The 72,089-nt window shown below is 36.6% G+C and overlaps 2 protein-coding genes across 9 annotated transcripts; one reads left to right on the forward strand and one right to left on the reverse strand.

The window, feature by feature from the left end:
* Window positions 1-27,242: 27,242 nt before the first annotated feature.
* On the reverse strand, window positions 27,243-44,894 carry LOC131952371 (poly(U)-binding-splicing factor PUF60). 6 transcript variants are annotated; one of them, XM_059314988.1, is made up of 14 exons: window positions 44,657-44,893; window positions 42,853-42,904; window positions 40,694-41,689; window positions 40,042-40,253; window positions 32,937-32,995; window positions 32,475-32,697; window positions 32,062-32,189; window positions 31,863-31,934; window positions 29,562-29,664; window positions 29,336-29,464; window positions 28,679-28,946; window positions 28,348-28,493; window positions 27,992-28,181; window positions 27,243-27,899 (listed from the first exon to the last, which is right to left on the reverse strand). In XM_059314988.1, the coding sequence occupies exons 4-14, from the start codon at window positions 40,096-40,098 to the stop codon at window positions 27,790-27,792; spliced, it is 1,485 nt and encodes a 494-aa protein (XP_059170971.1). In that variant the 5' UTR covers window positions 40,099-40,253; window positions 40,694-41,689; window positions 42,853-42,904; window positions 44,657-44,893; the 3' UTR covers window positions 27,243-27,789. The 6 variants fall into 6 exon arrangements, with proteins under 6 accessions (XP_059170971.1, XP_059170970.1, XP_059170967.1 ...); XM_059314987.1 differs by having other exon boundaries at window positions 40,694-40,825; window positions 40,956-42,904; XM_059314984.1 differs by lacking the exon at window positions 40,694-41,689 and having other exon boundaries at window positions 44,657-44,894.
* A 425-nt stretch (window positions 44,895-45,319) lies between these two features.
* LOC131952382 (cholesterol 25-hydroxylase-like protein 1, member 2) lies at window positions 45,320-56,838 on the forward strand. Of its 3 annotated transcripts, none has more exons than XM_059315006.1 (7): window positions 45,320-45,406; window positions 48,454-48,725; window positions 50,034-50,139; window positions 50,865-51,035; window positions 51,659-51,871; window positions 53,872-54,032; window positions 54,461-56,838. In XM_059315006.1, exons 3-7 carry the CDS (start codon window positions 50,053-50,055, stop codon window positions 54,732-54,734), a joined length of 906 nt encoding a protein of 301 aa, XP_059170989.1. In that variant the 5' UTR covers window positions 45,320-45,406; window positions 48,454-48,725; window positions 50,034-50,052; the 3' UTR covers window positions 54,735-56,838. The 3 variants fall into 3 exon arrangements, with proteins under 3 accessions (XP_059170989.1, XP_059170990.1, XP_059170991.1); XM_059315007.1 differs by having other exon boundaries at window positions 50,037-50,139; XM_059315008.1 differs by lacking the exons at window positions 45,320-45,406; window positions 48,454-48,725 and adding an exon at window positions 49,722-49,797.
* The last annotated feature ends 15,251 nt before the right edge of the window (window positions 56,839-72,089 follow it).

A 72,089-nucleotide genomic window follows, 5' to 3' on the forward strand; every position in this document is an offset into this window, starting at 1 on the left:
ACTCTCGTCTAGAACATATAGTTTACCCTCTACTGTACGACTCGCTAAAACATATAGTTTACCTTCGTCTAGAACATATAGTTTACCCTGTTCTCGAACATATTGTTTACCCTCGTCTAGAACATCTAGTTTACCCTCGTCTAGAACATCTAGTTTACCCTCGTCTAGAACATCTAGTTTACCCACGTCTAGAAAATCTAGTTTACCCTCGTCTAGAACATCTAGTTTACCCTCGTCTAGAACATCTAGTTTACCCTCGTCTAGAACATCTAGTTTACCCTGGGTTGTACGACTCGCTAAAACATATAGTTTACTCTCGTCTAAAACATCTAGTTTACCCTGGGTTGAACGACTCGCTAAAACATATAGTTTACCCTCGTCTAGAACATCTAGTTTAACTCGTCTAGAACATCTAGTTTACCCTCGTCTAGAACATCTAGTTTACCCACGTCTAGAACATCTAGTTTACCCTCGTCTAGAACATATAGTCTACCCTCGTCTAGAACATCTAGTTTACCCTGGGTTGTACGACTCGCTAAAACATATAGTTTACTCTCGTCTAAAACATCTAGTTTACCCTGGGTTGAACGACTCGCTGAAACATATAGTTTACCCTCGTCTAGAACATCTAGTTTACCCTGGGTTGTACGACATCTAGTTTACCCTCGTCTAGAACATCTAGTTTACCCTCGTCTAGAACATCTAGTTTACCCTGGGTTGTACGACATATAGTTTACCCTCGTCTAGAACATCTAGTTTACCCACGTCTAGAACATCTAGTTTACCCTCGTCTAAAACATCTAGTTTACCCTCGTCTAGAACATCTAGTTTACCCTCGTCTAGAACATCTAGTTTACCCACGTCTAGAACATCTAGTTTACCCTCGTCTAGAACATCTAGTTTACCCACGTCTAGAACATCTAGTTTACCCTCGTCTAGAACATCTAGTTTACCCTCGTCTAGAACATCTAGTTTACCCTCGTCTAGAACATCTAGTTTACCCACGTCTAGAACATCTAGTTTACCCTCGTCTAGAACATCTAGTTTACCCTCGTCTAGAACATCTAGTTTACCCTCGTCTAGAACATCTAGTTTACCCTCGTCTAGAACATCTAGTTTACCCACGTCTAGAACATCTAGTTTACCCTCGTCTAGAACATCTAGTTTACCCTCGTCTAGAACATCTAGTTTACCCTCGTCTAGAACATCTAGTTTACCCAAGACTGGAGTGACCTGTGTGTTTACTGGCGGGACCCGACACCCCCGGGCGCTGAGGGCTGTTGATACAGCAGAGATCCCCAGAACTAACGAGGTGGCCACGGCACCGCTCGCCGTGAGAGGACACTCTCATTTAGCTGGCTTCAGCTGCTTGTTCTTTGGTCCGGTTTTCTCAGAGGTCCCAGGCTTATGGCTTTGTGGTTGTTTAGCGATGGGGTCAGGGGGTCATATGACTTGATGTCTTCAGAGATCCCAGGCTTATGGCTTTGTGGTTGTTTAGAGATGGGGTCAGGGGGTCATATGACTTGATGTCTTCAGAGATCCCAGGCTTATGGCTTTGTGGTTGTTTAGCGATGGGGTCAAGGGGTCATATGACCTGATGTCTTCAGAGATCACATATTTAAGGTTTTGTGGTCACTAAACACTGGGGTCAATGGGGTCTACAACTTGTATGGACATGTCTTCAGAAACCCCAAACTCATGATTCTATGGTATCTTAGCACTAGGGGATATACGACTTGCAGGACTCTGTTTTCTCACAGATCTCACGAAGTGGTTGTTGAGCACGGGGGGGGGGGGGTGTAGGCCCTACGACTGACAATCACACTACACTACATTTTCCTATTAAAAATGTAAAAAAAAATTCTGACTAGAGTGGTCATTGTCCATTGTATCAGAGGCATAGCTAGGGGGGGGGGGCGTGGGTGTGGACCGCACCGGGTGACACCATTTAGGGGGGGGGGGGGTGACACCAAGGCAAAAAATAGCAAAATATATAGAGAAAAACTTGAGGGGGGGGTGCAAATCGAAAGTTTGAGGGGGGGGGGTGGGGTGTAAATCGAAAGTTTGAGGGGGGGGGGTGCAAAAAAATCGAAAATTTGAAAGTTTGTCCCCGGGAAGGGTCGCTACGCCTCTGGGGGGTGACACCATTACACCTTGACACAAGTGTCGCACCGGGTGACACCCGACCTCGCTACGACACTGCATTGTATGTATTGTTTCAGATATCAAAGCCTCGTTATTCCAATAGTCTAAAGACTAGGAGCAGAAATCCTTACACCAGTGGTCCTTTAGCGCCAAGGCTTGAACCAAGTGTTTCTTTCAGACATTTTTTTCCGGAGTTGGAAATTTTCGTGAGATCGTGACGAACACCGGTTATATGTTTTGTGTATAAATAATATTAAACCAAAAAACTTCTTCCGGGGTGGACTTGCCCCGGGGTCAGAGATCAATGTCTGAAAGAAACTGCCAGAAAGCTATTTTAGAATCCCGCAGTCCTGCTGCGTTATATTTTTCGTTACATAATAATACACAGGAGATTACGTTATAACGTAAAGCGAACTCAAAATGAGTTTAAAAATAAATTCAAAGTGCTAAAAGTGTACAAACATAAACTGTTTATTTCTAAAACTGGAAAACAGACACGTGCTTAATATTTACAACAAATATTTCAGCTGTTATTATTATGTTTCAAGCTTAAAAAAACATCGATTTTATCTGAAAATTTATTTTAAAAAAAACCTTCCTATACATCTTCATATTAATTTTAAAAATAAACCCCCCATAAAAACGTTGAAAACGCTACGTTTTTTAGATAGTTATGCAATACATTAAACATCATCCATTTAGGACCCGGGGCGTAAAGAATAAGTCGAAGATCAGCTCATTAAATGACGTTTTTCCACCCTTCTATTTTCTGCCTCCACTCACATAAAAAAGTAGTCCCATCATGAAACGCGTTATTTTTCGGCCCGCGGCGGACCACATCTATCTGGGTCAACTACGGCTGGCGGATGAGCACGGACTGTTTTATAATTGGACGAATGGGAACATTGGATGGGGCGAGTTCCATTGTTGGGCTTTTACTTAGTGTTTTGGCATATGAGGGAGTTGGGGTGTTTAGAATAGATTCTACATATCGGGGTGGTAGTGTAGGTGTGTGGAGGGGGTGGGGGTGGGAGGGGGTAGAATTTTTAGAGAATTTTGACGTCAAAGAGGAACAAAGCTGGGAACTTGACCCCCCCCCCTCCTCCCCATCCGCCTGTCCACTTTTTCTGCTTAAATAGTCCAGTGTCAAAATACTGTGAACTTTGTGCGCAATGAATGAGACTCACATGACACCACAAACCACATGACACCACAAACCACGTGACGCCACAAACCACATGACACCACAAACCACATGACACCACAAACCCACATGAGGCCACAAGCAACATGACGCTACAAACCACGTGACGCCACAAACCACATGACACCACAAACCACATGACACCACAAACCACGTAACACCACAAACCACGTGACGCCACAAACCACGAGACACCAAAAACTACATAACACCACAAACCACATAACACCACAAACCACACGACACCACAAACCACACGACACCAAAAACTACATAACACCACAAACCACATAACACCACAAACCACACGACACCACAAACCACACGACACCACAAACCACGTGACACCACAAACCACATGACACCATAAAACCACGTGACACCAAAAACCACATGACACCACAAACCACGTGACACCACAAACCACATGACACCATAAAACCACGTGACACCAAAAACCACATGACACCACAAACCACATGACACCACAAACCATATCGCATATCCCATGAATAAACGAGGACCAAATATCGAAGCCTTACTGACCTTGCAACACATGTGTTTGCAGTTGTTAAAATTTTTTATCTATACTTGGGTGGACGGCTTTACAGTTTTTTAATTATCTTCTCCAATGATGCCTTTCTCTAAGACTAGCTGAAGAGTTAGTCTGTGTAAGATAGAAAGCTGATTTGTTGTTGTCACTAGCAGGTTATGCCCGGAAATTAGAGGAACCGATCAGAAATTATGGTGGGGGGTCGGGGAGGGTGTGTGTAGGGGGGGGGGAGCTCGGAGATTTAGACATAAGTGTCAAAATGAGGAACTTCTCGATAGTCCAGAATCCTAAGTAATATGATAAGATTAAATAAACCGGGAGTGATCTCCCCTAAACTTTCTCGAATATTCTTATATAAAATAACAGGGGATGGGAACTCGGGCTATAGAAATGATTTTTAATCCATTTTAAATACTTAAAGTTTTAAAAATAGAATAAAATCTCGTAGACAAATTAATTGCACACCAAGTGAACGCCAAATAAAAAAGCGCATAATAGTGCGCAATATTATTAGTACTTTTAAAATTTACATTAGTTTTTTGAGAAATCGGAAGTAGCGTAAGGCTGCGGTTACACTATACGTCGGCAGTCCGAATTTCTGTTTCTGACAACACGGCCGAACAACTGGAAAGCAAACAAAAAGTATAACCCAGTTCTATTGGTTACACTAGATCCGAACTGATCGTCCGAGTCGTCAGACTACGTCAGGCGCCTGATGATGAACTTAAAATTTTGTTTCTGTTCTGACGGAAAACACATTCTGATGAAAATTTATCTGGCAGGGATAAACAAAATATAAAATGGAGGACTTCAGTTTGAACAGAAAGTTGTAGTATTTGACACAGAGAAGCTGATTTTTACTTATTCAAGAGAGAAAAGTAAAGGTCTGAAATAGCCGATTAACTCGGATGTACAAGTTAAGTAATTTATTTCACTTATTCACTTCATTGATTAATTTTTATCATTCATTCACATTTTTTTTTTGGTTATCGACTCTCACTCAACTCGTAGATCTCTCAGAATGTCTCAGATCTAGATCTAGACCTAGATCTAGATCTAGATTATTTCTAATTCTAGACTAATCTAGACTCTAGATCTAGATTCTGAGCTAGATCTAGAAAACTAGATCTATACTATTAGATCTATATCTAGATCTAATTCTTTTTTCTAGATCTAGATCTAGAGTGAGTCTAGATCTAGAATGTAGGAAATCTAGAATCTAGATCTTGCTTAGATTAGATCATTAGAAGTACTGAAGAAGTAGAATTCAGATCTAGATTCTAGATCTAGATCTAGACTATTCTAGACTCTAGATCTAATCCAGAATCTAGATCTAGTGAAATCTAGTCTAGATCTAGATCTCGTCATCGTTCTAAATTCTAAGATTAGGCTAAGGGTTAGTTATTAGTTAGATCTAGGGCTAAGACTAAGTTAAAGTAATAGAAAAGTAAGTAACCTCAAAATAGATTCTAGATCTAGATTCTAGTAATAACTAGTAAAATAATTAGTTAGGCCTATTAAATAATAGGATCTAGATCTACTGATCTACTCATTGAATTTAATATTCTCTAGTCTCCCTAGTAGTAGACTCTCTACTCTTGGTTCTAAAATTGAATCTTTCATTCTCGGCTAAGCCTATCCGATAGTCTATCTAAATTCTAATATCTAGAATCTATGACATAGATCTATTTTTCTAGTATTCTATGATTCTTTCTAGATTTAGATCTAGATCTCTATGTATATTATCTATAGGACTATTGGTAGATCTATAATAATATGTATGAAGTATAATATTAATAGTATAGGCCTATATTTAAATTTATTCTATTTCCATTGAATCTATTTTGAGATTAGTAATTAAATTTATATTAATAGGCCTAAATCTAATCTAAATTAAGAGTATAGATCTAGATTCCTGTTCTGTAATGTTACTATATATTACTAGATCTATATAACTGTCTATAGGAATCAAGATCAGGCTTAGGCCCAGACAATTATGATAGAAAAGTCTGGATCTAGGACTAGACTACTAGATGTAGTAGTAATTAATTAATGAGCTGATATACTTAAGTCACTACAGTCATAACTATTTTTTATCCGCCCTTTTCTATCTAGAGACCTATTTCATTTATAGCCTGTAGGCATATATATAAATTATATGTATCCAACACATTAAAGTTACAATGAGTCTAAACTGATGTTAATATTTAATTCATTTCAGGTGCACAAGCAAAACCCAAGTGGAAAAACCTGCTTGATACATTTAGAAAGGAGCATATCAAGATTAGCAACAAAAGAGTAACTGGCAGTATAGCTCCAAACAAACCATGGACATTATAATCAATTATCCTTTATGAATGATTGTTTCGCTTCCAAGCAAACGATAAGCAGCATACAGATACCTTCAACTTCAATTCAGTATCGAGTGAAACCATTGTTTAAAAGATATTTTATTTTTGATGACACTGATTCAAATTGTATTCAAGTTGTGGAAGAAGCAATTGCTAAAGATCCTGACCCAGGATTAATTAATTTTGTTTTATGCCTGAATAAAAAAATTAATTGAAAAATGTATGTTGTTTACTGTTTAATTATTTTTAAGAGGTCTTCAAATGCAGGCCTAAACTGTAATGGAGAATTACCTATACCAGTAGTTAAAATAATAATTCAATGAGGCCTGTGTCTTATGAGATGTATTTCTAATGATCATGCTATTTAAACATGTTTTACAGATTTGCTTAATAAATTAAAACAATGAATAACGCTTTTTAAATGATCAAAAACCAATACCATTTTAGTTTGTAACAATCTAACATGTAACTGACATTGAGTTAGAAAATTAAGTCTAACTAGTAGGCCTAACTGGTGGAAATGGTGGAGGCCCTATGTTCTATAAGGAGCAAGTAGGACTAAGTCAAAGTTAGTCAAGTAGGCCTAACTAGTAGGAATTATTGATACTGATCAGGTGATTCGGCCAATGATTATATTATTATCTATGAATAATATAAATAAAACAAACATAACAACAAAAAAAGAAGTTTATTTCAATTAAATATCAAATTCAACATGTTCCATAATACTTCAGATGGTGTCTTCAAAGGCCTTGGCACATTGCTGCTGTTGGTAATGGTACATGCTTTTTAGTGAGGCATCTCCACATAATATCACATGTCTCATTGATAATTGTGGTGATAGGTGAATGGACAGTTCGATATTAGTAGGCCAATACAGTTGTAGTGAGGGGCCTATCTGTAAATGAAATTATTTTAATTTAGCACTAAAAGCAGGCCAGAACATAGAATCAAGACCTTATAGTTATAGATTAGATCTACTCCCCACTACTGAGGTATTGCAACCAAATTTATAGCTTAGATTTTACTTGTTTTAAATGTATAGATTACATAGAACACATAATTGTAATAATTAATGGTATTTAGAATAGGCCTTACTCAACTTACTGTAACAAAATATCTTATTTAATAAGAATTAACTGTACAAAGACACTTGCCTCAATGTCAAAGCCAAGCGTTTCTTTGGAGAAATACATTTCCGATATGATTTTTTCTTTCCTTTTCATTAAGCAAAATAATCTTAGAAGCATCATTGTTTTCTGCTAAAATATGAATCTGCATTTGTTCGTCGATTTTTTGTATTGAAACCAATGCCTGCCGGTAGTCAGACATACGTTCTGACGGGCTACACAGTGTAACCGCTGGGGCGCACCCCTCTTCGGCAGATTGGACAACACCTGACGTCAGATGAAAAAATTCGGTCTGCCGACGGATAGTGTAACCGCAGCCTAAAGTACTACTTCCAGTCAACGGAAATTACTCAAAATTTAACAGAAGGTAGAGAATTAGATCTTTTACTTACATGTGAAATTTCATTTATCTATCTGAAATAGTACTCAAGTTATAGGCTTTTGAAAAATTCAAAGTAGGAAAAGTACCACTTCCGGTTATCGGAAATCGCTCAAAAGTTAATACGGATCTACGATTTTGATAAACTACTTATATATGAAATTTCATCCACCTAGCTGTAACGGTACTCAAGTTATCGTGTTTACACACGGACAGACACACAGACACACACACACACACAGACATACGGACAAGATTGCAAAATTATGTTTTTCCGTATCAGTGAGGTGTAAAACGTCGAGATTTGTAAAAATCTCGATTTTTTTTTTTGCACGATTACAATACTTTCTCTATACTTCGTATATACGAGAAAGTAAAAAAAGTGAGTTTATTTTATTTAAAACACGGTTAGAAATGTTTCATTGAAGTAAAACGATGCCTCATTAAAAAAAAATGTACTGCTAAGAAGGCATCTAAAAAATAATAGTGGAAAAAACGTTCCTACAATTTGACAATCTAGCCCAAGGCTACCAAAAAGAAAAGATTGAAGTAAAATGTTTTTAAACGACTTAAAAATCAGGACTTGCGAGAACAGGGAAGCGCTATAAAAGTACTCGGTTTGAGCTGCATTGCTCAACATTTCCGGTTTAAAGCCCTAGATGTACTTGGTGACGTCAGTTGTACTATGATGACGTCAGCTGTACTAAGGTAACGTCAGTTGCTGTCTATTTTACCCGCTATAAATAGTGATATTGTTTAAATCGTGTATACATTTGATGAAAGATCTTTCCTGTTTGATCTAATCTGGCTATCCCAGAATTTCAAACCATAAAATATACAATATACAACAGCACCCTATGTGTTTAGGGCATCTCATGTTTTTCTTTTACAATAACCTTTTAGGTACCATACATGTATAATAAGTACTCACAACAGCGTTGATTCATGACTTTCTTTTTAACCCCACCCATTCTTCACTACATTATTTTTACACCCAGCCCCCCCCCCCCTTACCCTTTATTGACATTCTTCTCAGCCACACCCATTGACACACATTTTGAAAGCCCTCACCAAATTTTGACAAAATTCCTCTAAGCACCACCCACAGCTGACACACTTTTTCTTAACCCCGCCCATTGTTGACGAAAATGTTCTTAGCTCCGCCTATTAAAACACAATTCGTCTCAGCTCCTCCCATCAAAGACAATCTTTCAGACCGCCTGTAAATAATTACAGCCAGGCTGAGCCTCCTATGGAAAATACACGCCATAGCCTAGTCGACGGCTTACAATTATATCATCCATAACAATATTATGTGTGAATATCAAAGAGAGATAATTCCATTATTGGATAGCTCTCCTAACCTCCCCCCCCCCTGAATGCCGCGACTCCCCCACGCGGCTCATTCTTATCTTCTTCACAGCTTCAGCTTCAATTAAGTTCCCAGCCTCTGTCTGAGAAATAGGCCAGTTGTATTCAACACAGGCGTAGCTAAACTGTTTACCACCCGCAGGTGGGTTGGGGGGGGGGGGGGGGTCACAGAGTGATACGCGTCATCTATATTTTAAATGACCAGCCGGTTACCACCCCCACCCCTCCAATTTATTTGTTAATATTTTAAAACATGGCCTTGAATAACACTGCTAACTCTGAAGTCTCGAGAACTGATCCAGATTTTGAATCCGTAGGAGTTCATCCAGCTCTGATGGGTACCTGACCCACGTTTGGATAAGTAAAAGCGGCTGAGTTTAATGCTGACCATGGTATACCTAACGAAACAGGTAGAATCTACTTCATCTACCCCAAGGTCCTCCAATGTTTGAAAGGGCTATCGTTTCCTTAAGAATCACATATCTAATACATTCAAAAATAATTTTTATTTTAGCCCCTACCCTGTCCACAAGTTCCCATTTTTTTACGAATCATTTGCCGTACATCTACGAACATTTAATAGCTCTCTCAAAGCCTACCTCATATATAATAATGCAATGACATTTTATACTTTTCCGAAGACACTCATTACTTCAAAAATAAACCGGGAGTGATCTCCCCTAAACTTTCTCGAATATTCTTATATAAAACAACAGGGGATGGGAACTCGGGCTATTGACATGATTTTTAATCCATTTTAAATACTTAAAGTTTTAAAAATAGAATAAAATCTCGTAGACAAAATAATTGCACGCCAAGTGAACTAGTGAACGCCAAATAAAAAAGTGCACAATAGCGCGCAATATTATTAGTACTTAAAAAATTTACATTAGTTTTTTGAGAAATCGGAAGTAGCGTAAATTACTACTTCCGGTCAACGGAAATTATTCAAAATTTAACAGAAGGTAGAGAATTAGATCTTTTACTTACATGTGAAATTTCATTTATCTATCTGAAATAGTACTCAAGTTATAGGCTTTTGAAAAATTCAAAGTAGGAAAAGTACCACTTCCGGTTATCGGAAATCGCTCAAAAGTTGATACGGATCTACGATTTTGATAAAATACTTATATATGAAATTTCATCAACCTAGCTATAACGGTACTCAAGTAATCGTGTTTACACACGGACACACACACAGACACACAGACATACGGACAGAATTGCAAAGCCCAGATTTTCAGACTGGATTACGCATAAAACCTCTTAATTTTGATAAATCTGGATTGATAATTTTTGCCCGATTAAAATAAGTCCTCTATACTTCGGATGTGATGAAGGACTGAGGTGTAATACGGTGAAAATTGTTAAAATTTCAAGTGATTTTTGTGCACGATTACAATACTTTCTCTATACTTCGTATATACGAGAAAGTAAAAAAAACACTTCCGCATTGCAAACTAATACCGAATCGAGGCTATCACTTATCAAAGTTGATTCTGGTACTCGTTGGTTTCCTGATGACGTCACACGATTTGAACCTTAAGGCAAAGTATCAGAGAAATGGCTGTCTTTTTATATTAATGAAGTTCTTTAGGGTAATCGTGTTGCTGACTACGGGCATGTTATGTAGGTTTTTAATCAAATGTTCAGTGAATCTACAGTCAGAGGTGTTTTGGTACTTCCTGGACTCTCTCGCATATATACAATTATATATATATATATATATATATATATATATATATATATATATATATATATATATATATATATATATATATATATATATATATATATACATATATATATATATATATATATATATATATACATATATATATATATATATATATATATATATATATATATATATATATATATATATATATATATATATATATATATATAAGTAATCCTAAACCCATACCATCGATTACTTTTTCAAAGACTATACAGAAAGGTACGCACACTATTTCGATAACCGTTCAATTCAAAATATTTTATAACGGGAGAAAGGTAATTTTTATTGTTATTTTTGACAACCTGTACACTAAATACTTAGGGAGGATGTGGTTGAATGGTAGAGCTTTAGACTGCAACCCGGACAGTCTCGAGTTCGGATCCCGGGCTCTAGTCTGTAGGACTCACCCAGCTTTGATGGGTACCACGTTCGGGAAACAAAGGTATCGAGGTAAACAGATAAACTCTACAAGAAGAGATGATGATACCTAAAACTTGACGGAATCTAGACCGTAACTTAGCCTGTGGCGCATCCAAGACTGGCATTGAGATTCTCTAAGAGCCACCAGCAAAACTAAAGCTACGAGTGAACCAAAAAAACACCATCATTTATTTGGTCTAGTTGTGGTCATTACCCGGACATGCCACTGACCAGTGGTTAGCCCAGTCTAGCCCCAGTCGAATTGACGTTCGGACCAGATACATCTCCACACTGCCATCACTTCCGCTTTCCGGCCACTACATTTCCGGCAAACATTATCCTGATCACCAAACAATTTTTTCGTGTCCCCATCTATTTAAAAAAAAAACCCGCGTATACTTGAAAGAATTTGAATCCAACTTTTATGAAGCAGACTCTGATCCACGATATAAAATACGGCCATACGTAATTGAATGGCTTGCTTTGTCTTGAAAGGAGAAAATATAAAATGGATCTGGTTGTCTTTTGTGAAGGGAAAATTTTGTTATCTATTGTACGGAGAAAACGCGACAGGAAACCAAGGCAAGGATCTTGTTTTACATCATGTTGAGAAAGTACGGAGTGTATATTTTTATGTGTCAAGAAATCAACGAGTGCATGTTTGTCAGGTTTAAAAAGTCCGTTTAGGTTCGTCCTATTTGTAGAGTCTTCTTAATCAAGTTTTTCATTGTGTAAAGGTTTCTTAAGCAGTTTTGTCCAGTTGTAAAGGTTTCTTAAGCAGATTTGTCCTGTTTAAGAAATCACGGCTGTTGTTTCTAGAGAACCATTTATGTTTATGAGATTTGATGCAAACAAACTCCTTATTTAAGTCATATGGCAAGAAGGCTACATTGTTGCTGGGGAGGGGGGGGGGGTGTATGGTGGCAGCGATACATCCTGTCACTGACAGCATGCCACTGGCAATGACACCAATACAAGACGTAGTACGCATGCGCACGTGAGTATCTATCGAGACTTTTTAACGTGAAAATATTTTAGTATTTAACTCAATCTCTATTCCCCCCCCCCCCCCCCCCAACTTGTAAAAATCCAGTCTCCCAAAGTTGTGTGAAGTAATTTATCAGCGACCCATAAAAACTATTTTTACACTCCTTCTATAAACGTAAATAATCTGTTTTCTATTTTAGTCCTCTAAATACTAGTTAAATTGATGCACATAATTAATTCAATTCATCATTGATCAACATTTCAGGATAGATCAACACTTCACAAATAACATTTCAAAGATGTGTTTTTTTAAACTTTCAGAAAAGATGAAAGACACTAAATTTATTTAAGTCGCATTTTTAAGCACAAATAAAATAATAATATTTTCAAACGGTGTATTAACACCATCTGCTTCGGTGTAGAAGGTCAAATTGATTTCCTGCACTTTTCGGCAAACGAAAAAGTCCGCTAAATGTGTTACTGAGCTACTCCGGTAAATTTCGTTAGCTGGAGGGGACTGCACTGTCCGGGTAAGTTATGAAAGATGGCGGCATGTTGATTGATGCTAGCACACACTAACGAAGTAAGCCACCGCCCCACAAACGTTGGAGTTCGTCTCTCTAGGGGCCGCGGGGACGGGACAAATCGAATAATTGTTTTCTTAAAGTGCTCCAACTTCCGCACTATTTAGGTTGACAGTTCGCCATGGAAGGGGTTGCCATGACAACGTGGTGCAAGAGCATTGTCAGGTTGAATACCATCAAAGTGTTGGAGTGAGGAGAAGAGGTAGCGGGGGGGGGGGGGGTATTAGAGTGTGTACAATTAGTGACGGAGTGAGCGTGAAGATGTGAAATAAAGTTCCCTTTCAAACCTGACGGTCTACGGGGCAAGTGAAGTAACGTTTACGTGTTTCAGTGACCTCGGCATATGAAGAGATAGTGTGGTCAGCACTATGCCCTGCCGCCCTTTCTTTCCTTCACGTGAGTTAGGTACCCTTCATAGCTGGGTCAACGCAGAGACGGTCTACTGACTTCAACCCGGATTCGAACTCGAGACTTACGGGTTAGCAGTACATCTCTCTACCGCTAGGCTATTCCGTTCCTGAAGATTTGAAAGAGAGTTCCAAAACCTAACGTCATCCCCCACCCCACGTAAACAACAACATAAATCCCATAAACATTGAATTAAAATAAAATACGGAACGATTGAACCACCAGAGAACTACTCTGAACTCCTGTATTACTGGGAAATCTCAAGACTGAACCCTTAGTCTACAAAGTCTACAAAGAAAACACTACTCCAAACCCATGTATTACTAGAAAACCCCTAGCCTGAACCCCACTTAGTAAACTTCACATGACGGAACCCCTAGTCCACAAGGAAAACCTAAGTTTAGACCCCTGTATTACAAGGAAACCCCTAGACTAAACCCCACTAACACGGAACCCCTACAAGAACCACGCCTACAATCTCTACCACTGCTACTACTACATCACCCTATCAACGGATACATTCACAAATAAAAACACTACATTTGCTTAATGAGAGCTTAATCTGACATGTAAGGCGGGGTAGCGGGGGTGCGGGGATGGGGGTGTGGTATGGTGTGGGGGGGGAGGGGGGGGGGAAGACAAGCGTTGGTGTACATGAGCTATCAGCTCTCATCACACAAGTCTACCTGGGGAAATCATGAGAAATGTCAGCATGTTAAAAAAAAAACCACGAGCAGTTTATTGGAACAAGTTTCTCTCCTCTATACTCAACTCACAGAGTAGCCTTCAAGCAAATCTCACTTAAATTTCAGAGCTTTGTGTCAGACTTCAGTAAACAAAGGCCTTGGTAAAACCAGCCTCATTTCAACTACTACGAATAATTTAATTTAGACGGCCAGTTCTTTAACAATTAGACGGCCAATTACGTCCAATTAAACGATCAAGCTACTCTTATATTGGACGGCGTAAGTCACTGTGTTTTATAAGTTCACAATGTTGGTCAACTTTCACAACTGTTGGCCTCCGTATAGGCTAACCCCGAATTATTCACATTTTGAAATGGCTTATGTCTCAGCAGTTGAGATAAAAGCTTTCAATGGGTTGTTGTAAAAATGTATTTAACTGTTTGTTATTAAAGTGTTTTACTCAGTAGAGAAACTCTCTATTGCATTATATACACATTTATATATATGCATATATATATAGGTATTTATTCATGCTTATTCATATATATATATATATACATATATATATATATATATATATATATATATATATATATATATATATATATATATATATATATATATATATATATATATATAAAAATTCTTATACATATAAAGAGAGAGTGAGAAGTTGAGAGGGGTATATAAATGTGTCATTGTATTAATATGAATCTATGTATTTATTTTTTAGGTAAAATAATCATATATCCCCCCCTCCCCTCAGCAAACTATTGTAGACTTTACTTTCTCGTATATACGAAGTAAAGAGAAAGTCTTGTAATCGTGCAAAAAAAAAAAATCGAGATTTTTACAAATCTCGACGTTTTACACCTTACTGATACGGAAAAACATAATTTTGCAATCTTGTCCGTATGTCTGTGTGTGTCTGTCTGTCTGTCTTTGTGTAAACACGATAATTTGAATACCGTTACAGCTAGGTTGATGAAATTTCATATATAGGTATTTTATCGAAATCGTAGATCCGTATCAACTTTTGAGCGATTTCCTACAACCAGAAGTGGTACTTTTTCTACTTTGAATTTTTCAAAAGCCTATAACTTGAGTATTATTTAGATAGATAAATGAAAATTCACATGTAAGTTAAAGGTCTAATTCTCTACCTTCTGTCAAATTTTGAGTAATTTCCGTTGACTGGAAGTACTAATTTACGCTATTTCCGATTTCTCAAAAAACGCATGTAAATTTATAAAGAATTAATAATATTGCGCACTATTATGCACTGTTTGCTTTTGCGTTCGCTTGGTGCGCATTTCTTTTTTCTACTAGATTTTATTCTATTTTTAAAAGTTTAAGTAAACAAAAATCATGTCTTTATTCCGAGTTGCCATCCTACGTAGTGTTATATTAGAATATTCGAGAAAGTTTAGGGGAGATCACTCCCGGTGTATTTTTATGTGCAATTTAAAGTCTTTAAATAAAACAATTGACGTAAATGCCACACACTTTAGTTTCACCCAATCGCCATCAACTTATCTGGCCAATCTGTCCTGTAACGAATCCCTGTGATTCCCCCTCTAGACAAGACAGGTAGGTTTGATCCCATATTGACCCGCCAATAAAAAAAAAAGCACTGACCTCACGGAATGAAGAGTGAGCAGAAAATTGTTGGACTCTGACCAAATGGGGTCCAGTCACGCGCTGGATTAGCCCCAGCTCTCTGATGTTTCGCCTCATCAGCACTCCGGCTGTCTTCCCGGGTTTAGTGGCTCGTGGAGCCGTGTTTAACTTTAATAAATCGGAGTGATCTCCCCTCACTACGGCACATAGTATCATTTGTGGAAATGATTTGCTCGCCCAATGTTTTTTCAAGTGGATTTTTGAAACGGAGTCGGAGTGATGTTACAAAGAAATGAAATACACCTCGGGTTGAATATTCTGTATGTGTATCTTATATCGTTTTCAACGTTCTCATATATCTCTTTGAGATCGTTCACATATGACATACATATGTGATATTTTTAAACGCATTGCCCCACCCATCACAAAGTTTCACAACATTTACGTAGATGAAGGGAAAGTAAAGGCGGATGCAGTGTTTATTACAGACTTTTTTTTCTCAGGAGGGTGGGGTGGGGGGGGGGGGGGGGGAAAGTGGAGGGGGCTTGATATTTTCGGGCAAGGGGGGCGGTCAACATTTTCCGGGGGTGGGGGAGACGGGACGGACACTGGTAAAAGTATGTTTTCTATATAAATTCCATTTCGTTCGGGGGGGGGGGGGGGGGCGATAGACTTTCTCCGAAGAGATGCCTGGAAGAAACTCTAGGCAGATGGGCATAGTGCTGACCACACTATCACTTCCCATGCTGAGGTCAAGAAATATATGAACTCTACATCTGCCCAAATGGATCGCTAGGTCTAAAGAGGAATATTTTACAATACGTAGACCACCACTCCATCCTGTCATACGATTTCCATCCACCTTATGATCCATTAATTGAAACGCTGAGTTTGATGGTGGGAAGGGGAAGAGATGATAAGATTCATATCGTAAGATTTTTCTGGCAAATGAAAATAAGTTTTTGACCTAGTGTGCGTGGGGGGGGGGGTGTCTTTCATGTGGACAGTGAATTACGTCACGCCTGCACGTTCTCCCGGCGTCCAGCACCGTTGCATCAACCGTCATGCCAATTAAACAATCGTTAATTAGAATCATTAGCCTATTTTCATGGGTTGTTTACTATCCCCGTTTCCGCTTCCTCACAATTATATTTACGATTCGTTGCACTAAACCTTGCAGACAGACATGAAACGGACGCTGCTGTAATTAAGTCCAGTGCAATCTTCAGGGCCAAGCTAGTGCTGGTTTAACTGGTCAACTGGAACTACAGATACTGTTGGAGCTTACTTGATCTGGGGGTCTTTACAAGTACAAGACCTGACGGTGCTTACAGCTACAACACCTGACGGTGCTTACATAACCTGACGGTGCTTACAACTACAAGACCTGACGGTGCTTACAAGACCTGACGGTGCTTACAGCTAAAAGACCTGACGGTGCTTACAACTACAAGACCTGACGGTGCTTACAACTACAAGACCTGACAGTGCTTACAACTACAAGACCTGACGGTGCTTACAAGACCTGACGGTGCTTACAACTACAAGACCTGACGGTGCTTACAACTACAAGACCTGACGGTGCTTACAACTACAAGACCTGACGGTGCTTACAACTACAAGACCTGACGGTGCTTACAACTACAAGACTTGACGGTGCTTACAACTACAAGACCTGACGGTGATTACAACTACAAGACCTGACAGTGCTTACAACTACAAGACCTGACGGTGCTTACAACTACAAGACCTGACGGTGCTTACAACTACAAGACCTGACGGTGCTTACAAGACCTGACGGTGCTTACAACTACAAGACCTGACAGTTCTTACAACTACAAGACCTGACGATGCTTACAACTACAAGACCTGACAGTGCTTACAAATACAAGACCTGACGGTGCTTACAACTACAAGACCTGACAGTGCTTACAACTACAAGACCTGACGGTGCTTACAACTACAAGACCTGACGGTGCTTACAACTACAAGACCTGACGGTGCTTACAACTACAAGACCTGACGGTGCTAACAAGACCTGACGGTGCTTACAACTACAAGACCTGACGGTGCTTACAACTACAAGACCTGACGGTGCTTACAACTACAAGACCTGACGGTGCTTACAACTACAAGACCTGACGGTGCTTACAACTACAAGACCTGACGGTGCTAACAAGACCTGACGGTGCTTACAACTACAAGACCTGACGGTGCTTACAACTACAAGACCTGACGGTGCTTACAACTACAAGACCTGACGGTGCTTACAACTACAAGACCTGACGGTGCTTATGTGACCTACTTAGGTCTAGTAATGTTTTATTTTTAGTTTGACATTGTTATAATACCATATATGGTTTGTGGTGCAACCACCGGTTTTTTTCCGTTGTCTTACTAAGAGAGTCTTAGACTCAGAAATTTTCCATCGAGAGATGATTGATTGTTTCAGACCAGATGACCACACCAACCAATGGTCTTATGAGTTGAAGGTGACCTTCCATGTTACCTAAGTCTATAAATAGATCGCCCACAGGTATCTCGAGGCAGTCCATTTTGGCCAGTTGAACGTGAGAGAGCTTAAGTCCTGAGTGTGCTATGTATTATTAAGTTGTTTAAGTATCCTAGTATTATATTACTTGTGGCCAAGTGATTCTTGATGCTATAGCAGTGTTATGTGAACTGTGGCTATTTTTATAAAGTGTTAGAATCTGTGATGGTATTTATTCTTACGCTTTGTAAGTTGGGTTTTTGTTATTTCTAAACTAAATATTTTATCTTGTTTAATCTAGTGTTCTGCCACAACTTTGTTCACTTATTAAAAGTTGTATGCAGATTGAATGAGTTGTTAACTTCAATAGTTTCACTAGTTTTCCCTAGACCTCGAAATCGAGCCCTAGTGAGTTGTTGAGTTAGAGTTCATTCATTTAGGCTTTAGGTCATTTGCATATAACCCCAAGAAAGAATCCGGGAGCGTTCACCATCCCATCTATCTGGCTGGTAGATAGGTGTCCGTTACACTTACAACTACAAGACCTGACGGTGATTACAACTACAAGACCTGACGGTGCTTACAACTACAAGACCTGACGGTGCTTACAACTACAAGACCTGACGGTGCTTACAACTACAAGACCTGACGGTGCTTACAACTACAAGACCTGACGGTGATTACAACTACAAGACCTGACGGTGCTTACAACTACAAGACCTGACGGTGCTTACAACTACAAGACCTGACGGTGATTACAACTACAAGACCTGACGGTGCTTACAAGACCTGACGGTGCTTACAACTACAAGACCTGACGGTGCTTACAACTACAAGACCTGACGGTGCTTACAAGACCTGAGGGTGTTTACAAGACCTGACGGTGCTTACAACTACAAGACCTAACGGTGCTTACAAGACCTGACGGCGCTTACAAGACCTGACGGTGCTTACAACTACAAGACCTAACGGTGCTTACAAGACCTGACGGCGCTTACATGACCTGACGGTTCTTACAACTACAAGACCTGACGGTGCTTACAACTACAAGACCTAACGGTGCTTACAAGACCTGACGGCGCTTACATGACCTGACGGTTCTTACAACTACAAGACCTGACAGTGCTTACAACTACAAGACCTGACGGTGCTTACAAGACCTGACGGTGCTTACAAGACCTGACGGTGCTTACAAGACCTGACGGTGCTTACAACTACAAGACCTGAAGGTGCTTACAAGAGGGCATATGAGACCAAGCAAGTCCCATGCCTAAGAGTCAAGTAATGCAAAAAAAAATTTTGACAGATACAATGTGACCTTGTGGCTGAGTGTGGAGTATGACATGTGTCCCGTCACTTGAGGTTCTCAATCCATGTTGTCGGGGTTGTTTTTTCTTCTTCTCTTCAATTAAGTCCCTAGTGGGAGATCCAGAACTTTACAGTGCTTACAAGATCTGGCGGTGCGTGCTTACAAGATCTGGCGGTGCGTGCTAACAAGATCTGGCGGTGCGTGATTACAAGATCTGGCGGTGCGTGATTACAAGATCTGGCTGTGCGTGCTTACAAGATCTTGCGGTGCGTGCTTACAAGATCTTGCGGTGCGTGCTTACAAGATCTTGCGGTGCGTGCTTACAAGATCTTGCGGTGCGTGCTTACAAGATATTGCGGTGCGTGCTTACAAGATCTGGCCGTGCGTGCTTACAAGATCTCGCGGTGCTAACAGCTTACTAACATGACGGCTTACAACAACAGTGCTTTATGACGCTTTCAACTCAAATGGCAGAGATTGTTAAACACACATTTACTTATTATGTTGTTATTTTACTGAATCGACAATGGTCACATTTTAACAATCCGAATTAAATCTTGAATGAACTATGATCAAAATTACCAAGAGTTGCTTCAAGGGACAAAACCGGTCTCTGTTTGTTAAGTTCATTCACTATTACAAACGCTCTTTTTTATTTATTTATTACAACCACCAAAATTCACACTACTGTCAAGTCTGCCTGTTACAGATTTATAATTTTATAAAAACAAAACTATTATTCTGTCAAAAATACCGCTGAAGCAAGAAAACAGACAAGTGTTTCTGGCAGAGTTGGGTATCAAGGGAAGTAATTCATCTCCTTTCGGTTCTGTCCCTTCAACAAGCGTTTATAGGGCGAAGGGGCAGCAGCGTGATGAATTCTGGGTGACCTACTACTCGGGTAGGTCAAGACTAATCCGAACAGGGAAGGGATTACACGGTGACTGATTCAGAGAGTGATTAACAAATGTCTTGGGTCTAGATGACCAAGAGTTAGGGCTTTCATATATATATATATATATATATATATATATATATATATATATATATATATATATATATATATATATATATATATATATATATATAATACCACACAGGGAATAATTGTTATTGCTGTCTCTATTCCAAATACACGATTATGGTTTAAATACTTTTAGAACGATCTCATTGGTTTGTTTTATTACATTCAAATTAAAGAGGGATAAGATACTGTCTTAACGGGACACTGAGAGGGACATTAAGGAGACAGCGATGTAAGGGGGGGGGGGGGGTAGTGAGGGGGACATTGATGAGGGCATTGATGGGAGTGGTGGTGGTGACATTGATAGGGACATACATGAGGTCATTTACGGAGACAATGACGGGGGCATTGATGAGGACATATACGGGGACATTAATGGGGACATTAATGGGGACAATGACGGGGAGATCGATAGGGACATTGATGAGCACATATACGGGGACATTAATGGGGACAATGACGGGGACATTGATAGGGACATTAATGAGGACATTAATGGGGACATAATGTCAAAAGATCTAAGTAAGATAACCGTTGTGTGCTGGTGCAGACAAGATTGTGGATTTCGCTTTACTGCGGGTCATTACGTGGGTAACTCAAGCTGCACGATGACGTAATACAGCAAGGGAGGTAACCATAGGACAGACATGCGAAAGGGAGTGAACAGACAGAACGTTAATAAAAAAAAAAACGAAAAATTAAATACGATAAGAATGTTAAACATTTTTTTAGATTGCATTACACTGACTGACTGGCATAAATTTACACGTGAATCGTAACATGTAACTATACCAACAGTATATTTAGTTTAAATATAAATGTGGATAGTGCTACCACAGAACCATAACCAATTAGCATCACTCTTAATATAAGTTTCACAGAATTCTCTCAACACCATATACTGCATACCTAGTAGTTCAACACTCGCAATATTATCACATTTTTTAATAAAACATTGAATGACTATTTAATTACACAATTGCATTTTCAGGATTAGTAATAAAATTGTAATTAGACGCTTTGTATTATGTATTATTAAACCATTTTAATGGATGAAATTACATTCTCAAACTAGCAAAAAATATCCATCTATTTTAAACGTTATCTTCTGTGCTGTCTGAATGCATAAATAGACACTGTGTCCTGTCTTAGACTGTAACGCGCCCATGTAATTGAGTGATTACATTCATTTACATGTAATTGTGAAAAAAGCCATTGCTGTCAGAGGTTAACAAGTCTACCTATACGCCGTGTTTTACCTTTCATGTTGCAACGTTACAAAAACAAAATGAATTCTTATTATTTTGAAACTCAAAAAAAATCTATTTCTATACAAACTTCAAAATATAAACGAAAAAAAGTTTTTTAAATAAAATAAGAAAATAACTATGATGGTTTTAATACAACCTCAACACACAAAGAGTGAAGATGTCTGGTAAATTACGACACTTGCAGTACTCATCAATGACTTTCTTATAATAACAAGTGCAATCAATATATTTAATTAGTAATGTAAATTATGTTAGTGTTAGGCAATACTAATAACGTAGACACCAATAAATTATATATATATATATATATATATATATATATATATATATATATATATATATATATATATATATATATAAAACAAAAGCCAGCTTAGATTAAACATCACAACATACATCACAACTTACATCACAACTTATATCACACTTTACATAACAATTTATATCAAAATTTACATCACAACTTACACCAAAACTTACATCACAACTTACATCACAACTTACATAAGAACTTACTTCATACCTTACATCACACCTTACATCACAACTTTCAACTTACATCACAACTTATAGCACAACTTACATCACAACTTACATAACAACTTATAGCACAACTTACATCACAACTTACATCACAACATACACCACAGTTTAATCACAATTTACACCACAATTTACACAACAACTTGCATCACAACTTACATCACAACTTATATCACATATTATATCACACCTTACATCACAACTTACATCACAACTAACAACACAACTTACACCACAACCTACATCAAAACTTACATCACAACTACACCACAATTTACATCAGAACTTACATCACAACTTACACCACAACTTACATCACAATTTACACCGCAATTTACACAACATTTTACACCACAAGTTACATAACAATGAACAAAGCGTGTGTTCTATTTATCTAAACCGTAAGAAACACAGCAACAAACAAACGAATGACATTATAAAACACATTTCCACTTACCTGTACAGCTGCAGCTCTTGAAGAAAATTACATCACAGCCTGCATTGTTCTTAGTCACAAAATTTTATAACACAGTCTGAACTATTCTTAGTCACAAAATTAATCAAATTAATTTGATTTGGTTAAAGTAATCGAGGAAAAATGTCTATTTTGATTGTTAAAATTTGTAATCCTTACTTTAAAAATAATTTTAAAATTCACAATTTGGCCACATATTTGTTTTTATTTTTAAAAAAATAAATCGACCAACTAGAATTGAATCGGCTAGCTGGTCCCACGTGTATCTGGCAAGTATTTCGTCTCTTGAGGTGGGATTCTGAACTTCACACGTCTTGACAAACTGCTCGCAATGAAGAGATCGACCAAAACAATCGAGCACTCACTCACTCTCTCCCTGCTACGTTACTGCCCCTCATTCTCTGGCACCAGCCCTCCCCCTCCCCGTCCTGTTCTCTACATAATGTGTTATAGACTTGTTTGCATCACGTATCACAAACGTGAGATTATATAATACTCTAGTTATATTGTGTGCGACAACATTCTAATTCTTAATCAGTGAAAATATGTGAAGATATAGTAACGTTTAATGATTATTTGACATTTTGCAGCAATCTATCTCTATTTAGTGAAGAATAGATTTCAATTTAGAAGCACGGAACTTTGTAACTAAAACTATAAACTACAAATTTTATATACTGCAAATTATAAACTAAACATTGAGCAGCTTCTTATGTTTTTAAAGACACCATATTTTTTTTACAATGACCCGTTTTTCAATAATCAAGTAGAGGTCACGTAGGGGTATCGAATTGTTTAGTCTGTCCCATGTCCTAAAAAGACTTGTTCAATATATTTCACGTAAAACAAAGCTCTTGTCAAATAAATAATGTGTCAAGCAGAAGACAGGTTTAACAGAAAATATACTCAACAGAAGATTGGACGGCGTGGTCTGACGGTAGAGTGCACGACCACTAACCCGAGTGTCTAGTGTTCGGAACCTGGGTTTAAATTTTTAGAACGTTCCTGAATTCACCAGGCTCTTATGTGTACTAAAAGAATCACAGTAGTGACTCTGTCACAATAATGTTAAATAAACCTACATAGTCACAATAATATTACGTAAACCTACCTAGTCACAATAATGTTACATAAACTGACCTAGTTACAATAATGTTACATAAACTGACCTAGTTACAATAATGTTATGTAAACCTACCTGGTTACAATAATGTTACTTAAAGGGGAGTTCATGTGTTAACAAATACAGAACAAATGTTCATGTTGACTGTGGAGAAATTATTCACGCTTCGATATTTCTGTCGGAGCGTCACAACAACTGTCTTTGTAATATTTATATCTGACATTTTACGGTATTTGGGCGACGCCTTTGCATTTTGCCCGGGGATGACACCCCCTTTCTTATGATGCCATGGATTAAAACATATATATACCGCCTACATACATTCTACGTTTAGCTGCAATGTGGAAGTTTAACTCTGTAATTATCTTAACCATTTTAGATGGAGAACATAGATAATTTTGACGTTAGGTAAATATTATCAACGCTTTAAAACTATCGATGACAAACGCCACCTGTTGGCCAAGAGGAATAACCCAGCTAGTACAGGATAACCCTCCAGGTCTCACTAGGTAAACAATCCCCTAGTGATGACTGGTTCAATGAGTGGAGTAAAGATAGGTTGATGTCAAGCATGGGGTCTCAATCTGGGGTCAGTGGAACATTAGGGTCACTGTAAGATGGTCTCAATCAGTGGAACATTAGGGTCACTGTAAGATGGTCTCAATCAGTGGAACATTAGGGTCACTGTAAGATGGTCTCAATCAGTGGAACATTAGGGTCATTGTAAGATGGTCTCAATCAGTGGAACATTAGGGTCACTGTAAGATGGTCTCAATCAGTGGAACATTAAGGCCATTGTAAGATGGTCTCAATCAGTGGAACATTAGGGTCACTGTAAGATGGTCTCAATCAGTGGAACATTAGGGTCATTGTAAGATGGTCTCAATCAGTGGAACATTAGGGTCATTGTAAGATGGATATCAAGCAGGGGGTCTCAAACTGGGGTCAGTGGAACATTAGGGTCACTGTAAGGTGTATATCAAGCAGGGGTTCTCAATATGGGGTCAGTGGAACATTAGGGTCAGTCACTATAAAATGGCAAGGGGTTTCAGTATGGGGTCAGTTGAACATTAGAATCTGTCAATATAATATGAATATCCGCAGTAATTTTTATCTAGGTTGTAGGGGGCTTGTTTTTAGTGCAAAGGCGTTTATAAAAGAATGCAATCCGACGTTGTGTCTTGACCCATGACACATCGTACACCAAAGGTCTATTCAATTGTCTCAAATTCAGTTCTTATAAATCCGTCACTATCTACCTGCCTTCACCTTTATGTACCTTACCCCTAATTACATTGACCCGGATGCTGTCCACATAATTAGATCCTCTAATACCCTGTAGTCCAATTCTCTTCACTTGACCTGTGCTGCAAACTGACGTCTATACTCTACAATTTAAGGGGAAAAAAACACAACTTGAACCACACGCACTGACCATTCTACGGACACCACTCCCAATGGAATTTTAATGTCATTTAAAGAATGGATTCAAAAGCTGGTGTATTTCTATCGCAAGTCTGTTGGCTCAATAGCAAGACCAGGCTTTAAGGTGTAGGTTTTCTTGCTTCGTCAAGGCGATTTGTAGATATCTATAATGGAATTAAGGGGGGGGGGGGGGGGAGATAACTAGGGATCGTTTTGTTCCTGGAGTTATTTATTATTTCTTAAAATATACAATGCAGTACTCTGCGTTACAATTCAAACAGGCCACTAAGCCCTGCAGATAAAAATAATTTCCTCTAATATCAGTAAACCAACATCAAAACTTGTTGGACGATAGTCATAACAGCAATATTTAAATCTGAAAATCATTTCGTTTCCCTCTCTAGTAACCTGCTTCTCTTATTCTAGGCCTATATTCTGTTTTTCTTTGGCTGTTCCCCTTTGGAGTTACAGCAAGACTAGCTTAGCCAATCGTTGTTTAGGGCGGATTTAAAACAGACTACTAAAACTTGTAGTAAAAGTGACCAATATTTCATAACATTTGGGTCCCTTTTAGGAAATTAGTACCTATATCTCAAAAGAACAATGTGATAAAAAATAAATATAAAACTAGTTTATTTCACATTTCTAAATGACATTTTATAACAAAGAATTTTTTTAAGGGGGGGGGGGGGGGGTCAACAGCCGTGGTGAACTGTGCTGTGAAAAGAAATCCCTGGTCTTGATGTAGTAGAACATGACGCTCTTTCTAGAGCTGTAGTGAAATAAAAATCGATTTGTTTTTATCTTCTGCTTCAAAGCAATTTATCACCAGGAAAACAGGTTACCCCCAATGTCTACGCCTTGAATGTGGGTTAAGGGATCTATTGTTATCCGGTTCGTCATCCTTGGGCAGGGGAGATAGCTCTCGGAATACCAGGAAGAATAACTCAAGATTTTAAAAACAATCAAATACGTAGCAAGGGAAGTAGCTCGATAAATAAATGAAAATTTCCCCAAATTAGTTACAATATGCTTAAGTCTATAGTTTTAGGTGAAACTGAGTGTTGCAGTGAATTTTATAGGTAACCATTGCGTTTAAAAATGTACCTAAATGTGTAGACAAGTGCTGACATTCGATATAAGTCGAAAAAGAAAACAACAGCAGCCTAGAAACTATCGACAGGATTGTGAATTTAATAAAATAAATAAGCATCATATGCAGGGTATATAATTTTTCGGCACTATACAAAGACCTATAGTTAACAAGATTATTTTAAAGAAATTTTAGAAAGTAAAGTACGAATATATTGAGGCAAAATCAAGCAGGCCAATTCTATTGGGCTCAATAAAACCTGCATGAGCCAAAGAACTACTTACCAGCCCTATAACCAAGAAACTTCTCGTTTTATCTGACCGCTCCCATTACTCATTCAATTACTGGGAGAATGAAACTGTCGAAGATGTAGGATGTTCTAAAATAGCTAAACCAGTGCCCTACATAGGGTTGAAAATTCTCTTTACTCCATTGAGTAACTTATTTCTTTCCTGATGGATCACATTTAGTGGCCTACAGAGAAGATAGGATTCAAGTGTTAAATGGTTCAGCATAAGGTTCCCATTCCGAACCTGACAGTCTATGAAGTGGAGTTCACCTGTTTCTGTAACCTCGGCATATGAATGGATAGTGTGGTCTGCATTATGCCCAGTTGCCTTTAATTTCATTAGTGAGTTAGGTACCCATCAGAACTGGGTGGGCTCAAGGACGGTCTACGGACTTAATCCCGGATATTAACGAAAGACTTACGGGTTAGCATTTTAATTCTCTACCGCTACGCCACTCCTTCCCCTTTGCTAGTATCTGCGACATAAATAAGATCTTACCCAGCAATGTGTTCACCATATAAAAACAAATATTTGAGCCACACTGTGACAACACATTTTTCTTAGCTATTTCAATAGGTAACGGAAACCGTAATGCCAAACAAAACAACACAAGTCCATCTAATATTGTAAATGTGTATTGTCATTTAATAAAATCAATGTCTCAGCTCTATTACCAGTGGAACATAACAAAGGACAGCACAGGGCTCAGACCATATCAACAAATCAAACATAAATAAGTACCTCATGTTAAACACTGCTTTGCAAGTACAGTATAGCTGGGGTAATGTACAAAATCACAACTTAAAACCTCATTAAAAATTAACTAATTACTGAGCAGTTTATTGGGGAAATACTGTACCAATTAATTTAACAACTACATCAAAGTCACATTTTATCAGATGGAAATGTTTGCTAGCATAAAATGAGAAATGATCAGTAGAATCTTTTGTTCTACACAATAAATAGAATAGCTACCATAATATGCACATTATCAATGTTACAATTTAGGTCAAATAACATTTTTTTTTTCCTATGCTCCTTGAGTATAGAAAAAGTAAAATTCATTGCATTAACACTCATATATTTATTGCAACTTTTATCAATACTATGAACATCATATCTCACATTCACTCACCATTCTCATTCAAACCATAACACTAAAATTATCAACCTGACAAATCATTAGCAAAATACATGTCTTGATCATATTTTTCAGCTGTTACCACGCGGCCTCCAAAAAATCTGGCATTGAGAGAATTACAGGCTTTTTCTGCTTCTGAAAATGTCAAGAGGATTGTTTGTAGAAGTTGTTTTATTAATATTGCATTAATTAGTTATAAGCAAGTGGTTGAAAAAAAATGCACATACCTTCTTGTGATGAAAACTCAACAAAAATTTTAACTATGACTTCTGCATCTTCATCTTCACTTTGCCTTTCTTGGTATATGATGACCCTGTTGACTGTGCCAAATTTTCCACACTCATCTGTGACTTCACTTTCAAGTTCATCGTCTAAATCTTCTGGCCCAACCATATTTCTTAGAACCATGACACGACACTAGAGAAATTGGAATGAGATATTTAAATCTTAAATTGTAAAACTATTTGAATTCTATTTTGATGAAAAAATATATTTTTTTGAGAAAGGGAGTCTTGTTAAAATTAGACTAATGAATGTTAATAAAAGGGCAGATTGAGATTAAAACGTCAACTAAGGAAAATACCTCTGACTTGCGCATTAATTTTTGCATGACCATATGCCGAGCACTGCTACCACTAATTTTCATGCTCTCTTGTTGCTCCAGTGTTTGAGGCACATCCTCTAAAGCAGGTTTATCCTCTGCTTTTTCAGCAGTGGAGCTTAATGATACTGTGAATACAACAATGTTTCAAGTGAAAGTGTGACTTCAATTAACAGAATAAGGGGAAAGCAGACTGGCAGATGCTGCAGCTTAAACAAATTGAAGAGAACAACACAGTGACAGAGGTTAATATTTAAGTGAAGCAGATGAGATGAAATAAATATGCTATATTATGGTTTAGAATCATTTTTACCTGGAACTTGTGTAACCAGACTCAAGGGCAGTGAAACAAGACCTATGGTTGGTGGGGCAACTGCAGGTAATATAGGTAAAACAGGTGAAGTTTGAAGTGACATTAGAGGTACAGGTGGCTGTGTTGGGGGTTTAGGCATTGATGGGTGTGGAGGCGCCATGGGTGGTAAAGCTACAACACTTGTGCTTATAGTGTTGATGACTGGTGCAGTCCCCTTTATAATAGGGCTAGTACCACTCAATGTTGGGAGAGCTAAACCTGGGGGTGCCTGAAGAGGAAATAAAATGTAATAAATATTAAGAGTTTAAATATAAAAATATGCAGGACAATTATCATGCATAAAATTGCAACAATGAAATACACTTCTTTTTTATTGTTCAAAGCATATTATATTTTTCGAAAAAAATAAAAATACAAAAAAAGTTTAACAACTATTGAATACTTTTTTCTTCATTCTAATTTATTATAACTATATTAAATCATATTAGTAGGTGCCTTTTATTACTATATTAAATCATATTAGTAGGTGCCTTATTGAAGTAAATACATATGAATTGACAATAAAACAGTTGCAATAAATACATTAGGTAAGATGACATTATCATTAAGCTTTATTAAATTTTTAATTCCAAAGAATGCATCTTAATTTTTACTTACCAAAGCTTGTTGTTGAGCGTCCATTGCTGTCAATTTGGCTGTGATAGCTGCAGCAGCTACTGCAGATGCTGTTGGCATGGCTGTTGGTGGAACTGATGGAGCAAATGCTGTATCTGGAGGTGTGATTGCCTATATAGAGATAAAAACAATTTATATTACACATTTTCATCCAACAACAAAAAAATAAATGTAAGTATTAAATTAAGATACATGTATACAAACTTACCCTGCCAACTCTGAGATATTGCCCACCAAGGTCAAAAAGGTTCATAGATGTTACTGCATCTAAAGCTGACTGTAATGTTTCATACTCTATAAAGCCATATCCTCTGTAGACATAACAAAAACAACATAAGTCGTTGGATTTTTAAAAACCAAACAAAATACATAATTGGTTTTAAATATAAATTAAACAATGGGATGGGGTGATCATATGGTAGAGGGCTAGACAGCTAGACCACAAGTATAGACCCTAAATCCATGAGTGCACTCAACTCTGATAAGTACCTGATTCACTTAGGGCAAGTTAAGGCAGCTGGATACAGGGATGTGACCAGACCAGGAAAAAAAATTAGGAAATTTTCTTCGGAAATAACTCAATATATTTATCTACTTTTTATCGCAGTTAAGCAGCTTTATACCGCAGTTAAGCAGCTGCATACTGTTACTGTACTAATTAATTGTTTAATGAAGTTAATATTTTAAATACAAGAAGTTTATGTTACTCTAAAATAACATTGAAAGTCTTGTCTAATTGCAATTTAATGTTCACCTTATAAACAACTTTTTTAAAAATTACAATGTAACAAAAGTAGCAATTAAGTTTTATTTTACCATTAAGCTAATTTAAACTGTACTAATCTAGTGTAGATTCTAGATGTACTCCTGTTTTCAATTTTAAATAGGGGACCTAATGCCTTATATTCTTTTAAAGATTCGATTGGTAAAAATATTTTTCTTCAACTGTAAAGACCCTAGATTAAGATTAGTTACAATTTGAAAGTTTTAGGTTCATGTGATGGAAAAATGAAATGGATCGGTTAGCTAAAATTAGAAAGGGTCTGACTTGTGAGCTAAAGTTAATCATTATGATAACCAAGCCACATCGATATTTGTTTTTTTTTTTGGAATTGTTAGGGGTCATCCACGTTTTTTTTGACGATATTTACCTCCCCTCTCTCATACAAAAGCCAGACTCCCCCACCCCTATAATGACGTCACACCTCAGCCAACAAATGCCCCCCCCCCCCCTCCTCGAATTGAATTTTTTTTTTACCATTGATTTTTTTTTTTTGACTGAGGTCGACCAAAATAGGGTATTTTATTCAATTTCTATTACGTTTTACAAGTTTTCCAAAACGCGTAATAGCGGCTAAAATGCAGTTGTTTCTAACATTACTTTTTTTTAAAATATAAAAATATGACGTTACACTATCTTACGAGTGTGACGTTATATATGGAAGACCCCTTATTAAAAATTTAAAAACAGTCTGTACGTATTTTTTCTTCCACAAACAAGACACGGTCGTAGTCACGTTGAGTTTAGTATTTTTTTTTAAACTGTAGGCCTACGAAGCATACGTATTGCAGGAACAGCCATTTGAAATTGACTGTTACGTCATTTTTTTCCCCCACAAGCAGTACAGAACACGTACTTGCGGTCAAGGTGAGGTCACAAGAGCCACCGTTGCTACGAGTACGAGGTGGGGCGGGTTAGTCTAGTCCTCATAGTCACCTTTTGCAAGGATTTCAATATTAATTTGAGATTGCGAAATAAAATAGAATCGGAGAGAAACTGTAGATTTAGGCGGGTTAAAATACCGTTAGATAAATTAGGCTATATCAATAGCTAATTTACCAGGCTTAAGAGATGTAAGTTTCATTTGAATAACTGCATTATTTTAGATTATTTTCCCCCTGTTTTTGATAAATAGTTAACTGAAAATAGCGGAAAATTTGGTCTAAAAAATTGTGCTTTGAAAAATTCGTAAGTCCGCCGAAATTCCGAATCTTAATCTACATTTAATCTTGATCTAGCACCGTCAGACCTAGCGCAATCGGCCAATCGAAAAGAAATGCGCATATTCGAGTGTCCATTTGACCTAAGTACAGTAGTTGTCGATTTAAATTTAAATACGAACAAGTGGATTGAGCATGTCGGCCCTTTCCGGAGAAGACATTTCCGTTGGTTTTTTTTTCTCCTAATTTTTAAAACTTCGTAAAAAAATCGAAAAAATTGAAACTCGGCGAAAAATTCGGCGAAAATTAAATCAGCGGAGGAAAATCGCAACTGAAACGGAAAAATCGGATTTCCGCTAAAATTCGGAAAAGTCACATCCCTGTGGATATAATGCTGACCACATTATCCCTTCATATGCTGAGAAGTAAGTGTAAACTCTACCTCTTTACACAGACCACCAGGTACAAAAGGTTAATTATTTATTAATTAATCTGTAAAGTATTCCTGATCTAAAATATTACAAGTTACCAAGCAAAGGAACAATTTACTGACAAGTGTACTACTTACTTGTGTTTCCCCTGTTTTGCTGGATCTTGAAGCAGTTCACATGAGACTATTTTACCAAATGCTTCAAAAACACTGCCAATGTAAAAAATAAAAATTGAATTCACAATGTTATCCACATATCACATTTTAAAATTTATCTAATCAATAGTAGCTAATCAATAATAAATTTCAATCCCAACTTATCAAAATACCATAATACCTTTTAATGTCATTTTCGGTTAAATCTGGATGAATAGATGTAATGTATATACGGTTATAGTTCTTGGCTTCCTGTCCAAGCTGTTCAATAATTGGTTGTGCTTGTGGCATATTACTCGGTCGCCCAACCTATTTAACAAAAACAAAGTATTCAAATTAAGATACTGTTCTCATAACTGATATAGTATGACTGTTGATTTATAAAGTAAAGCTTTTATATAGCAAACTACAAATTTAATACCATTACAAAAATTTGATGAGAGAAAAATTTACTGAACTTTGTAAGAGCAAAATCAGTTTTTAAATTTAACTACTAAATTTTTAACTAGAAATGTAATTAGACTAAGAAGAAAAAAATAGAAAATAGTTTGTGTTACTCACTATTACAAAATGAATCAAATAAGGCATACTTAACTGGCATACCTTAATGTTTCTACCTCCAATCATCACTCCATTCATCTGCTCTAGAGCAAGCTGAGCAGCTTCAGGAACTTCATATTCTATAAATGCAAATCCTTTGTGTTTATTTGTAATAGGATCCCAGGATAAATTAACAGATTTGACTGGTCCAAAAGGTAGAAATGCTTGTTTTATAGTATCTTCTTTTATTTCAAAATTTATACTGCCAACGTAAATTCTAAAAAAAGATGGTTGTTTTGTTTTAATAGATGACATCAAATTAAAATAATTGAAGAACTAGCTTAAGTATATAAAAAGACCTCTCAAAAAAGCATAACTGCTTTTGAGCTTTCAAGCCATGAAAGAAAAAAAATATTTGCAACAGTAATTAAAGCCAATTGCCCCTTTAGTGATATGTGTTACATATTACTGTGTGTATACTACATGCATTTCAGGGAAATATATTTTAAAACATACCTGCACATCAAGGCCAAAGCCTGCTGTCTTTGTACGGTATTCTGGAATTGTTGCATTTGCTGTTGATTAAAAAGTAAACATTAAAACCATTACTTATTCAGTATTACCTAGCAAATATATTGTAGCAAATGATTAAGTTTCTGTACCCCCTGACGCTAAATCGATTTCCAAGACTGAGGGATGAGAAAAATTATAACTAAAAAACCAAACAAACCCGATATTTTTGATCAAGCTAAATGATGAAGTCTAATAATTGACAGTCAACAAAAATGGTATAAAGTTATCTAAACTCAGTCAGTCATATATACAAGCATTGAAGAACCCTTTGACTTTGTCATAAGATGCTACTTCTTTGGAGGCATCAATCATAGATTAAATGGGGGTGGATAACCTAATTATTTTTTAGCACGAGAAAAATGGCCCGTTGAGGAAGGATACAAAGGGCGCTAGGTTGATAGTGCTGTCTATTTTCTCTAAACTAAAACCAACCCCCCCCCCCCCCCCCCCCCAAAACATGTCTACCGTCCCATTCAACGAAATATAATTATATACTTTTTCCAGTGTCCGCCCCCGCCCCGAAAATTCTACCCCCGCCCCCGAAAAATTGAAGTACCACCAACCCTCTCCGGGGAGGAAAAAGTCTGAAAGAAACACTGGTCGCATTTGTAGATCATACAAACTAAAGGAAGAACCTGGGCGGGGCTTAGCCCCTACCGGAAGAGATGCATGAAAAAAACACGCTAAACACTTTTTAGATTAGAAAAAGTTCCCCCCTCTGGGAAGGTAAAAGTCTGAAAGAAACACTGGTGTCGCGCTTAGCCACTACCTGAAGAATTGCATGAAAGAAACTGCAAGCAAACCACTTTTTAAATTAGACACATTAATTAGGCGGTAATTTTATTATAGAGTATCAATGAAGAAATTTCTTTTGAGTTGGGGGGGGCTGGGGCTGCTGCTGCGCGGCTTAGGTGGGACTTCGCCCGCCCCTACCCTAAGAATTGTATGAATGAAACTCTTCATGCAACCCACTTAGATTAGACAATATTGGCTTTTTAATTCAATGTTTCCTCGAGAATCATTGACGTCATATTATTGTGTGCACTCTCCGGCTGTAGACTTTTTTCTACAATATGCTAAATGTGACGTCATATTTTGTTTCTGTTTTACTATGAAAGTTTTTATTTTGCTTGTGTTTTCTCTATAGCACTCTTGTCACATAGATAGTTAGAAAGATACACAGACAGCGAAACTATTATTATAGATTAGTTTCCTAGTTTTTGATTGGACAAAACACTTGCACAGTAATAATTTGTGTGAAAATGACAAATAGTGTCATAAAGGATTGTTCCATACAGAAGAATTGAGCTGATATTTTAACTAGCTGAATGTAAACCAGCAGACCAGGAAATGAAAAAGAAACATAGAACCTTGAGCTGATACTTATTTATGAGTTAACCTATCCAGTAACTTGGTTGCCAAAACCATAAAATTATGTAGAAAACCCTCAAAGTAGAAAGCATTGTGTAACTGACCACCTAAATGAAGATGAAATATTTTTTCATGCCACAAACAGGATGCACAGCTGTTTCCCCCAACTGTTTTGCCAGAACAGAAATTAGAGATTTTAATAACATTATCTAAGTACACAACAAAATTTTCCTCAACTGGAAAAATTGTGGATTTCCTAGACAATTTAACAAAAAGATACACATCTGAATAACTTAACAAAGAATTAAGTATTCCATAGCCAATGTACTGCTATTAATAACCATTCCAAAACTAATAGTTTATATACACATGTTTAACAAAAATTTCCACTATGGACATATAACACAGGTTACTCGACATTACCTACAAAACCAATGTATTGTAACCATTGCCAACGCATTATGTAGGATGCTTGGTTTCCATATATATAATATTGTATTCTGTATTGAACTACTAGATAATATAAATTTAAATCCTTAATACTGTAGTTAAAAAATTTATTTATAAACTTATACAGCTGGGCCAATATTAATCACTACTATTAGCAAGTTCAAAAATTAAATAAAATGGTAAATAAACTCTTGTATTGTTTAAATATGTAAACAGTTATGTATAAATCAATTTTAAAATATAACTTTTGGAACTAGAATTCAGGAAAAAGGTATATTTTTTTTTTACTTTCTCATTGTAATCAAGCAGAATAATCAAGATATTTTGACAATTTTCACGGTTTTACACCTCCCTACTAGTCCACAGAATAAAAAGGACACAGTTCCAGAGCCAGAAAAAAATTTGTGGTGTCTGCAAATTTAAGTTAGGTGGACAAATTTTCATATATAAGAATTAGATTTTATGAGCAGATTTCTGTAAACTATTGAACAATTCCGTTTAACCAGAAGTGACACTGTTTTCATGTGAACAAGATACCTTGAGCACTGTATCAGTTAGGTAGATGAAATTTCAACCATTTGGTCAAAGTTTAAGTGAATTCCGGTGACATCTTTTTCCAATTAAAAAAAAAAAAAAATTGATAATTCACTTTTAGTGTGCAATTGTCTCTCTTCTAATCTATTATATTTAAAATGTGCATTATGGTGTAGAAAATTAATGCTTTATATTAGGGTACTCGCTTTATAGTAGGGTACTATTCCAGTCCCAATTTACTCAAAAGACTTTCAGAATTTTCTAAGCTCAACTTCACTGAAAGTGCCACCCCCCTAACTCAAACTTACTGTTATAAAAGAATATAGAGAAAGTCTCACTTTATTTGGTTTTTTCAAGTTGAAGGCTAAGATTTCTTAATCTATACTAAAATAATTTTTTTTTACATGTTTATTTTTTATAGTATTTTGCAGGAAACAAAATATGACACACGAACTAAACCTTAATTTTTTCAACACAAAATATCAATGTAGTCGAAACAGTTAAGTACTTGTAATATTCTACATTGAAAAGAGATAAAGTGATTATTTTGTATAGATAAAGATAAATTGTCAAAGAAGCACAGGAGACATTTAGAAGCTAATTATTAAAATAAAAAAAACATGGACAATAAAATGTTATACCCAAACAATTATGTTAAATACCTATTAACTCAAGCACACATGACAGCCAAGCTATTATTACATGTTCTGTATGTGAATTTTCCTTTTCAAATGATTTTTACTTTCCAGAGTTGACTAAATCATAGTCATACATTCTTACCTCTGGCAATTAGGAAGAGTCATACATAAAAATGTGTAATTTGGAGCAAAAAAGATGAATTATATTAAGAGCAGTTGCAACTTTACTAAGCCATCAATTTAAAAAAAATAAAAAGACGAAACAAAAAAACTCGTACAGTATACACAGTAAATATGAGCATTTAAATAGTTCTGGTATACAGCAATATATAGACAGTATCTGGACTACATGTGTACTCTGTTTTAGTTTACATTTTTTAGAGAGAGAAAAACATAATCCCCGCCTCCCCTCAATGCTATTATAAAATATTTTAGTACTATTTGATTTAACAGGATCTAATGCTAAAACGGTCAATGCTAAACTATTTTTGTTCTTTTGGCTTGCCTTGCAACCTTAAAAAAATTAACCTTACTTTCCTTTTTTATTTTATTGAATGTTTAATTTACTATTACTAATGCCCAACAGAATGCTTGTTTTGGTATTCCTCTCGTGTAAAAAATGAAAATTTCTCAGAATACTTCGTAACTCTTTAACAGGGTTCGTACTACTTTTTGAAAATGAAATTCCAGACTTTTTCCAGACATTTTCCAGACTTTTTTGGAAAACATTCCAGACTTTATACAGATAATGTGTTCGCGAATAATTTATAAAATGATGCAACATTTATACTCTCCTTATAATTACTTATACTAAATTGACATTTATTTTAGGCAGTTGAGCTATATTCATATTGAACTTTCTGTAGCCAAATTGACAGAAAATCACTTTTCTAAGTTTGCCTACTCCACCCTACCTAAAATTTTAACAATTAAAATAATTGATTAAAATGATGCAACTATTTTGTATCCAACATTAGACTTATATAATCTGTTCCTGATCTAATTGCTTATGTTTTCAATTAAACTATCATTAAAATGGTATTGCATAATAGTGAGAGTTAATTACTTTAAAGAATAATAATGTAATGTATTAATTTAAGTCTGCTCTTGTTAAGTAGCCTAATATAGGGTACTTGTAAAAAAAAAAAAGTGGAGCAAAAAAAAGAAAAACCAACCAAAACCACATCATTCACAGTTTGTGCTTATAGTAACAGCTTAGAAACGGGTCTGCAATAAAAAAAAATTGCCAGTATCCTCCCCCCCCCCCCCCCCCCCCCACAGACACACACGACACAGTAAAGGGGTTACTGTGAGGTCATAGTAGTCTAGACTTCAGTATGCCTGTTTAATACGTCATAACAGGAACTGTGCTGTGACTTATACCCCCCCCCCACCCCCCTTACCAAGCAGTTCCTTCTACCCACTTGGGGTCACTGTGAGTTCACACAAGTGACCGATGTTACAAGGAGGGGTGGGGTAGTCGAACTTTAATCGTCAGCATTTGCAAAGATTTCAAAAACAGTTTAATGGAAGGTGGATTAAAATTAAAAGGGTCATCCATTTATGAGGGGGGAAGGGGTCAGAAGATTTTGTGATTACATTCTAAAACAAACATAAAACTTGTATTTTGCGAGTAGAAAGTAAAATTAAGACGACTGTGCTGGTGTTTTAAAAACCATCACAGCATGTAAATATAACACGGTATTTATATCTGCCCTAACATTATTGCAAGAGCGTGTCGTCACACTTTCTGAAACCCTCCTCCCGACTTTCCGGAGTGTGATGTCATTTATGGACGACTCCTTAATAAAAATAGTACCTCTTTGTTAAGCTGAAGCAAACAGAAATACAGGTATGAACTCAAGGAGGCCTTGCGACTTATTAATCTTATAAAAGCTAATATTAATCAAAAGTAAGTGAGCGCGTGTGGACATAGGGTGGTGGTGGGGGGGGGGGGGGGGGGGGGGGGGGGGCAGAGTGGGGAGGGGGGGGGGTCTAAAATCCGAAAAAAATGTGTAAGTCATAAATGGATGACGCCTTACAGACTGATAAATTATATCTAAACTACCACTCACACATCTCCCCCATAACTTTTTGTTATGACTGCCTGCATGCAAACTCAAACGATGAAAAAATAGCCGGTAAAATCGAGAGCCTAACAATTCTGAGGGCGATCATTCTTTCATTAAATGACAATTGTAAGTACTTGTAACACATTCACACGGTCAGTCGCGCCACAAAATATCTCTTCCCTCCCTTCCCCTCTTCTCCCAATGACGAAGTAACCGAGCATCCGTTTTTTTTCCTGCGAACCAGCGAAAAACGTCACAACACAGTGTAAACCCGCGCTGTAGCGCGGGGAAAAATTGGAGAAATTCACTTAAAAATCGCAATTTTTTATTTGGAAACTATGGACTACGAAGTTTTGTTTCTAAAACTAGATTCCAGACTTTTTCCAGACTTTTAAAAAATACAGCCCAAAAACTAGCGATTTTCCAGACTTTTTTAAGTCTTAAATTCACTTTTCTAAATTCAAGACTTTTTCCAGACTTTCCAGACTGCGTACAAACCCTGCTTTAAGCCGCAATTATTTTCAAGATTTACAGGAATTATTTTTTGTTCACTTAAAGTAATAATTTATTTATTGAAGAATGATAATTACTTAGTTTTAAAGAAGAAAAAATAAAGAGTAGATTTTTTCGAGGAAAAAATAAGCTTCTGTAGGAAAAATAAATGATAAGATACTTTTCATGAGTTATTATTCATAGAAGTCGATAGAAGAGCATTCATTTTTCTACAAAAATCATTAAAAGGATTAGTCTTAAGCACTTTAATTTTGGCTAAATTTATAATGCGGAGACAAACTTTTAGACGTGGCCGATGAACGTCTTTACGCAGTGTGAAAAAATGCCATTTTGTGAGTTGTTTTACAAAAAAATTCTTTAAAATACAAAACCAACCTAACAAGAAAACTATAAGAAGTAAATACAACAAAAAAACGCAGCTCTAGCGATAACAAGACCTAGATTTATGATTAAAAACTACCATTCTGAAAAACAATGAATTAAATAGAGAAAATGTTATCAGACGATGGGAACGTCATTCCGGTATGGTAGGCTGGTCTATCGACCACTATGAGGGTCATTAAGGTCTTAAAGAGTTAAATATTGTGTTTATTTTTATTTGCTACCCCAACCCAACCTCAGCAGCTGATATTTCCCACATTATCAACATGCAGATCCTTTGTGATAGAAGTCCAGAAGCATAGAGTAGTCTAGTGGCTGGTTGGTGGTCATGAACAAAGACTATCTAGGGTTTAGCACTGAAGGGGGACAAGCAAAACCTATGCTGGACACATATCACTGTCTGAAAACCAACACTACACCTGGTTGAGACACTGGACATGAGGTGGTATCTGGGCTAAAAGTAAAAACTTGGCCAGCAGGGAATGAGTAAAAGAAGAACCAGAAGTACTGACAGATGGTCACGACTAATCTATAAGTAGCAGCAATGTTTATTAAAGAATTGCTGGCAGACAAAATATGTTCTATCAAAGCCATATGATATATTACAGGTCAAAACACTTTAGGCTAAGCTGTGACTTAATTTTCAATCATAGAATGTCTCATTCAGCAGGCAGGTGATGACCTTAAATATATAGTCCAGAATAAGTGATAGCCAGCCATTTAGTCATACCAATATTACTACAGCCCCCCTCACACTTCAAATTCTACAGCAGTTGTTAGAAGAGCTACTCACTAAACAAAAACCTACCAGCCACATAAAAACAAGTTTTTTTTGTGTCTCATCACGTTTCATAAAACAAATAGTACTAATCCTCACAAAAAAAAATGTCATTTATAAATTTATAGCCTTTAGCTTCCCAAATAAAGACAGGACATTATTGACTATGTTCTTTATAAAGCCACCTCTTTAGAGGATTTGTGACAAATCTTTACAGATCATTTCTTTATGTATGAATAATTCATTATTGGCTTCTGAAGCCTAGCCTCAATGACAGCAAAACTAAGTGTGAATAAAGAAATATTTTATACCTGTTGTTGATGAGCAATGGTCTGCCTCACAAGAACACTCTTGATACTCTGTTCCATGGCAAATTTTTTGGCTCTTTGAATATCTTCCTGTTGTGATGAGCTGAGTTTGGGTGGTGTAAAAGGTTTAATGTCACGTTTAGCCCCAGGGCCCTCCAACAAGGGTCCACTTTGGTCTGACTGGGGAAAATATGGTTCTTGTGAGTCTCCAGACCCTGAAACAATGACAAAGTTTACAAGTAAAAATATGCACTTTAAAAATAATCACACTAATCAGGAAGATGCCTAAAGAAAGATCTTACAACTTTCAGACTTACCAGTCTACAAGTCAATGTGTAAAAAGTAAAAAGTTTAAACATTTTAAAATTGACAAACTTCATGTTTTAAAGCTTGATTCAAGACATCATGTTTTTTCTCAAAGGTAAGACTCCCATTTTTAATTTGTTTTATAACCTAGGTGTCAGGATGCATGAGTTATGGAAACAAAAGCTACTAAATGAGGCAATGAACACTGCAAATTTTCAAATTAAACCCAGCCAATACAACACATATTGGACAAACACATATGAAATAAAATAGAAAATGTTTTGAAAATTTGCAGATACAATCATTTTAAGGTTCCAAAACATATCGGACATCAAATTCTAATCTTTACCGCATCCTGGTGTGTTATTCCGCCGCACATTCTTTACATTGAGTTATGGCGGATGCTGTTGATGCATGCCCTCCCATACAAAATGCTGGTTGTTTGTGGTATGGTATGGTGCAAAATGCCCTTCTCTTAAGACTGTATGAAACACACAGAAAAAGAAGAGAAAAACACAACATTACTAATGTAGCTGTAGCTTTCACCATTATTTCAAATCCTTTGCAAGGTGGGAAGCCACTCTGAATTTGTCTTGAATCATTATACAAACCTGAGCGCTCTAAAAATATTATCCATGTCAAAGCTGCTCAATACATATTGATACAGATGCTTATCTCTGGCTTGAGTAAATCTTCTTTGAATGTTATATGAATTGTGGCAAAATCCACCAATGTTCTGTCTTGAATATATTCAACCACATTGACTACCCAAAATAATAAAAATTCAACAGAGTCAAATTTAACCAAGCAAAATGTAAATATTATAAGACTACGACAATTGTGATTCTTGAATTGATTCAATCCATCTGTGCTAGGCTTTAGTGTCACCTACAACAATCTCACAGGTAGACACTGTAGGTTGCTGAAATACAGGAGAAATCAAGAAAAACAAAATATCACCTCTGTAAGGATGCTTTCAGCACAAGTATGCTCACAATACATTTAGAGTTTAATCAATCCTAAATAATACACTAAAGGCCTGCTAGGTAAAACACTTGAATGATACAAAATAGGAATTGATAACAGATGGAATACTTCTTGCCTGATAAATAGACTAACTCAGTTTTAGCTATCTCCATTTAATTTCATGTACTAGATTTATTAATGGTCTGATGAAAATATAACATTATTTTTAAGGGCTCAACAGAAGTATGTTTGGACAAACACTTAAGTGATGGTGTGAATGTAAGGACTTCTCTTGAAGTGGGCACGATCTCAAATAGTATCCACACTCACATCTTAGAAGATCGCATTCTTCTCATCAAACCTGAGCAAGTGGCTTTGGCTGAAAGTACATAGAAAGAAGACCAAAAACTTCACTCCGGACATATACTCCATGACCATGTATTATCGCTTTAAAACCCTACATATTCAAAGTGCTTTTTCCTAATCAAAGTTATTTTTAAAAATCCACAAATGAAAACTTTAGATACTCGCATTGAGAAATAGATATTTACACTAGTTAAAATATAGGTTATGAAAGAGATCAGCATGAGTTTAAAAAGGGGCAACAAAATAAAAATGGAAATTTAAGATAAATGCAGAGCTGGTTTCAAATTTTAACTTTTTGAGTTTTAAGCGCTCATTCCGTTAGAAAACAACAATAATAATTTTTTAAAATTAAATACATTTTCAATTACAGAATAAAAACTGCTTTAGTTTTAAATATAGATTTTTACAAGCTAGTGACCAATTACAACTAAATAAAAACCAGCTGATAAAATTATTCACAAACCTAGGAAAACAGCAAAATAAAAAAAAATATATAAAAAAGCTTTATTTCTTAAATTTAAAAGAAACTAAAGTGTGAGAATTTTTTTCTTAATCCAGCAGTACAAATTAAAAAAAAAAACTTTAGTACAATTTGAGAAAAAAAAACTTAAGCCCCCTTGGATGTAAAACTTAAATGCATGCTTTGGCAATTCTAACAGAAACAATTCTATAACAATATATGTATAAATATGCTTTAAATGGCAAGTTGTACTTAGTATAATATTGCACAATGACATGAAAAACCATATAGCATTAGAAACATCTCCAGCTCTGGTACAATAGCATCAATGTATCCAATATTCCTGTAGACTACTCAAAAAGAAAATACAGAAAGAAATAAAAGTAAAAATGTTAATACACAAATATTTTATACATCATTATGAAAACACACGGCAATATTTGGGCTATGTTAGTTATTGCAAATTGTGTAAAAAGATACACTGCTTCTATATACAATGCTTTAAAGATTTATATCTAACTTATGAGCAGCTCAGCCATAGCTATCATTTTGATTGCATTTTTTCAAAGGTCTGATGATAAATTTTAAGATGGCTATGCTTGTATATACAATTTAACAAGGGCTTTTTGTTTTAGACATTTCTTTTTTGTACATATTCCAATAAATTGCAAACAAAATGACTACCATGCTGATGAATTAAAATGAAAAACCCATACCATTTTCCAATTTTAAACGCTTAGTTAACGGATCTCCAGATGCATCAAGGCTCTGTAATAAGTAAAACAAAAAAGGATTATTGATTATTTCAGCACATTTATAGCATTAAAATATGAAAATGAGGTGTTGAATGATACTTAATCTCAACTAGGCTATCAATATTGGATATTACTAAATATCTAAGATTTTCAATCTCGAAATCCTAATATCGATAAAATATTAATGATTTGAGGGTTCATTCCTTAAACTTTTTAGGCAAAGCAAACAGAAATCGTGCCTGCTATAAAAAGGATGTTTTTTTATTAGCCTATGAATATTAAAATTTGTGGGGATTTAGTGACCTATCACTGAAGTCTTAAGACTAAGCGAGGCACCTTCAATTTCTTACAACAGTAGAACCAGTTTTATTTTAACTCAATCCGTCCCATGAGCCACGAGATGCGGCTTGGGCCAGCTTCACCATAGGCCGCGAGCCGCAAGGTACGGCTCGGCACCGCTAGTGTTTGTTTCTTTAACAAGTCATTTAACATGTAAAAAACCTACATTCTTTAACATAACTCACAATTATCTTTAATTACTACTATAGAAATTTCATTTCTGATCATTTTGATGTATAATACATGAATCTGGTTAGAAATACATAGGAGCTACAATTGTTTAAGTAGGTGAGGTGGGTCACGGAAATAATGAAGTCAGGAGGTGGAAACGCCTCTGGTATGGAAAGAGTTAACTTCAGGGAGCTGAGACATGCAGAACACGGGATTATAAAACAAGAAAATACAGGAAAAACTTGAGACCAGAACACTAGTAGGCCTAACAGTTAGAGAAATAAACTTAGGATGAAGTTATCGGCAAGGCTTCTTGATTTTTGTAGGCAGGCTAAATTCTATGCTAATTAAGAAAAAGCACAAAGATAAAGTGGCCTACATTATTTAGTATGTTTCGCTGCCGAGGGGAGTGATCTAAAGTGCCGCAAGCTGTCACACATAGAAGAAAAAACAAAACTCCCTATTTTCATCAGGCGCAATTTTGTAACAGTTTCACAAAGAAACAAATGGAAAGTACTGTGTTACTCCGATGTGATTCTAATATGTAGAAGATATTTTGTATTCCTATGCAGAGAATTTGAGATATTCTTAATTTAGTGACGATCTTCCTTGCGACAAATTTTCTCTCTTTTTTGTCTGCAGCTACCTGCCACTGCTTGCGTACCGACCGCATGTTATTTGCTTAGATTCAGTTTTAGGATTGGTAAGGCACTGATAAATGATAAAACCCTTCTTAGATATTTCGTCAGACTTTCTTCTAGATTCTATCCCTGCGGCAAAGGGGACAGTTTAGGCCTTATGGCATACCTAGAGTCTCAGTGGTCCAGACTTCCTAGATTTCTAGTTAGAGACTAGATTAGTCTAGCTAGAGTCTAAAACTAGAATAGTCTAGAGTCTAGATCAAGAAAACTGATTAGTCAGTGATTATCCTAATCACTGACTCAGATTACTGAGATAAATTTAGTTACCGTAACTAAACTAATCTCAGTAATCTGAGTTACTAGTTAGGCCTTTTATTAGCAAATCCACAAGAAAAAAGTCTCAACTCTCAACAACAGTTGAGTAAAGTTTACTAAAGCAGAATTGATTAGGCCTAATAAACGTAGATCTAGTCTAGATCTAATGTTAAGGAATCGTAAAGTCAGTAAGTCGCTAGACTAAATAATAAATATTAGATATTCCAGTGGCCTAGTGTTAGTGTGATGCAGGACACCAGTACAAAAATTCTAGTCTACCAGCCAACAAGCCAACTCACTTGAAATCCATTGCCATTCATCATACTCAAATCAAACGCGTCCATGGACGAGGCCATTTCGGAATATCCTTTCAAACTTTGGGAACGTTACTGGTACACACTATGATAGATCTAGAATCTAGATCTTTATCTGTTTAAATTGTTAAAAAACTTGTTCTAGTCTAATTTTTCTTAAAAACAAGCATATCGCCGTCGTAAAGTGCACAGCATTGCCGGACGTGGGTGCAGTAAAAATAAATGCTAAATTCAATTTTTTAAACTGTACAATTTTAACATGCTCTCTAAACAAAGAATTTTGACAATGTATTTTACAACGAATTATCAGCAGGTTGATTTACAGAATCTAAATTTTCTCATACAATTTTCATTACTAAAATTTTAAAAGCTACATCGTTGTTAATTTTAATCTAGAAATATTTTGTATCAATGTGTTATCCTAATGGAAGACCCAACCTGGCAATAATTTATGCAATGACGTAGGACAAGCCTAGGCCTAGCTTTTTATCCCAGTAGGCCTAGTGGGAAAGGAATGTTTGAACCAATGATTGATAAGGCAACCACATTGGCACCTGTTTTAGCATATTTAATTAAATTTCTAATAATTAACAAAAAATTAGTTGCTGCGATTATTTGTATTCAATGCTACGCTATAATATAGAAGGCTATTGGCCAATTTTCAATTTGTTTTCTGACATGATTTTTCTTAAAACCTTTGCATTTTCGTTTGGCTATTTGTAAACTGAAAATAATGTAAGCCTATTGATCGATTTTACATTACGTTTTCTCGATTTTAAATAATAAAAAGTCATTAAAAAACAAAAACAACGTTTTAATAACAAGCTATTATATAATTATGCATTAATAGGGAGAAAATAAATGTTTTTTTGAAATATATAATAATACACTGCTATTTAAATAACTGAAAAAAAAATCGTGGGTCACTATATCATCTATTAAATACCTTTAAGGCCTACTAACATTTTCTTTACAGTTATTTAAATAGTAGTGTTTTATTATAGGCTCGATATTTAAAGAAAATAATTTATTTTCTCCTATTCAGTGCATAATTATAAAACGCTTGTCATTAAAAGGTTTTTAATTAATGACTTTATTTTCATCTCTTTAATTTTTTATAGAGTTGCTTGACTAAAACAATTGCACTAAATGAACACGAAAAATGTGCGTGTATTGGTGCGGAAAATGGTAACTTATTAAGGAAACTTTAATAATTAATTCTTACAAAATAAATTAGGCATCCAATCTATATATATAATTCTCTCCTGGGAGACGCTAGAAAACAAGCTGTAAACGCGCTCCCTACCATCCCCACCCCTACATGGTCTTAGTGAGCTGTGGTTCACGCTATGTTTACCTTCGTGGAGTCGGGTTTAGTGACGGCTATTAGGGGCAGATAATTTAGTTTGAAACGATTTTAAACGTTGGAGGGGGGGGGGGGGGGAAGGAAGGGGGGGGGGGTTATGGTCCTTAACGAGCTACTTATAGTGTTTTAAAGAAATATTTTCAGTGTCAGCGTTGGTACTGTCGAATTCACAAATTATGAATTACTGAAAAGTAGAAAAAACAACAACTAAATAGCGGCGTATGTTATGCCGCGGGCCGGCTCGTTAAGTTATATTTGATGTCAGATTGCATTGTCGTATAGTATTAACGCACGTACCAAGTTTGAAACTAATCGGTCAGATAGAAGTGATCAAAATTTTGCGCGGCAGTTTCATCCACGAAAAAAGCACCACAGAGGAATCAAGTTATAAATAAAAGCTTGTAAAAAATATACTGTAGTGTTATAGATCTAAGCATCGGCTTGCGGAAGGGGGTGGGGTGGTTGGGGCGAAAGGTTCCCAGGCATCTAAAGTGATTAGAAAGGTTCCCCGGCATCTAAAGTGATTATACATACATTCATTATAATAAAGTTTAATATAATCGGTTCGAGGGGCATCCATACAGTAAATATGTCCAAACTCATTTTGGTGAACTTTAATAGCATTCGTAGATTGATTAAGCACATATTTATTTATTTATTGTTCATTTATCCTTTAGAATACTTAAATGACCATATTGGTTTTGTTTTTAAATATAGTGTATTCCATACACAATTTATGATCCATATTGCTTCGATGCATTGTTCGCTTCACAGTAAAATGTCCCCCACCCTTAAGTTCTACCCTACTGAGCGTCCGTGATTACATTTGAGAGCCATTTCTTTTGGATAATCATAGCCATTTATAGCGGAGAGATGCTTGGAAGAAACTCTGCAAGTACCTTAACCCGCATAAGTCTTACCCAAGCCCAACTTTCTGATCCCTACCAAGCTATGAAAGTTGACCTTTTGTTCGAAAATCGATGCTTAGTTATCGAAACTGTGCTATTTTTAAACTGTGCATAAATCAATAATTGATTTTATGAGTGCTTTGAAACGCTAAGTTAAAAATAAGCTATGCATGGAGACTAAAATAAACAGCACTCTCACAACGAAACGCGTGTTTACAATTTTTATCACTCATACATTTTTTATCCATATATGCCTACATGTGCGGTTATGATATTAATTAATGTTTAAAAACAATGGACTATTTGTCATAAAAGAAAAACAACGACGTCTACTAATCAAGTCAGCGCTGTTGGAAGTTAAATAAAATAAACCGGGAGTGATCTCCCCTAAACTTTCTCGCATATTCTTAAATAACACTACGGGGGATGACAACTCGGGATGTAGACCCGATTTTTAATCAATTTTTACTTTCTCGTATACATAGTATAGAGAAAGTGTTGTAAACATGCACAAAAATCACTTGAAATTTTGAGTTATCACCGTTTTACACCTCAGTCCTTCATCACATCCAGAGTATAGAGGACTTATTTTGATCGGGCAAAAATTATAAACCGAATATATCAAAATTTTGGCGTTGTATACGTAATCGAGTCTGAAAAACTGGGCTTTTCAATTCTGTCCGTATGCCTGTGTGTGTGTGTTTGTAATCACGATAACATGAGTACCGTAACAGCTAGATTGATGACATTTCATATGCAAGTATTATATTAAATTTGTAGTACAGTATCAACTTTTCAGTTTTTTTCCGATAACCGGAAGTGGAACTTATTCTACTTTGAAGATCAACCAGTCCAAAAGATTGTTTGTTATGCAAATCAAACCGTTGCAAGCCTTTGTCTACACTCAGACATAGAGACAAGAATGTCTAAAGGGTGTCACCCATATCCAGCGACCATTTTGGCACTTTTGAAACGATTCTGTCTGGACCCGAGTCAGAGGCGTAGCGACCCTTCCCGGCGCCCGGGGACATACTTTCAATTTGGCGCCCCCTTGGGAGCAAATTTTCGATTTGCACCCCACCCTCGAACTTTTCATTTGCACCCCCCCCCCCCCTCAAACTTTCGATTTGCACCCCCCCCCCCTCGAACTTTTCATTTGCACCCCCCCCCCTCAAACTTTCAATTATGCGCCCCCCTAAGGTCGGCGCCCGGGGACATATATCCCCCACGCCCCCCCCTCGCTACGCTACTGACCCGAGTGCATTTACTTGTGTTCATTAAAGATTAATACTATACTTTTATATACAAAATAAGTTCGATCTTTGATCACACCAGCATGCTGACCTTACTGTTGGCTATTTGTAAAACGATTGATGCAAATATGGTCATCACAGATTTTATAATGTTTAATGGCTTTTGACGTCCTATTCAGTTATTAAAAAATCTTTTGATTTAAAAAAAATCCAATCATCAAACCCTTAAAACCAATAACGCCTTTGCTATTTTAGAATGCATGCACCAAGACTTAATACGGTGTACATGATCAGCAACACCTCAGGATAAAATACCACGGACGTTTATTCTCTCACGTCTGCTGTGCTGGCCGAGTGCCTCATGGCGTACGTCTGATTGCGGGCTAAGGTTTGCTTGAAGATAAAGGAGCGGAAGTTGTATTACAGTGACATAACATACACACTAGTAGTCCATGGTCGGTGCTGACACAGGACGCCGGTGATAAGGAATATCGATACTAACCAAACACTACAGTTACACAACACGGGTAAGTCCGCAAAGTTCGCACAACTGGCGTCGGTCTGTACTATATGTATGTATGTATGTATATATATATATATGTACATACATATATATATATATATATATATATATATATATATATATATATATATATATATATATATATATATATATATATATACGCTACACATATATAGCATGTATGTATAGATAACATACACGCAAAAAATATAGAGATGTAGTCTATATAACTATATGCTGTATTGAATATATATATATATATATATATATATATATATATATATATATATATATATGTATATATATATATATATATCTGAGAATAGTTTATATGTGTATAGCCTATATTAAAGTTTAAAGTTCCCCCTCCAAACCTGACGATTTTTGGGGCAAGCGAAGTAGAGTTAACCTGTTTATTTGTCTTCGGCATATGAAGGGATAGTGTTGTCAGCACTATGCTCAGCTGGGTCAACTCAGGAACGGTGTACTTAGCCTATCATGTATGTATGTAAAGACTACATATCTGTCTTTATAAATGTAGTCAACACAATGTAGTCAACACACACACACACACACACACACACACACACACACACACACACACACACACACACACACACACACACACACACACACACACACACACACACACACACACACACACACACACACACACACACACACACACACACACACATATATATATATATATATATATATATATATATATATATATATATATATATATATATATATATATATATATATATATGCCAAACACATCCCATGTTCACACCCCGATGGTAAAACCAAGCCCCACTATTGTTGTAGTATTCACAACCAAGCCCCACCCTTTCCGTTAACTACATACAATGCTGACATTACAGATAAACCCTTCACTTATCAGTTAGGTAACCATTCACCCATATCACTGCTATGTCAGCGGTTATCGTCTCTCTGACACACACCACTCATTCGTATTGTCCAGTATTAAATCACATATGCACATCGCTCTAACTTCATCCCTATTTAATGAAGAAGGTCCTAACAGTCTCGATCACACGTCGAACAAATCGGTACTTTTCTGTTTGCTGTTTACATATAATGTACACTGGCTTCATATCTATGGACTGCCAAACGATGTTTAATATTTTTACGAAAACCGACGTTTTTTAACTTAATTTTTTTTTGGATCTATTCCTGCATATTATGCTATAATGTGAATAAAAGAGACGTGGAATAATTCCTATAACCAAAGCAATGTTTTTATTAATGTTTATAAAACAATATTTTCTGTCTTGTTATGTACTAGAAGATAACACAGTTAGACCATGGACACCCCAGCACTAGTCAACATATCTGGAGTCTCCAATAGATCTGAGACAACACAGTCACAAGATGATCGGCTTTTTCTACAAGTAAAGAAGTTTAAAATTTATAGAGTACATTTCATGTATCAACAGATTTAAAATAAAGAATTTTTTGTTTTTAATGGTTTTAAAAAAACTAGTTTGTTGTCAAAGAAATTTAACTCTAGACTACATTCTAAAGAAAATGCGAGTCCATCATCTTGAATGTCCATCCCACTGTATGTCCTTTTGTATGTCCTCTTGTATGTCCTCTTGTATGTCCATCCTCCTGTATGTCCTCTTATATGTCCTCTTGTATGTCCTCTTGTATGTCCTCTTGTATGTCCTCTTGTATGTCCTTTTGTAGGTCCTCTTGTATATCCTCTGGATGTCCATTCTCTTGCATATCCACCCTCTTGTATGTCCTCTTGTATGTCCATCCTCCTGTATCTCCTGTATGTCCTCTTATATGTCCTCTTGTATGTCCTCTTGTATGTCCTCTTGTATGTCCTCTTGTATGTCCTCTTATATGTCTTCTTGTATGTCCTCTTGTATGTCCTATTGTATGTCCATTCTGTTATATGTCCAACCTCTTGTATGTCCTCTTGTATGTCCTCTTGTATGTCCTATTGTATGTCCATTCTGTTATATGTCCAACCTCTTGTATGTCCTCTTGTATGTCCTCTTGTATGTCTTCTTGTATGTCCTCTTGTATGTCCATTCTGTTGTATGTCCAACCTCTTGTATGTCCTCTTTTATATCCATCCTCATGTAAGTATATTTTTCCCTTGTAGCCCTTTTGGGATCTCCGCCTAGGCTACGAGAGCTACATGGAGTCACCGCTGTTTCCCGTTTTTCTCTCCGTGATCTTCTACTTCAGCCTGTGTTTGCCCTTCATGTTGTGTGATATCTACTGCAAGAACCAGAGATGGTACAAGAAGTACAAGATTCAACCGGACAAAGAGGTCAGTGAGGGAGAAGTAATTTTATCTGGCCACTTCTCTATGGAATAACTTTATTTGGCCTCTTCTCAGTTTGTGGGAAAAATAATTTTATCTGGCCACTTCCCTATTTGTGGGATAATTTTAACTGGCCACTCCATATTCTGTGAAAGAAATATATTTATCTGGCCACTATTCTATTTGAGAATTAATTTTAACTGGCCACTCCATATTCTGTGACAGAAATAATTTTATCTGGCCACCTCCCATTCTGTGAATTTTATCTGGCCACTTCTCAGTTTGTGAAAGTAAACAAAAATTAACAAAGGTCGTGCGAGGAGAATGCCACTTGTCAGTGGAGAAATAAGACCTAGATGAATTATACAAATGCCATTCGGCAATAATATTAACAACACACTAATCACTGCCGATATGCCAGCATTTTGCGCACCCTATTGATATGAGCTAAAGTTATCTGCTATACATTACCCTAAGTTCCTTACAGTATATGGAAGTCAACCCTTATGATATATATTCCTTCTTGAGAAAGATTTTCTAGAGTCAAACAACTTAATTCAACGAATCAACGAATCATTTTAATTACACAAAATTAAAACAAACAAATGTGTGCATGGTGTATTCCACAGATAACAAAGGAGCAAATCTACGACACCTTGACCTTGACCTTCTGGAACCACATCCTGTTCATCATGCCAGCCGCCGTGGGTCAGTGGATCTGGACCCCTGCGACCCCCCTCCCCCACCTAGCCCCAACAGTCTTTGACTTCTGTTGGCACCAGTTGGCCGGGCTGTTTATATTTGACTTCCAGTACTATGTGTGGCACATGTCGCACCATAAGGTGAGCTGACGGTAGTTGGTACTACCCGAGACATACATAATTTATTTGCTTGACTCGCGCTTTTCGATTTCGAATTCGAAATCATTTTAGCATTCATCATCATGGACACACGGTTCAGATGATGCAGAGTTGGGTGGACTCAGTGTCGTCTTGGGTAGGCACAGCGCCGTCTTACAGATTCAAGCCCGTGATGCGAACTTGAGACTTTCAAGTTAACAGTCGGGATCTCTACTGTCCGACCACGCCGTCCCTCTCATTTTGGTATTGATACCATATAAACATTTTAATCTGTACTATTCCACAACACGAATTATAAACACAGTGGAATACTGAAGTCATTGAGATCTACTAGAATTCGATCAACAAAAACACGAAACAGAAACTTTGGTTAGACTTCGGTAAAGTTTTCAAACTAACTGTTCCCTACTACAAATTTAAATGTTGGTACACTCAGTCTTCTAAAGCCAAACATAAAACAATGTTTTCTAGCGTTCCATTTTTTTCATTAACATTCTAATATAATGTCTCAGTATGTTTTTCCCCCATTGAATATAATAACAAAAATATGCAGCAGATAAAAATTCTTAAAAAACACACACAAAACAAAAAACAAACAACTACAACATATGAAGGTAGAGGCTTCAAAAACGCAAGTACAACCCATTCTTCTTCCATTAAACGCTGAAACTGGTAGCTACGCCTCTGATTATATAGCAAAGTAATCATAACTTTATGTTTGTTGATAGACTAACACGCCTGTCAAAGTAATCAGAAGAACACACCCGAATCATCAACTGTAACGTGTTACATTTTAATTCCGAGTTCGAACCCTGGCCTTGACCTAGTTTCAACCAGACAATTCAACAAAAAACTCCCATCTCCTATCTGTTACGTAACTCACGACTCGACAAATGTTGACCGATGTAGTTCATCTGTATTGGTTATCGATTAGGGACCAGTGTATCGATAACACCGAGGTGAAGTCATCAGAGAGTATAATTATCTGGGTAGATAACAGGTATCTGTCGCGTCAAAATACAGCTCTGTAGGTTAACACTGATACCTGTAATTTGACCACAAAGTTTGCCGACCTGGTTTGATTTATTAAGAAAAACAATTTAAACACTGCTGATAAATCTATCGAATGGTAGATCGATTGACTGCTAACCAGAAAGTCTCGAGTTCGGATCCCGGGCTAGAGGGATCATTATGGCGCCTCTAGGTCCACCCAGCTCTGATGGGTACCTAACTCACGTTAGGGAATGTAAAGGCGGCTGGACATAATGCGTTAAAATGCGAGGTCACTGAAACCGGTGAACTCTACTTCACCAGCACCATGGAACGTACGGTTCGCAAGGGCACTTAACAAACAAAAAACCTTTTAATGGAAAATTATTGAAAAGTAACTTTACTATTACAATAATTTAATTCAAATGAAACTATACTATTACCATAAGTGAGTTCTAATTATTTTCAAATTGTGTATTTCGTCTTTAATTCTACTATTGTCAGAATTGTACTGGAATGTAACTTTACTAGTGCTAAAAAGTCAACTGTAACTTGTCACAATGTGATTGAGATATTAATTTTACTAATGCCAGAATGCTATTAATGTGTAACATTACTACACCCAGAATGTAATTAAGATGTAACTATAATACAGCCAGAATGTAATTAAGATGTAACTATAATACAGCCAGAATGTAATTAAGATGTAACTATAATACAGCCGGAATGTAATTAAGATGTAACTTTACTACAACCAGAATGTAATAGAATGATGTGATTTTACTACAACCAGAATTTAATTAGGATGTAACTTTACTATAGCCAGAATGTAATTAGGGTGTAACTTTACTACAGCCAGAATGTAATTTAGGGTGTAACTTTACTATAGCCAGAATGTAATTAAGATGTAACTTTACTATAGCCAGAATGTAATTAAGATGTAACTTTACTACAACCATAATGTAATTAGGGTGTAACTTTACCATTCCCAGATCCGCTTCCTGTACCGCCACATCCACGCCGTCCACCACCGCTACAACAGCCCGTTTGTCTGGGTCACTCAGTACCTGCACCCGTGGGAGCTGGTCACGGTCGGGTTCCTGACCACAACAAACACCTGGTTCTTCAACTCACACCCCTTGACCGTCTGGAGGTAACTCTTTTATGCACAACACAACTCTTCCCACAAAGTTTACAATAATTAAAATATAACCTTTTTCTAATCCATTTGAAGGAATTATGCCCGTAGCTAAAAAAATGTACCATACATCAAGCTTAGAAAATGAAATACATCTGATTAGCTGAACATTGCCTGTTTCATGTTAGTCTTATAGACCTAGGAATTTTTCAAATCTGAATAGGAAAAAAAAATATAAATACAGGGGAAGCAACCATGATTTACTTAACTTATAACTTTTTATGTGTCATCTCCCTTATTCTAAGCGAAAATACGATATGCATCATTTGGGATTGGCATTTCAGAAAGATCAGCAGTGACCCTTTATTTTTTAGCTACATAAAACACTATTAACCCTTTATTTTCTAACTACCCGAGAACACCATTAACCCTTTGTATTCCAGCTACATGATCATGAGCATCGTCGTGAGCGTGGAGGCCCACATCGGCTTCGACTTCCCTTTCCTCCTCCACAACCTTGACCCCACCGGCACCATCGGCGGCTCCCCCAAACACGACATGCACCACCAGAAACCGCTGACCAACTACCAGCCGTTCTTCAACCACTTCGACAAGCTGTTTGGTTCCTTCTGTCCGGCCATGAGCGCAGGGGGGAAGAAGAGCAAGGCATTGCAAGACTACGAGAGAAGGGCCAGGGACTGCAAGAAAAATTTGTAGTTCTGATATTATTTTTGTTTCGTTAAAAAAACTTGGCAGGGAAATGCGGAATCCATAATTTTTAAACGTGTAGAGAAATATTTACTTCAGCTTAGGTTAGGCTGAGATTAGTTTAAAGGTAGACTGTGCAATAATTAGGTCAAAAGGTGACGTATGCTTAGTAATGCACTAGTTACTAAATTTATATTTATACGAATATTCAATTAATTTTACTCCTGAATAAGAATCGTTGTATTAAAACCGCCATGAAAAAATATAGATCTACCCATTAATTTCAATATTTCAAATTTTTAAGACGGCATATTTTACTCCAAAAAAAAAAAAAAAAAAAAAAAAAAAAAACCAACTTTCACATAGTGGCGAGAAGAGAGAAGTTTATCCAGATTACAACCTACATATTATCTTTACACACTCTACCCATTGCCCTGCCAATCCTTTATGTACTTGTTGATAATAGTTGATCCGATCTTCCTTCGCCAATTCAATGCAAACTGTACTGAAAAAATTCCGCTGTGTGATGTCCTGATACTGGCTCTATGACGATTTGATCTCAGCTGATGGTGTAGTAGCCTACACACTTTTCATTAAGCAGTGTGTACTAATAATAGTGAAGATAATGATGATGCTTACAGTAAAATAAAAAAAAAACTGATTATGATAAAATTGAAATATAACCATAAAATATAAGATGGTACATTTAACCCAAATCTTCAAATATGTGAATTTTAGAACCTCCGAGACTGTTTTGCGAAAAGAAACCAGTTAAATATTTATAAATTTTTGTTAGTTGATCTCACATTAATTAGTTGACAAAAACAGACACTTCGGTCTAGTGATTTGCTACTAGAATTATGATTCTGGGATCAAATCCGAACGAGCCAATGCCAGACATTTTTATGTCAGCCACCTTCACTTGATTGAAAGTTTTAACAGATTTTAAAATTAAAAATAAATTAATTTCATATTGTTGTATATATCCATGACAAGTAACGCATGATTTGTTAGCTTTATGTGCCATAGTGTAATGTATATCTTCTTCTAATTCAGCACTACATATTTCAAAATGTAAATGATTTAGTGTTGAATTGAAGTCAAGTTATTTTACTTTTGTATTACTACAATTAAAAATCAGCAATGATAAAACACGTTTTTGATGATGTTCTGTAACCAGTCAAAACTAATTAAAAAAAAATTCTCATATTCATTTGTGCACCTTCGTACTAACACACTGTTCAATACAAATATTCGTCACGTGATATTTTAGTACCACCTACAAGTAATTGTGTAACACCCTAGACGTGGCTCCTCTCGCTAGCCTAACAACAGCAGAGGTTTGTAAGCACCCGTTTAAATCATCATCAACTTTTTCCCGTTCGTGCCCAAGACACATGGGACAGACGAAGTAGAGTTTTTCAGTGACCTCGGCTAATGACGGAATAGTGTCCGTGTGGTCAGCACTATAACCAGCCGCCTTAACTTTCCCTAACGTGAGTTAGGTCCCTATCAGAGCTGGGTTGACTCAAGGACGTTCTACAGCTAGGCCACGCATCCGACATCAGTTTAAATAGTTTCACAAAATGATTGTTTTATTTTGTGTGTGTGTGTGTGTGCAATGCTAACAGTTTAATGACATAGCTCTGTATAGCTGCAGCTATTGATGAATTGGTGGGCATGCATTCACATATTTAATAAAAGTTGCTTAAGTTAACAACAACAGCAACATCAACAGCAGCAAAAAAACAATAATACGTTAAAAATCGCTGCTCAAGTATATAGCATAAGGTAGTGAATAAAATTAGTGGGCAGCTAATTAGTTCTGGATTCACTTTTTAAAAATCTATTGGGTTTTTTTAACATTTAGTTTAGCTTGTCATTTTATACCGACTGGTGAGATCACAATTTGTGTACACCTTCGTACACAGTCGTACTAATGTCCATTGTACTTCTATTGGACTTCTGTAGACCCCTACTTGTATTTTTAAAAATGTTAAACAATGCTGCGGGAAATCTTTAATGATGAATGCAGGAAAGATGTTATTTTACTGATTTTTTAAAAACTTGAGTTTAATGTTTAGTAAAAAAATATATTTTGTTTGTTTAAATACATTTATTGTTATAGAATTTATTTAATTACTAAAACATCATTTCCTTTTGTTTTTGCTTTTTGTTTATTACATTTTTGTTTGCTCGTTTTCTTTATTTATTTTATGAGAATGCAATATAATCGCGCCAAGTGCAAATATTGTGAATTCTCTCCCCTGACAATGATAAATTGAAGCGGTGCATTGTAGTCTGGCTATGCTCAGTGAGATTTTCTCAAGATCCAGGTTTTAGATTCGACGTGGAGAAAGGGTTGATCGTAGAATTAGTGACACAATAAGAAATTAACCTCATCTTCAACTTAGAAGAAACAATTTTAATTTGACCGGTAAGTGTATTCAAGGCGTGCTGGGTAGAAAACAATTTACACGGGTAGTCCAGTTTTAGATAAAAAAAAAAATAGTTCCTTGCTGTGTGATGTGCAAATAAACACACAGCCATAACTACAACATACTTCGTTACATATATTAAAGTACACTGGGACAGACCCTGGCCCTGGTTATAGAATGTTACAGACCCCCACCACCATAGAATGCAACAGACCCCCACCATAGCATGTTACAGACCCCACCACCATAGAATGTAACAGACCCCCCCACCATAGAATGTAACAGACCCCCACCATAGCATGTTACAGACCCCCACCACCATAGAATGTAACAGACCCCCCACCATAGAATGTAACAGACCCCCACCATAGCATGTTACAGACCCCCCACCATAGAATGTAACAGACCCCTCACCATAGAATGTTACAGACCCCCCCCACCATAGAATGTAACAGACCCCCACCATAGCATGTTACAGACCCCCACCAACATAGAATGTAACAGACCCCCCCACCATAGAATCCAACATACCCCCACCATATAATGTAACAGACCCCCCCCCCCACCATAGAATGTAACAGACCCCCACTATATAATGTTACAGACCCCCACTATAGATGTAACAGACCCCCACCATAGAATGTAACAGACCCCCACTATATAATGTAACAGACCCCCACTATAGATGTAACAGATCCCCACTATAGAATGTAACAGACCCCCACCATAGAATGTAACAGACCCCCACTATATAATGTAACAGACCCCCACTATAGATGTAACAGACCCCCACTATATAATGTAACAGACCCCCACTATAGATGTAACAGACCCCCGCTATAGATGTAATAGACCCCCGCCATGGCACGAGATAGACCCCCGCTATAGAATAACGAGCACACATCTCATCAATACACATGACATTCACCTACACCATGCAAGTAAGAGATGACACAAGCCTGGCCTCACAATGTGAGCTACGCCGCAAAAACACGGAGCTGCCAAAAAAAAATATTGCATGTTGTTACTAAAATATTAAATAACTCATTCTGAAATACTTATTATGCCTAATTCTTTAATACTTTGTAATCACATTTTAAAATAAAAATGCAATTTTTCAATTTACACCATTTCAGTAAGAAAAAAAACATAACACTTGAAATAGACCTAAAACAGTGAAAGAGTATTAAGCTTACAATCACTTAAACTTTATTTAAAAAAAATGATAAGTTGAATGATAACCGAAATTTAACATAGCTTTGACTAAAATTTGTTAAGTATAGAATCAGTGTTAAGTTTTCATACTTTTTTTTTTACTTTGACAAAATAGTTTATTTAACTTTATAAATTAAACGTTTTGGTATGATTTCACATATTGTGATGATGATTTGAAAAGGTTTTAAATGAGGTGGTTTTGTAAAGCGGAAGTCTAATTAGGATAGTTGCACCAGCTAAGAGATAGACGATGAAACTTTGCGTTAATTAATTACAAATTACACTAAAATTGTCATTAATTACAGGATTTGAGTAATAAAATAAGAATAAGAAAAAATACAAATAGCGTTTATGAAACATATTCAAGCTTAGATATGCTTATTTAACTTAGTGACAGGCTTCAATGTTTTTTAGTGAAATTTTATGTATTAGTATCTGGTAACATGAGTTGGCTGTTACAGTTTTCTTCTTCTTCGTTCTTAATTTTTAGTGTTGGGAGGGATCGAGCCTTATCTGCCAGAGGGTTTTGATACTCGAGACTTTTTTTCGAATTTATCAACCATGAGCTTTGCCGACTCGACCACGCCTCCATCACAATTAAGGATTATGCGCCATTGAGGCCATTTTTCTTTTTGGATTTGCTTCCATAGCCTTTGTCCAACCAAGAACAAACTACAAGGCAGCAGTTATTTGATTTTGGAGTTGTCTCTCCTAGAAGGGTGGCTCTCCCCAGCTAACGAGCCTCGTCTGCCCGAGGGTTCGAACTCAAGACTTTTCTGTATAGCAACCACGAGCTTTACCGACTCGACCACGCCGGCCGGTTACAGTAATATCTTCAACTTCTAAGCAAGTTGATTACAATTTGCTGATGCGGACGTCAGGTTTTTCGACGCTTCTTTGAAGTATGGATTGTGATTTCAAACATGTTTGTATGTTGCACAATAATTTGCCATAATTTTAAACAGAGATTTGCCTTGACTTAAGAGGGTGGATAATGATTTTAAAAAGTCGAACAACTTTCACAAAAATATGCCATAATTTTAAACAGAGATGCGTCTAGACTTTAAAGAATGGATAGTGATTTTAAAAAGTCGAAAACTGTCACAAAAATATGCCATGATTTTAAAACAGAGATGCGCCTAGACTTTAAAGAATAGATAGTGATTTTAAACATGTTCAATGACTTTAACAACAATTCGCCATAATTTTAAACAGAGATGCGCCTTGACTTTAGCCTTAATGTCGCATTGAGTTCATACACAGACTATTCTTGATGTCCGCCATGGATTCGCCTTGATTTCTTTCCGAACGAAGGTCAACTCCGTGCCCTGTTTGATCTGAGTTCCTATTGAAGCTATACAGCGCCCTGCTCCTTCTCTACACCCCTCGACCTGCGCCACCCTAGCCTCTCTCGTGACAGCATCACGTGCTCCCCCCCTCCCCCACCCCCACCTCACCTTAAATGACGCTCAGCACGAGCGGTCCGCCTATCCCGGCTCGGAGAACAAAAAAACCTCAGCGTCACTACCCAAGCTAAGCCCCGCCTACTTTTATGCCAGAAACTCTGGAACCGCGGCCTGAATTCTCTCGACATGCGCTCAAACTTTGGAATGCTTACCACGAGACGAGGTACCGGACCGGCGTAACGCAGTGGGAGTCGTCCTTGGCACGGGTCACGTAGAGTCAATCACTCAGTGACGCCCAGAAGTTTCAAATTGACACTCGCGGAGTCGGCCGATAGTATCAGATGGCATCCAAGAGTTCAGGACATTATTGATATATCAGTACCAGTACTGACTGCATATTTTTGCTGCTTGTGGTACAGAAAGATAAAAAGCTGGTTCTTTTTTAAAGAGTGATATTAAAATCTGAGGAGGATATTTCTTACCATACTGTTGTATGGAGTGATTGTGGACGTATTTGCATTTTTTCACAAGTTCAACTATTTAAAAAGCATATTGTGATAATATATTTTATAAATTTAGTTTCATGAGTGTTTTTTTACAATGTTCAAAAGTGTTCCAAAATTGATACTCGTATGAAAATCTTTATTTTAAACAAAATTTTATCAATTGATATAATTTATAGCTAAAAGGTAAGAGAACATTTTTTTTCTTTAAAAAAAATCACAAATTGTAAATGTCATGTTAATTTTAAAACGTGATAACACGCTTATAATGTATTTTCTAATAACACATGATAAATCATGTAAATTTTAAAATTATGATAAAATTCTTAAAATTCTAAAAACGTTTTTGTTTTCTCGTGCAGGTTAGCACTTAGGAAAATGTCATCAGATGGAATGATGTCATCTGAGAGAAAGCTGACATCCGAGAAACAAATGTCATCAGAAAGAATGTTGTCATCGGATGAATGTCAAGAAAAATCTGATACTGTCTCAGAAACAGGCACCGTAGGTTATATATCACCTGTGGTCAAAGACTCCACCAGTACCTCGAGTTCCAGATTTCCGGTATCACCTGTGGTCAAAGACTCCACAATTTCCCCAAGCTCTAGACTCTCTTTCTCCATAGACAGCATTCTGTCGACTCCATTTAAATCCTCCCCCAAACTCCACAACCTCACAGTGTCAGAGAGCATCACGAAACACGATCAGAGATACTCGGATCTTGACGCAAGCAGCGACGCCAACACCAAAGACATATCACGCTGCGGCGTGACAACAGATCTAGAAAAACGTGACATTGATGTTGAAATAGACGTAACATCGGACGAAGATGACACGATCGCCGTCGATTTCGGAAATATAATAGATAAAGACAGTTCTGATGAGAGGGGGGACGATAAAGACAACACGGAAGATAACGCAGACGATGAAAAAGAAATTGGAAGAAACTTAACCCAGAAGACGACATTGAACACAACATCCAGGCTTCCCGGGCTTGTGCACGGGCCTGCTACGGCGGACCTGACGTGTAAGTACCGATTCGGTACCGAGCCCCACCCTGGCAGGAAGGTGCTGTACGGGTCAGACCAGCTGACCAGCGTGAACTCACCTTACAGAAGATACCCTGCCCCGTCGGCGACGTTTGGTGCCCCCGGGCATGACATCACGGGCATGGATATGTGCCATGCGCTGGATTACAGGTAATTAATTCTTCATTAATTACGTTTAAACTTCACTCACACAATATTTTTATTTAATTAAAACAAATTACTATAATGCGAGATCAAAAACAGAAGCACTTTTGATGTTATCTATTTCTGTTAGGTTTTTATTTTCTGAATGAAAATGCATGATGATAGAGATCTTTTAACATTTTAATTGTTTTGAGCTTCTAACTTCTCATATACCCGGCAATTCCTATATAAAGCTATTCTTAAAATCAAACTATTGCCTCAAAATGTTACAAACTATTCCCAGAACAAACATTTCCCCACAAAAAACTATTCTCAATTCATACTATTCCCACAACAAACTATTTTCACAACAAACTATCCCCAGAACAAACTATTCCCACAACAAACTATTCTCACAACAAGTCAACAAACCATTCCCATACCAAACTATTCCCATAACAAACTATTCCCAAAACCAACATTCCCACACAAAGCCTACCAGTATTTAACTTACAACTTTATCTCTCTCAAGGTATTAAGATCGTTTATCTTGAAACACAATATGGGATTGAAAAAAAAAATCAAGTTCATGTTATTCTACGTTTCCCTTCATGTTTTTAAAGATTATCAACCTTCAACCAAATTCGATACAATTTCGTTATCGTAAAATGTGTTCAGGGAAATAAAATGCGCCCACACTGTTATAAAGTTCACAATATAGCGTGACTTATCTGTGAAACTGATAAGTTACATTTTAAATTACTTTAACCGCCAGAACAAAAATAATTTAGTCGAAATTTTGATAATAAAAAAATCAACAACAAGTTTTGATGTTGTACTTGGTAGGGTAATTTTTCACTTTCGATATCTAAGACTTTTTTTTACCAATATTGATCACTTAATATTTGAAACTGCGGAGTTAAACCCCATTATTGGGTTTTATAAAATATTTAACTATTTAATAATTAATTTAAATTTTTTATGTTCGTGTCAACTTGCAGAATATTTTTGGAATTTTTAGAACTTGTGGTATTTAAAATTAACCCACGTCGACAACGTAATAACATCACGTCAATAAAGGTGGTAGTGTGATATCTTTAAACTTTACTTAGTCTATAGGTTAATTAATTTTATTTAATAATTAAATTACATTGAAAAAAAACCTCTCGTCGATTAAATCGTATTCTGAAAGACATCGTGGAATAACAACTAACTATTGTTTAAATAATAGTTATACAATGCTATTTCTATTTCTAATTCTAATTGATAACTCAGACCTGTAATTCTTCAAACTGTACATTTTTATGTTGGCCGTCAGCTAGAAAAAACGACAATTAACTCATTTTAAAAATGACAAATTCATTTTAAAATGAAGGCATTGCGTACTTGTATATAAACCTTTACACCGGGTACTTTACTTATTATTCAAACCTAGCTCTAACCTTAGTCGTGTGGCTCAAATTACCATTAACACTGCTCCAAATTATAGTCCTAACTTTAGAACACCACCTAACCCTACCTAACCCTGCATAAAGCTAACCTTTAGTGTAAACATTTCTTTATAATCAACCACCAGTTAACAGAACCGTTGAGCTACTGGTTTTAACAAAATTAAAACTTGGTATAGTCTAAAAACAAATAACAGATTTCTAATTTACAACAAATGAACATCAATTCAATTTTGTTGACTTTACAAATATTCGAATTCTATGATGCAACACACTAACAAAGATTTTGTTTACTTACAACGAACAGTCGATTAACAGTCAATTTTTCTGGATCGTTTTTAAACTACCACAAACTTAACGATGTTATAGGGGGACTTTGTGGTCGGGGAGGAGAGCGCATGATTGCTAACTCCTAGAGTCCTGAGTTCGGACTTCGGGAATTCGAGGCTCGTTAGATGGTGAAAGAAAAAAAAAATCTTAGCAAACAATCGATCGCTCTGCTATAATAAGCGAGGTTTGATTCTAACACTAAAATAGAATTCTTCTTCATCACAAATGAACATCGATACTACTACGTTATCTTAACAAGTAATCAAATCCTCCATTATTACATCTTGTTACTGTTGTTCCAGCCTCGATCTCTCCCTCCCACATTCCAAAAGACGCGCCCTACCCCCCTGGGAGCGTCTGCACACGTCCTCACCCCCCTCGGACGACGACTACTCGCTAGAGATGACCCACGGGAGGAGGCGTGGCTCGGACACAGTGGACACGGAGTGTGGTGGGGACAGTTTTACGACAGGCATCGGCAAGAAGGCGGCGCAGGAAGGTAGGTGTTGGTTTGTCATGTCGTACAGCGAATTATGTATGTGTATCATGTAGGTGTTGGACTGTCATGTTGTCCGACAAATTATCAGTCTGTCCATTATTGAGGTGTTGGTCTGTCTTGACCAGCACATTTTCAGTCTGTCCATCACATTCATTTTGGTCTGTCATATAGTCCAACAAATTATGTATGTGTATCTTGTAGGTGTTGAACTGTCAAGTCGTCCAACAAATTATCAGTCTGTCCATCATGTACATGTTGGTCTGTCATGTTGACCAGCAAGTTATCATTCAGTCCTTCAATGCAATCACTTCATCCAGCATGCATTCTAAACGTCCATCGTTTTATTCAACATTTATGCATTGCGTCAATTATTTTATCAACCAGAACGTCAATAATCTTACCAATCAAAATTCTACCAGATTATCTTCATGGATTGAGGCACTATAAAAACAATAATTTAATCTGTTGGTCACCTTAATGAACAAAGTATAACTCTTTCTAGCATTAAATCACAATAATATTTACTTTATTCTAATTACTAGAAAGCTTATAAAAATAGCATAGCATTAGTAAATGGGCCAGTTTATTGTGACGTATCATTCAAACAATAATTAGTACTTCGGTTCGTCAATCAACGATGAAGCATCTTTTAATGAAATACTATCTGATCAGTCAGTCAAATATTCATCCAGTCAATAATTTCTTATTTACATATATACGGACAATCGTTATACAAACTGTATTTTTAGTGAGATCTGTGTCACATAGCTTATCATTCATTTTGGATATCTCTTCTCGATAGTAATGAATGGATTCATGATTCCGAGAGGTGTCATTGTACACCTGTCACGCTTAGGCATGTACTAAAACACCACTGATGTTGAAACACCTCTCATGTTGAAACACCTCTCATGTTGAAACACCTCTCATGTTGAAACACCTCTCATGTTGAAACACCTCTCATGTTAAAATACCTTTCATGTTGAAACACCACCAATGTTGTGTCACCTCCCGTGTTGAAACACATCATGTTAAAACACCTCTCATGTTGAAACACCTCTCATGTTCTGACATCTCTCATATTGTGATTACCCACAAGCTAAAGCAGCTCTCTTGTTTTAGCACCTCTCATGTTGAAACACCTCTCATGTTATAACACCTCTCATGTTAAAACACCTCTCATGTTAAAACACCTCTCATGTTGTGACTGCCACAAGCTAAAACACCTCTCTTGTTTTAGCCCCTCATGTTGAAACACCCCCTCATGACGTTCATTTAGCTTGACCTCGAGCTGCGAACATTAAAAAAAAAAAAACGACAACCTGTGATTTGAGTAAAGAACGGATCTTCTTTTAATCTACTCGAAAATATTCGAACGGTCTTGTTTCTTCTTTTGAAAGACAAATCACCATGGACCACAAATTTAAGGCTGCTAATGGTAGACAACAGACGAAACCGGAAGACGATTTGACTTAACACCTTCAAAACTGCCAACTTAACAAAAAAGCCTCAAATGCTAAAAAGCAAAAAAACCGCGAAGTCGTAGGGGATTTGTAGAAACATTAGACAACCAGGACAGTAAGCGCCACATCCTCACACTAATGACCAGCACTAAAGACAATTAGTGGCGGAGTGTGTGTTTTCTGGTTCCTAATGAAGTTGCTCCGTCTTTCTTTTTTGTCGTGTTTCTTGAGAACTCATCACATCGTTACAATACTACATCAATGGTAACTGTGATTCTTTTAGCAAGTGCAGTTAGGGAACAGATCAAAACATCTTTCTAAATACATACATACTCTAAATAAATATATGCTCTAAATACATACATACATACACACACACACGCACGCACGCACGCGCACACACAAATATATATATTGGTATATATATATATATATATATATATATATATATATATATATATATATATATATATATATATATATATATACATAAATTAAGATGGTTCATCAAATAATTACATATTGTTTTATTTCTCTCAGATACATCTAGGATGAAGCGGAAACGATGTCGAGCCTCCTTCACGCATGCGCAGGTCTATGAACTCGAGCGCCGTTTCCGTCACCAACGCTACCTCTCTGGGCCAGAGAGAGCGGAGCTTGCCCAGTCGCTGAAACTGACCGAGACACAGGTAGGTGTCCGCACTCATTCCTCCCCCTCTTGCTTACCTCTCCTTCTCTCACTCCGCTTATCCCCCACTCACTCCTAAAAAAAAAAAAAAAAAAAAAAAAAAAAAAAAATTATGTAGAGAAGGGATGTTAAAGATTTCAAAGCCAATAATTAATATATTTCCCGAACCCTGACAGCCTCCTAAAGACATGACTTCTGACAGGGTGCGGACAGACGGGCCGTTAGTTTCTCCCTTCCGACCATCTCCTGTCAGTCTTCTTGTACGTCCGTGCTCACGTACGGCGGTTATGAGCGCTTCATCATCTGCCCGCGTGGCTCTCAGCGCTGTACATTCTCTAGCGCTGGCTCACGTGATTTACGCCGGTTGGTTGGGGGACGTCACGTGATTCAACAAAACTCAAATCAAGTATCAACAGGGACTGTGTGTTAAGATCATCTAACACTAAAAAAAAATGAAATTTAATTTAATTAATTTTACTAAAATGCGTACCATTCCCAGTTAATATTTTAATCTCGTACTTTAGGTAGCAGAATTCATAAATATATTTGAAATCAAACTGATAAATATAATTTCCTGACAATTAATAAACAAGCTTCCAATTTTTTTTTTCATTGCCAATAATCTTGTTTCTAAATTTAATACTATGGGATGCTGCTTTTCTTATAATAATAAAAATAATCTAATCGTTAGTTCAAAAACCTGGTTAAGAAAACAGTAGGCGGTCGCAAAGTTCTGTTCAAATACCACAGCGATCAAATAACTTGACATTTTTAAAACAAACACTAAAGTCAACTTACGTTCAGCTTTCAAATAAATGGCTTTTGCAACTGCAATAACAATATCTACATGGGGTGCTTATAACTTTTGTATGTAGGCTAATTTACGCAGGGGCGTAGCGACCCTTCCGGCGCCCGGGGACAAACTTCCAATTTGGTGCCCCCCTCGGGAGCAAATTTTCAATTTGCACCCCCCCCTCAACTTTTCGATTTGCACCCCCCCCCCCTTAAAACTTTCGATTTGCACCCCCTCAAACTGCAAAAATGGCAGCTAAATTGACATTTTAATTTGTTTTTACAACCCATTTTGGCGCCCCCTAAGGTCGGCGCCCGGGGATATATGTCCCCCCCTCGCTACGCCTCTGAATTTACGAGAAGCCAATCGTGAAGGACTTAGCGATCATTGTTTTTTTTTACAAAGCTATTCTCCGATCATTAATTAACATAAGATTTTTTAGAATGATGAAAATGTGGAAATATTTAAGAAACGACACTGAAAATAAGCCTACTATTATCTTTAAGATATGTTACCATAAAGTTTTTCAAAATCAATAATATTGAAATCGTTACTTTTTTTTAACAACAACTTTAACATTTGTAAAGTGACGATGTTATTCGTGAAATCTTATGCTAAATGGGTGAAATTTTATTCCAATAATTTTTTTTTATTTTACTAACGAACAATAATCCAATGTATGTTTTATGGCAAACACATTTTTGCTATATATTTGATCAGTATTTCTCCAGATTTTTTTCTCCGAGGGTGGGGGTGGGGGGGCACTGAAATTTACTGGGAGGGGTGGGCGGACACTGTTAAAAGTATATATTTTCTATATAAATTCCATTTCGTTCGAGGGGGGCAGACTTTCTTCGCCCCCCCCCCCCCCCAAGAGATGTCTGGAAGAAACTCTGGATTTGATAGTTTAGGTTTACTAATTTTCTAATGTGATGCGCTTTTTTGTGATTAAAATAATTTGAATGACTAAAATAGCGGAACAAACGTAGTGACCTTGACCCATATTTCCCCCCTCAGGTGAAGATCTGGTTCCAGAACCGCAGGTACAAGACCAAGAAGCGGCACCAGATCCACGAGGAGCAGATGCTGGCCGCCAGCGCCAAGAAGGCGGCCGTGACCTTGCTGGTCAAGGACGGTAAGAGGCTGGGGGACCAACGGGACTACATGGGTTCCCTCCTCTACCCGCCCATGCCTGGTGTCGCCCCTGGATACAACTACGTGTACTACTTCTGAAGGAGATAGAGGCGTGCAAATATAAACAATCTTAAAAAATTGGTAGTTTTGTCTAAAGCAAGATTGAATGAACACTTATATCAATGGATAACAAAAACCTGACTAATTTTGAGATGCTATGGTTTTGTTAGATTCAAACGTTTTATTGAAATTCGGTTCTATTTAGTTACATCTACCGTTTTAAATGTGTATATTTTGTAAAATAACATGTGAGATATCTAAAGATTGGTCTCCTCTATGCGATTTGTGATAGATTTTTAAAAGTGTGTATGGAGATAACAACAGAAAGTTGGGATAATTTATTTGTGTGTGTGTTTCTGTGGCGGTGTCGTGTTTAAATTAGAAGATATTGAATTCGAGCGGTTACTGTTTTTGTGGCTTGATCTAATGAGTGAGTGTTTGACAATTTTGAAAAGTTGAAATTATTTACTCTTTTAGATGTATCATACATCTGCTACAGAAAAAAATAAACTCACGTTATTGAAGATTAACAGTTATAATCTTAATATATAACGACATAGGTGAGATAAATACATTACCTGTTGGTGAAAGATACTAGACTTCTAAAAATAGGTGTGTTAGTCTGTAGGTGGCAATGCAATTTTTTTGTTTGGACTATGCTAGAACTATGTTATGTATTGGGTTTGGGTTGGGATAAGGGCTAGCGTTGGCATTAGAAAGTAGTGGTTGCTTTTAGCAAGTAATATTAGCCAACTTTTAAACATCCATTTGTTTAAAAAAATATGTATTTTTTTTTCTGATAACTGTAAACTGGCACAACCCTTTTAAATAACGTATAACAAGAACACAATTAAGAGGCAGATGCCATTAAATACTCATTACATTTTATCATTCAATTAAACGCTGCATCATTCAATGCACTAGTAAGACTTGACATACACGCTGTGTGGTGTCATCCCCTCATACTTCTCGTAACCCATAGACATGATTGTGTGTAGTGTTTCTACGAGACTTTTTTCTCCGGGGGGTGCACTTGAAATTTTCGGGGGGGGGGGGGGGGACAACAACAATTTCTGGGGGCTGGGGGCGGACACTGTCAAAAGTATATATTTTCTATATAAATTCCATTTTGTTCAGGTTGGGGGGGGGGGGGGGCGGTAGACTTTCTTCGGGGGGGGGGGGTGATTATTTAGCTACACAATTACACGTAGATTTAGAAGCTATGTAACAGGAATCCGCAGATAATTAAGGATCTTATATTTAGACAACAGGCGAATCGTAGCATATCTTAAACCAGAAGTCAAAATTTGTTGTTTAAATAACCAACTGATCGTTATATTAAAGCCGAATGGTCTTGATATTCGAACACATTGACCTGTATTTAGCAAACAAATGAATTGCGGTATATTTAGCAAACAAATAAAGTGTCGTATATTTAGCAAACAAATAAACTGTCGTATATTTAGCGAGAAAATAAATTGTCGTATATTTAGCAAGAAAAAAATTGTCGTATATTTAGCAAGAAAAAAATTGTCGTATATTTAGCAAACGGATTGCATTGTTGAAATGGAGCACTGATGGAATCTCGATGTATGTAACCTAACCCCATCTGGTTGTGATGTTCATATCTACCTTCTATTATTGTAAACTTATGTTTTAAAAGTTGCGTAGGTTTTCGATAAGAATGCTTTGTTGATGTGTATCAGTATGTAGTTTTGAATGTATAACAGCAAATTTGTACTGACATATTGTAGGCGTGGGTGTTATGTTAGTGCATAACGAATATAATGTGATGATGTAGTGTACACTGTGGATGGGTTACTGTAAAACCTACTTAGATGGGAAATCTATAAAGGTGTTCGGATGATGAAAACCAATCGTGATAGGTTGAGCTGGCGGTGGTGGTGGTGGTGGTGGGGGGGGGTGGGGGGGGGGTAAGTTGGGTGTGATATGAACAGATGTGGATTATGGAATCAGAAATCTAGAATGTAGATAATGGGGCTATATTGTAAATTATAAGACTTGATGTTAGGACTATAACGTCGATTCAGCAACTAGATTGTCATGATAGGATAATATTTGGATTATTTGAGATATGGGACTGAATATGCAATGTGAATAAATATGGATAACGACGATAGGGGTGATGTGATCACGTGAGTATCATAATTTGAATTTGTTTTGAAAATATGACGTCATGTACTACGACGACATGAAAATTGTGTGACGTTTGTGTATGTGCTGTTGTGAATTAAATGAACATTTCTTCACTTTGTGAACATTCACTTTGTGAACATTCACTTTGTGAACATCCACTTTGTGAACATCCACTTTGTGAACATCCACTTTGTGAACATTGAATTTGTGAACATTCACTTTGTAAGCTTTCACTTTGTAAGCATTCACTTTGTGAATACTACTGAATCATGAAATTATCTGAGCATGGATGCATATCATGAGCTTACGTAATCATCATTATGCATAGTCTGATTATAATGATTATAACTGCATAATTTCATGTTATTGAATAATATGAATTCTATTTAACTATTAAAAATTGGAACTATTTATCTAAATTATTTTAAAAAGTCAATATTGCGAAAATGATTCAATGAAAATATTTTATTGTTTGAAATGAAATCTTATTTAAATGTCTGTGTTGAATATCTTCAGTGAAAACAATGTACTTTTATTTCATTATATGTGGAAGAAAAGTGCTATATTTAGACTGCTTGCAATGTATGTACATAAACCCCAACTGTACGCATTAATCTGTACATATTTGAAAGGAACTCTTAAAAATTGTTTCAGAAATTAGACACGAAACAAAACATCCCTGGAGTAAATAAAATGTTTTTTCTTCTTTCAACGTGTCTTTGTTGTTGTTTTTAAGTTCAACATATTTTTTGAGAAAAAAAAAAGAAACGATAATTAGAATGAAATTAAAAAAATGTATGGTAAAGTCTGTTATTGATATTTCAGCACAGACGGTCAACTGTGTTTGTGGTTGATGATTTTTGCTTTCAGCTTTGGTTTTATTGGATACATATGTTGACCTCCCAGACACTAAAACTAAATCGATGAACATTCGGGGCACTAAACTTTATAATTGAAGTTTTGGACGCTTGAGAAAGTTCTACAAAAGAAATGTCTTGGACGTAGATGAAGTAGAGTTGAGCTGTGCGTAAAACATTTCACATTACGTGTTTGTCATTTGCTTAGCACCATCGAGTAGATATGATGTATTCAATTGGAATTGTCTGAGCAAAGATACACGATGTACTCACTGTGTCACACCCATGACGTCATGGCACGGTATTCTGACGTAGATTTGAACACGCAGCTGCGTGTTAACTACCCGTACGCTCTACCCCTCGGCCAGCTCGTCTTAAGGATGCAACACAGTGAAGCCCAAAGGCTAAACGTGTGACAGAACAGATCCAAAATAAATGCGCCCCCTACAGGGGGGTAAAGTAAACACCATCTTCTTGACTGTATACACGCTCATAGCATACACACGCGGCCAACGGCTGAGGGGGGGGGGGGGAGAGCTTTACGCTACTATTCTTGTATGCTTGGTATATTCGGAAGCGTTGTTTTATGCTTGGTATAATCCACTACTCAACAGAAACGGAAGCGTTACTGATAGCATTGTTGTATGCTTTGCACAATCACCATACGACTGAAACGAAAGTAGATATATAAGAAATTCTTGTAGAATAATGCGCTATAAAGAAATATTTGGCAAATCCACTAAAGAGGAGATTAATTAATGCATGAATATAAAAATTGGTGTAAGGTATGTTGATTAATAATACCTTCATTACGGAAATATTTAGTAATATGTGATACAAAACAACGACAAATCCAACAACACGTATAACACATGTCTTTCTCTGTCCCGGTTTAATGAAAAGCGCCCAAGTATTTTGTCGATGTTTTTTATCTATGTTGTAGTCTGTGAAAAGATTCTCATCCGCGTACAAAAATCTGGTTAAATTTGACGTAGAGTATGTCGACGTAGACATCAGCATTTGTCGTAAAGGTATTGTCAAAGTATGTCGTAAAATATGTAGTCCAGAAAAGTTGTAGAAAATGTCCAAAACAATTATGGAAAAAATGTGGTATTTGTAAGTTTTACTTATATGACGTGCATTAAGTCCTAAATGTCATGAGAAGTGTGTGGAATAAAACGCCACTAAGTATAAGAAGCGA

Source organism: Physella acuta, unplaced genomic scaffold (assembly GCF_028476545.2).
Source record: "Physella acuta isolate Inbredline_101_S28 unplaced genomic scaffold, ASM2847654v3 ptg000871l, whole genome shotgun sequence".
NCBI classification, from domain to species: Eukaryota; Metazoa; Mollusca; class Gastropoda; family Physidae; genus Physella; species Physella acuta.

What these genes read in the sequence shown, in the direction of transcription:
- LOC131952371 (XM_059314984.1), bottom strand. Translation starts at nt 44,713, where the DNA reads ATGGCCTCGTCCATGGACGCGTTTGATTTGAGTATGATGAATGGCAAT. An exon ending in GCGTTTAAAATTGGAAAATG is followed by an intron (nt 40,254 to 42,852) that starts GTATGGGTTTTT and finishes TCATTGTTTCAG; the next exon opens with GGTCTGGAGACTCACAAGAA. An exon ending in AATATCTCAGAGTTGGCAGG is followed by an intron (nt 29,465 to 29,561) that starts GTAAGTTTGTAT and finishes ATCTCTATATAG; the next exon opens with GCAATCACACCTCCAGATAC.
- LOC131952382 (XM_059315006.1), top strand. Translation starts at nt 50,053, where the DNA reads ATGGACACCCCAGCACTAGTCAACATATCTGGAGTCTCCAATAGATCT. An exon ending in GGCACATGTCGCACCATAAG is followed by an intron (nt 51,872 to 53,871) that starts GTGAGCTGACGG and finishes TACCATTCCCAG; the next exon opens with ATCCGCTTCCTGTACCGCCA. An exon ending in CACCCCTTGACCGTCTGGAG is followed by an intron (nt 54,033 to 54,460) that starts GTAACTCTTTTA and finishes TTTGTATTCCAG; the next exon opens with CTACATGATCATGAGCATCG.